We start from the raw sequence: 72,089 nt of genomic DNA on the forward strand, positions 1-72,089 counted from the left end.
AGAACCACAAAGTCTACCGAGGAGTAGAATTTGTCCACTTTGATGATAACATCCTCAAGAATGCCTCGTGGATGCTTGACCGATCTATCGGCAAGTTGCGAAACCACGGAAGTCGGCTTTAGATCTCTCAAACCAAGCTGTAAGTAAACTGAGTATGGAATTAAATTCACACTAGCTCCTAAGTCAATGAGGCCCTCTCGATTTTGTTGTCACCAATGACACAAGAGATTGTGGGGGCACCCGGATCCTTATACTTTGGAGGAGTGCTGTGCTGGATGATAGCACTAACATTTTCGATTAACCTCATTTTCTTTGGCAAATGATTTTTAGAAATGCGCTTTTGAGTGCACAAGTCTTTGAGAAATTTTGCATAGGGAGGGATTTGCTTGATAGAATTTTACAATTCTTGTTCCCACTATGTGTTGACTCTTGAAGACATTGAGGAAACAGAGCTTTTGGCTCATAAGTAGTTTCCACATTTGGGTTAAAATGTGCGTGATTTCCATGAATGGTATTTGGACGAGAAGAGCTTGCAATTTGATTAGAATAGCTTGAATTTGGATTTTGCAAAAGAGGTTCTTTTTCATTTTTGTCTCCATCAACCTTGTTGTCAACCACTCTACCACTCCTAAGGGTGGTGATTGCTTGAACATGCTCATGACTCGGTCCACTCGATGGAGGGGTTTCATCAATCGCATGCATTCCTCTAGGATTTTCAAATGGTTGAGCGGGAAGCTTACCTTTGTCCTTTTAAAGCAATTGGTTCACAGAGTTAGCTATTTGGCCCACTTGATTTTCGAGCTTAGTTATGGATTGAGTATAAGAGTGAACCATTTGAAGAGTAGGCTGCAAAGATGTCAAGAGTTGCTTGTTGGAATCCATAATTTGCTTGTTTAATGATTCCATCATTTGCTTGTTTGCAGCCGCAATTTCATCAGTTGGGTACACCGGAGGTTGATTAGAGACATTTGGATTATACGGAGGACGGTAGCTTGAAGAGGCTGAAAATTGCCTATTTTGAAATTAAGGAGGGGGCTGATTTTGATGCCCCGAATTTTGGAATTGCGAATTCTGTGGGGCTTGTTGCCTCCACGAGAAATTCGGGTGATCTCGCCATCCCGGATTGAAAATATTAGAATATGAATTATTTTCGGGCCTTGAGAACATGGCATTAGCTTGCTCTTGATTGGGGTTGGAAAATTTCTCCGGTGTGGGGAAATCTTCCGAGAGATGGAATGGACAAGTACATGATGCACACAGTGAGCTAGCTGAATTTTGGGACAAAGAGGGGGAGAGATGTGGTGCCATCAATTGATAGAATTTATGAGCTATGGCATCCACTTGAGATGATTCTTCCCTCATGGTCTTTGGTTGACATGAAGTGGGGTTTTTCGTATTGGTTGAGGTTGGACCACTACGAGAATTATGCTGTAACGAGTTTTCACTCAAATTCTCAAGCAAGGTCCATTCCTCATCTGGACTCTTAGACATGAACATACCACTATAAGATGAATCAACCATGAATCTATGTGGTTCAGTTAAACCAGCATAGAAATCTTGCACCAATTGCCATTTGGGAATTAAGTGATGTAGACATTTTCTTAAAAGGTCTTGAAGTCTCTCCCAAGTCTGATGGAGTTGTTCTCCATCAATTTGAGAAAAACTAAGAATAGAGCGGCTCATTAAGTTGGTTTTACTCATTGGGTAATATTTCTTTAAGAATTCTTGCTGCAATTGAGCCCATGTAATGATGGAATTTGCAGCAAGGGAGTTCAACCAGTATTTTGCCCTTTCTTTTAAGGAGAATGGGAAGAGATACAATTGGAGAGCATTGTCAGGGAAGCCCCTAATCTTGATGGTAGAGCATATTTCAAGGAATTCATCAATGTGCTTATAGGGGTCCTCATTCTCAAAGCCATGAAAAGATGGAAGCATTTGGATAGTGCTAGATTTAATTTCATATTGAGCCGCCTCAATATTTGGCATCACAATGCAGGAGGGAGAAGCATAGGTGGTAGGGATGAAATGGTCCCGAAGAGTCATAGGAACCACATTTGGAATTTCGGCCCTATCATTATTAATTTCCTCATTTCCGACATTTCCTACATTTTCAGCCATTGTGTTAAATTTAGTTTCAAGTTCTCTTATGCTGGAAGATTCCCTAAGGTCTCCTCTAAGAGTTCTTTCAAGTGAATTTATGTGATCGGTTGGTCAATTAAACATCAACCTTCGCAATAGCACGAATCATTGTAAAATAGGGCTATTGGTCGGGTAAGTCGAACCACTGGGATTGCGCTAGTCTTACGGCAACCTTAGTGTCTAGAATCTTTCTAGAATGATGAGGGGGTGTTCATAAAGGTTTTGTTTGTTGTCACTTAAATTAGGAATTAAAAGTGCATAAAACAATAAATTGCAAGAATTAAAGGGAGTGAAGTACAAGTAAAGAAGGCTAGGGAAATGAATCCACCTCCATCCCTATACACATGCTAGGTTAAGAATAATTTAAGGGAAAAACAACATATATGATAGTCATGATACATAACAATACTAGGTTGCTATAATATCCTCAAGAAGTTCATTTAAATAGGAAGGCAAGAATAAACCATCAAAGGTTCACATGATCAACTACCTAAACTAAAATGTAGCTTAGAACATGCTTACTAAGTCAAGGATTATCAAGCCCTAATTTAAATGGTGAATGCACATAAAGCAAAGAATCAAGTATAGACCATCAAAGGGAAACCCTAAGCCATGAACTATCTAGGTTCTCCAACTCCATGCCATTGAAACCATTCCATGATCTAACTTCCATTGTCACCATGGAAGTGCAAGCAATATGATTACGAAAAGCAACCATCCAAGACAAGATGAATAACTCACAATAATCATTTATAAACATTCAACATTCATTACAACAAAAATGAGGCTCTTGACCATGGAAAGACTATCAAAAATACATTGTAATCCCTAAAAATAAACTATACTAACACATGCTTACAAGGGAGGGGTTTCATCACCTCCCTAGAAGAAGAGTTAGTTACCCATTGGAGCCTTAGAATGAAGAAGAAGCTTGAACTCCATCTCCAATTTTCGAGCTCCCCCCTTGTTAGCTTCAAGAACACCTTCCTTTCTTCCTCTCTTCTCTCTCTCTCCTCTATCTTGCAAAAATCAAAGATAAATAATGTGTGGCCCTTGGGTAGCTTTTTATTCTCCAACACACCCTCTCTCTCCTCCAAGGAACACCTCCAACCACTTCATAAAGAAGGAAGATGGCATTGAGGAAACCAATGTGTAAGTGGCTGAAATTGAGCCATTTCCGAGTGCAATCTGCCTGATTTTCGAGCACTCGAAAAGTGATCTCGAGCACTCTAACTTAGTGCAATGTGCAACATGTTCCTCTTGCTCAGCGCTGACCTATTTTGGGAAAACTACTATAACTTTGTGCCCTGAACTCCGAATGATGATCTGTTTGAAGATTTGGAGAGCTGATTCAGTGCTTTAAAAACTTCATGTTTTGATGAAGACCCAATTCTCAAGTCTGGTTAGTCGAAAATGGGGAGAAAGGCAGTACTTCAGTGCTGCCAAGCAGTTCTGCGCACCTCTGTTACAAAGATCATAACTCTCTGCTCCGAACTCCGAATGATGAACCACTTGAAGATTTGGAAAGCTGATTCAGAGATCTAAATCTTTTATGTTATGATGGAACTCTAGTTCTTGAGTTTGCTAGGTCGAAAATGGCGACAAAAGTCAGGATCACTGCTGCCAGAAATTCAGAAATGGCATCCTTTTTGCTCAAAATTCCACAAGGCATCATTTTTGCTTCCTTTTTGCACTTTAACCTGAAAATGCATAAAAACATGCAAATGGAGTTAATCTACATAAAATAATTAATAATTGGACTTTGTTAATGTAATTTAGGGCGCTTGAATATATAATATTCGGCGCTTATCATTATGTCAATTGGCGAGTCAAGTGTGGGTAGGGAAAGTGATCTACGGCCAAACATCAACAACTCACAACACAATCATCACAACAATTTATCATCCTCAACTCCACATACGATGTTCCCTTTCTCCTCAATTATCAAGACATAAATTAAATGGCCACAACAAGGACCGATGCTTGCAATTGAAAATATACAATAAAATAGCCTCGACAAGGGCTTCATAACTTAACTAATACTAGATTTAACACATGCACGATATTAACAATTTCGAAACTAGAAGGTCAAGAAACTTACCTGGAACCCCCTAGACTTACAAATTTGCTAGCATTCCCTCAGTGAGCCCTGAGTTCCTAGAATCTCACACAACTTACAACAACAGAATTTTCAAAACCACACAAGAAATTTTCACAAATCACAATATTAACAATCAAATCAAAGTTAACCCTAGAACTTCGGTTGCTAAACCGTTTGCAGTCCCCGGCAACAGCACTAAAAATTGATCGGTTGAGAATTCGATCTATAATAAATCAACCTTCGCAATAGCACAAATCATTGTAAAATAGGGCTATCGGTCGGGTAAGTCGAACCACTGGGACTACGCTAATCTATGGCAACCTAAGTGTCTAGAGTCTTTTTAGAATGATACGGGGTGTTCATAGAGGATTTGTTGGTTGTCACTTAAGTTATGAAATTAAGATGTATAAAATAAAAGCTTGCAAGAATTTAAAGGAGATGAAATACAAGTAAAGAGGACTAGGGAAGTGAATCCGCCTCCATCCCTATACACATGCTAAATTAGAGCTAAATTGGGGGAAAAATAATATATGATGGTCAAGAAATATATAGTAACACATAGTTGCCATATAATCAACAAGATGTACATTAAATCTCAAGCAAGCATGATCCATCAAAGGTGAACATGTTTAGACTACCTAACTAAAGTGTAGCTTAACCACATTTACTTGAATGAAAGATTATCAAGCCCTAGATAAAATGATGAAGCACATGAAGGTAAGAAATAAGCATAAACCATCAAAGGCATCACCTAAGCAATGATCTATCAAAGTACTTATCAACATGACATTAAACCATTTCATAACCTTGTCTCCATTCTCACCATGAAAACTCAAGCAATATGATTAATATAAGACGTCATCTAAAACATGATAATCAACTTAAAGAAATCATCCATACAAATATTAACATTCATTACAACAAATGAAGTGCTCTTAGTTATGAAAAGACCATAGAATATACATTGTAATCCCCAAAATAGAGCTATACTAGGTCATGCTTACAAGGGAGGGGCTTCATCACCTCCCTAGAGGAAGAATTAGTTACCCATGGAAGCCCTAAAAGAAGGAGAAATCTTGGATTTCCCCTCCATTTTCGAGCTCCCTTTCCTTAGCCACCAGAATTCTATCTTTTCCTCCTCCCTTTCCTCCTCCAAAAATCTTGCAAAATGAGATATGATATATGTGATCCATGGCTCCCCTTGCTTTTAGACATCTTGTCCACCAAACCCCACCAAACAAGGCCCTCTTTTTCTTTTCAAAAGACATCTCCAACCAATTCATAAAGATGGAAATCAAAATTGAGGGAATCAAGGTGCAAGTGGGCTGAAATGATGGTTCCCGGAGAGCATTCTGCCCAATTTTCGAGTGCTCGAAGTAAGCCCTTCGAGCGCTCGAAGTTTCATCAGCTTGCACTCTTCCACTTGATCTGCTTTGCACTACTTTGGTAAAACAGCTATAACTTTCTGCTCCAAACTCCAAATGACGAACCGTTTGATGATTTGGGAAGCTAATTCAAAGCTCTAAAAACACCATGTTTAAATGGAAGTCCAGTTCTCGAGTTTGTTAGGTTAAAAATGGCGAGCAAAGTCAAACTCCACTACTGCCAGAACTTCAGCATTGAGCACATTGTTATTCAAAGATTCAACAAAACATCATTTTTGCTCCTTTTTGGCCAATGAACTTGAAAATATATAAAAAAAACATGCAAATGAAAATAATCTACATAAAAATAATCAAATAATGGACTTAACTAATGCGATTTAGGGCGCTTGAATATGCAATATTCGGCGCTTATCATCACCCCAGGCCTATTAAGCCTCGAGGAACCAACTCTGGAGCACCCTAAGCCCTGGCATCGCCCTAGGCCCATCAAGCCTCGAAGGATCAAACTTCGAGCACCTTAAGCCCTGGCAACGCCCTAGGCCCATCAAGCCTCGAGGAACCAACTCTCGAGCACCCTAAGCCCTGGCATCGCCTCGGGCCCAAGGGTCTACATGTAGCACGAAGCGAAGGTAGGGTCTTCGTGATTATAAATATTATTTGGGAAACTTAGGAGGATCTTAGATTGGTAGGTGAGAAGTCAAGAGGTACCTTCGCTCCTAGCAAGGCCCAGTTAACAAGATGATGGGATTATACATGTTATGACAGCAAACCTTAAAATCACATTTAATGCTGTGTCAGGTTTAACCAACCGGCGGCCAAGCAACATTTAATGCCCTTGATTAAGGGAGAAATGACATGGCAATGTAATGCAAGGCTCGATGAAAGGATTAGACTCTTCAGACTCTTAAGCCTCCAGGATTACCCATGAAATTCGGATTGGGGGTGATGCATGCGAGAAACCATGGAAAAGACCATTGGATAACGACCAATGGAATCCGGGCCTATAAATATCATTGTCTTGTGAAAGAAAAAAGACCAGAAAAGAGGAAGCTGTCATAAAATGTTATATGCTTGCCCTACCGCCATTTAAGTCTTGTTAATTAGTCTTCTTCTCCTCCTCCTACACTAAGCGTCTCCTCTGTTTCCTTCATACTTGTATTTCTAATATCACCATTATATACTTGTTTTCTAATTGATCAAAAATGAACCCCTACAAAAGTCATGTATCCTTTCATGACCAGTGGCGTAGCCACATAGAGACAAGTGGGGGCAGTTGCCCACACTGAATTTTTAATTTTTTTAATTTTTTTTTAATTTTATATAGAAAATTTTTTATATTTCTATAATTGTCCCCACTAAAAGTTGAAATTGCACATAATCTTTCCAAAAAAGGAATATAATTTTTTCAAAAAATATGATATTTTTTTCCGCTTTCTTAAAATATTATATTCTTTCACACTTTCTTTAAAAATACAATATATTCTTTCTAATTTATGACTTTAGCATAAACAAATGCGTTGTTAATTTTCAAAAATTCACAGTGCGGAGACAGGTAATCTGATATATAATTTTTTATCATTTAAATTTACTATTATTATGCCATGAACATTTTTAAAACTCGATTGCGTGCTTTCAGAATATAAAAAATATTCTGAAATATTTAGTACTGTTTAATTTTTACATATATTATTTTGGTTCAAATGATATATTCAAATAATATATATAATTTTTACATATATTATTTTGGTTCAAATGATATATATATATATATATATATATATATATATATATATTATTGCTGTTAAAAATTGCCCCCATTGAAGAAAATTTCTGACTAAGCCACTGTTCATGACTAATGAATGCAATATTCAGAAACCATTTCCTGTCTTCGTTTTTTTCTTACCTAACTTTGCAAAGACGTTCTTCAAAACATTTTTCTTTGTCAAATTGCAGAATCCTCCACCTCAACCGCAATAGTCATGAGACACCTTGCTGATACCTATCCACCATCAAATAGAGTAACTCGTTTAGTCACAGTGTAGTTCATACATAGAACCCATTATTGTGTTCGTGGTGAGCATTGTGTCACCCCTCCTAGCCAATGGGTACCCATACTTCATATATATATATATATATAACTGCTCATATAAACTGCAGTTTTGATCAAAAATGACAACATTATCCACATTAATACATTAATTTCACGGTCTTGCCCACAAAAGAAAGACTTCTAACCTGAATTTAAGATAAAATAAAAAGTTCAGCTTTCCAACCTGAACCATACTTAATATACTCAACACAGACCATACACCCATCAATCAACAAGGTTCCAGTAAGAAGCAGAACTTGCTCACAGAAGGCTAGCTCAGGGTCACAGATCAGCTACAGTAAATTAAAAAATAAAAATAAAACAGACATGTAGTTGAGGCTTGTTGGTCTGAGATGATGGCAACTCAAGCACATTCAAGGTGAATGCAACTCAACCTACCACTCTGGAAAAAAAAAAACTCAACCAGCTATTGAAATTGTAGTTCATTCCTGTATGTGGAATACTTAGATTTGGGGGAGCTCTTACCTCCTCACATTCCACAACTTGTTCGCCATTTTTTATTTTCGCATCTTTGATTAGTGAGAAGAATTTACTGTGCATTGTCATGGATATAATATAAAATTAATACCTCGAAATTAAGGCTTGTAGGACATACGCTTGTCTCATTTCCTCCAATTTATTTTTATTTTATTTTATTATTATTATTATTTTTTTTTATTCCTGTAGCATTTGGTAGTGTAAATTCTTGCATAATCCAATTGTTCTTTTTCCCAGGAGGTTTCGCCAATGCAGGCTGTGTTGTCTATGTAAATTACAATCAACCAATTAGAATTTTAAGCCGGGCATCTCACAATGTATTGTCTCAGAAGAAAGAAAATTAGAATTTTTTTTTTTTTAAATTCCTGTAGCATTTGGTAGTGTAAATTCTTGCATAATTCAATTGTTCTCTAATTATGGTAAAAAAAACTCAATTGTTCTCTAATTATGGTAAAAAAAACTAACAGAAAAACTCAAATACTTTCTAAAGCAGTGTATAATCTCAGAAGGATTTGCCCTTGTCTCACATAACCGGTGCGACAGTCAAAAATGAAAAATTCGAGGGTCCAGCCTTTGCAAGCTTCTTGGGAAGATAATCCAGAATCGAAAACATTCACGATTACTCCCCATGGTGCAATAGTGAAAGGGATTTAGGTTCAAGAGGGTATGAAAGAGAAGGGGCTCGCATGGGTTCAGGCTATCAATCGAAGGTTCGCGAACCAGATGGTGGTAGGCAAAGGATAGAATTTTCAGAATAAGAGCAAAGTTCTACTACATCATCTTCAGCATTGCCTTATGCCCATATGAATGGACTCTATACCTTTCTACCAACCACCATATCACAAAGTTTCAATGAGCTTCAAAATCCAAGAGCACCAAAATGATCACAAAGAAAATAGTGTGCTTTGACATGCAAGCAATTTATTTACCAAAAAGGAAAAAAAAAATCATAAAACTTAACATATAAAGGAACTTCAATTAAGTAATTCAAAAATCACACTCTTTTTTTTTTTTTTTTTTTCAATCATCCACAACCACAAAAAAAATTCACAATCCATATAGTGATCATACGCCTTTGGGCTTCTTATACTTCTTTCAGATGGTAAACTATCCAAATTTATACAGCCTCCCCTGTTGTCACGGTATCTCTCACAAATGATTCAGAAACAGTCATAGGGTGCTAGAGGAAGTATGGAAAACATAAAAGAATTTATGTTTCCACCTAAAGGGAATGCGATAAACCAGCATGATGTAGTTTGTTTTGGTTTTGCCTTCAGCCTAATGAAAGATAAGTCTTTAATACTGGTTTTGCTAAAGAATATTTCCCAGAGCTTCTGTCCAAACAAATTAAACAAAAACAAAAAGTAACTGAAATTGAGAAAGGAAACCAACTGTATGAGGTTTTCAAACCTGAAATCGGAACAAGCTTCTACACATGTCAAAAATGAGTACATGATGTTTTTAAGCATCTAAAAAGGATCAGTTTTACTTCAAACTTGCTGGTATCAGGATTTCATCAAATCTTGCATTTCAACTTATATAGGTGATTCAATGTCTAACTATGACACTTACCAACTCGTGCACTCAACTTCAATATCAAACAATGAACCAATTCGAAATTCATTAGATGTCGACACAACCCCCAAGTAATTAGGGCAGGTGTGACAGAGCGTAAACAATAAACCACTCTCTCAAATATTTGCTAAAGCCTAGTACAAACAACATGAATCTCCAATCAAATTCAAAGAGATTACAGCATTATAATGATCAAAATAATGTGCGTAGGTATGTAACAATTTATTATCAAAAATAAAACACATCATATAGATACAGCTTCAAAATAAAATGGCATCAAAAGTGACATCATTCCAGGAAAAAATATATATACAGCAGCAAATGGAGGCTTCGGAAGTGTAAAGCTACAACACAAGTTAAATGCACCTTCCCATTAAAAATTGTTCACTATGTGCAATGTATAATCTATGTGTAATGTAAAAACTTACCCAATAAAGGATGGCTAAACCACAAAATATTCAACAAAACACATCGTTTTCATCCATAGGCAGAACATCCAAGTTATCTAACCATATGATATTACTTACAATATCAAGGTAGGCAGTAAGCTCTGCTCGCTCAAATATTTTCCAAGGCAGTATATAAACATCATGAATCTCCAATCAACTTCAAAAGCTTTGTGCAACAGAATAAATAAAAAAAATAGTGAGCCTGGACAAGCATGCATGTAACCATTTATTTCCCAAAAAAGAAAATATAAATAAAACTATAGAACACAGGCCAAAAATGGCATAGAAGATGCACTGATCTCAACTTTACATATATAAAGGAACTTCACTGATTACTTACCGTGAAGAATAAGATTTGAGAAAGACAACTAAGCAGCAATTGTTAGCTTCAACAGTTATAGCTACAAAAACAAGTTATCCACACCTTTTCCTTGAAAATTGTTTACTATATTGATCATATAAAATTATAGAAAATAAAATAAAAGATAAATTTACTATAACCACAAAATACTCACCAAAACACATATTTTTCATACATATTCACCCTTTCCTCTCTCTCTCTCACAGTCAAAATTTTAATTTTACAAAATTGAGGCACAACGAAAGAGGAGGAAGCTTTCCAGTGCACTAGGGAGGATTGAGACCACCCCATCGGCAATGGGGCTCAACGGTGGGATGATCTCAACCCTTTCCACTCGAAAGTTTAGTGCCCCGGAGAGGATATTTCTGTGAGGCATAACATTCAACCATACGAGATGGTGTAAAACATCAAGGTTGACACTATTGATGTCAGTCCACTGCAAGGACTGGAAACACCACATTGCATCATTGCTCAATACCATAAAGAAAAATTGCAGTTAGATATGACCCAAAAAACAAGTGCTCACCACTCAAAGAGAGAATTCAATGCAAAGGTGAATTTGAATATCCATGTGTGGCCTAATACAATTAACAAGAACGAATACCGACACTTAATAAAGTTAAAAAGCAAATGCGTCAAATTTTTACTATTTTGTCACTAAATTGAATCATTCTTTGTTAAGAAATACCAAATTGCAATTTCAATCCTTCAGTAAAAGTGGTCATGATTGACCTTCTTTCAACACACCTGAGAGTGTTACAGGGATCTTCTCAGGAGAGCAGAGATGATTTGATAGATCAAAACCAAAACAAATTGTCACTGACACCAGCAATTATTTTATATTCAAAATCATGGTTATGGATTTTTCAATTGACAGCTTGGAGTCACCAAGTTTACCAAACCAACTCAACAAATCTACTTCCATAAAAAGAACTTCATTCATGATTAACATTGAAGATAGTAAACTGTAATTTAAAAGCAATATACGAATCATGTGACCATGTGAGGCAACATTCTAATACATGATAACTAAGTTAGAGAACAATATCAAAAGCTGACAATATGATCATCACTTTGATAAGGAAATAAATATTGCAACATTGCTCAGCCACAGATAACTAAACAAAACAAACACTAAGCTAGTCCTAACAACTTACCAATTGCCATAATATCATCATTCAAAAGATGTGAAATAATGCAATGTTCAAAAGCCTTGAGTCGATACCATGCATATTAATAAGAAAACACATTACTGACGGAGAAACACGGACGAAAAAAGTAAATGCGTGAATGAGTGTTTTTCGAGTGCATCTTTATCAGGTCCATTTGAAACAGGTTCTTCCTCAGAATCAACCATATCACAAGAATCTACCTTAGCACCACCGGAGGCAGCATTCACTCCATCGAGCAAAGCCAAGCTCTCTGCATAAGTACCCACATAAATCGAGTCTGTACCACCACAAATTCCAAGACTCTTAGATCCTCTGTTATCAGGATCATAAGAAATCACCTTACCATTCCTCCTAGCAAGCAATATCTTGCCATTCCTCCTAAACCCAAGCGCCCCCCCTAAGGCTCCACCGTGCAAATCAACATTGAATTGTTTGCTCCAGGACTCCACCACACCATACTGTTTCATCACCCACACCGAACAATGCTCAATCTTCACCCGCTTATCATACTGGAACACCGAAAGTGTGTCCCCAAACACTGCAATGGCCAAGTTCAGTGGATTATCATCAGCCAATTTTTTGGGCAGGTTCAGCTCACAGAACACCTCACCACCCACATCAAACCCGATAATGGTTCCTCGATGATTCTGGTTCGAACCCTCCCATTTGCCATACACAAGCCAGTGGATAGTCCCATTGACAAAAGCCGAAGACCAGAAATACTCAACCATGTTATAGGGAGGCACATTGGCTTCAATTGTTTTCCAAGAACCAGTTTTCAGCGCGAAGACCTCCACCTCAGGAGGAAAAATGTAACCCTCACCCCCTCCGAACAACAACGATTCGACACCGGCACTGGTGTCCCACGACCCCATTCTATGCTGAAGGTAAGCGATTCTTACAACCTTGTAATCGTTGGTGCGAGAATCAAACCCGAACCCAAGAGCGAACATGTAGGGTCCATAGGTGTGGAAACAAACGCGAGGCTTGGGAAGGTTCACACACTTGCGAATCGCAGGGTTCCAGATGATGATAGTATAGGTGTAACCAAAATGGTCGTCGGAGAGGCAAATCAACCCATTGCAAATACCCACCATTCGGAAGAAGCTATTGTTGCGAGTCTTGAATGGGCATTTGAGTTCGAAGAAGGACTTGTCATTGTCGTCCACTCGGAGCGAAAAGCGCTCTTTCTTGGGGTTCAGAGAATAGTATTTGATGAGGAGGTGAGAGTTGTTGGTGTGGGATTGATTGAGGTGGATAGCGATGAAATTAGGGCTGGTTATGAGAGAGAGCCAAGACTTAGAAACGCACCTGAATCTGAGCAGAGATTTGGCCGGAAGTCTTGAGAGTATTTCGGTCAACACTTCTTTGGGAAGTAGTCGGACATCGTTGAAACAGAGGAAAATTGAGTATTTCAGCTAGGGTTTTTACACAGAAAGAGAGGAAGAGAGAGATGAGCAGAGAAATGAAAGGATGTTCTGGTCTAGCACCGCCTCTGCAGAGAAAAGCGAGCCAGCTGGAGTGAGAGTACTGTTGGGAAACGTGCAAGTTTTAAAAACTTTTCGAGGGATTTTGATTCATAGATCTTGATTCATCACATAGAGACAAGTTTTATGCAAAAATAAAAATATGATGTATCATTCAATTAATGGATTGAATACTTACATCAAAGGTCTGAGTAAACCTTTAAAACTTTCCTCTAAAGTGAATGTTCTCACTTATTGTAGATCCCTTAGCAAGATGCCTTCTCCTTGGATCTCCATCTTCTTGGTAATTATTTTGCCTTTAGGAATCACTCATAAGCCTCCATGAATTACCTTGAAAAACTAGGCTTGTGGGAGCCTCTATTAGATGAGACCATAAACCCTAATTTTCTAGAGAGAGAAAATTTATTCCTTTTTCCTTCTCATAAAAATCACCCCCTCAAATATACATAGACCATGTATATTTATAGGCAACATAAAATAAAGAAAAGGAAACAACAAATCCTTCTCCATCTCTAATTCATATGTCTAAAATCTAATATGATTCCAATATCAAGTTGGGTTATGAGTGAGAATCCATTGGGCCTATTATTTTATTGGCTACAATGAATTAATAATTGGCCCGGTCCATGGACCCAATTCAATTAATTCATAAATTAATTTCTACTCCACTAAAAGAAATTAATTGAACTCCAATTAAATAATAAATAACCTCTAAGTCAATATTGCACTTTGACCCCTCTATACATAATTAGTTATCGGATAAATATAGCCATCAATCCGACTACTTAATTAATATATTTATTTTGGTACCTTTGATTATTTCTGACTCGATCACAATAAAACATTTGTTTGACAAAAATAATAATTTAAATAAATAAATATATAATAAATCATTTTGTCTAAAAACACACGAAGGCCTTCGAATTTACTTTGTGATCAACCATAATCAATACAAAATAAATACAAGTAGCAATGATGCAAATATTGAAAATATAACCCTCTAACTATTAATTACATAACTACCCAAAGTGTCAGTCTAAGGATCCCGAAGAATCCGCCGAACAAATCAAAGTAATTATTAATTAATAAAAGAGTCTATAATTTTCTCATGCTTAAGAGTCAAATGCCATGACGGTGATAGGGAGTAATTGCATACGACGGCTCTCGCAATATATCTCAACCTAACGCGGATCCAGTTCAAGTCTTAATTAATTATGAGTCCATCCATAATTACCGACTATGAACAATTTATAATTACTATTTATATATCATGCATTGATTGCCATCACATACATATATATAAATATTTCTTGTAATTACATGGACACTATCAATTTCATAGTGAATCGAAACATAATACATTGAATTCACCAATTATATAAATCATAAATATTTCAGATATGTCAGGAACATATGTCACTATAATCCAGATAGGAATTTGCTATGCCAGGGCATATAAATCCCAACAGCTCCCACTTGCCCTCATAGCCAATTCAAATTGCACCTAACTCCAATGTTATCCAGATGATGATCAAAATTATTGATCAATGACACCTTCGATAATGGATCAACAAAGTTGTGTTCCAATGCAATGTTCTAACTACAAGTGCATTTTCTTGTCGGACAATATCATGTAGAACATGATACTTCCTCTCAGTGTATCTTGTTCCTCTATGGAACCTTGGGTCATTGGTTTGGACTACTTCTGCACTATTGTCACAACATAGCTCAATAGGCAGGCTAGTATACTCCACAACCTCTAAATCAGTGAGATCAAACTAATAGGCTTCCTTTGCCGCCTTTAAGGCTGCAATATATTCCACCTACAGGTTTGAGTCAGCAATTGAAATCTGCTTAACAATCTACCAACTGATCTCCCTTCCATTAAGTGAACTTACACTGAGTCATGAACCTCATAGTATCTACTTCTGATTGAAAATCAGAACTAGCATACCTGACTAGGACCATATCATCACATCCATAAATGAATATGATATCATTGGTTCTCCTTAGGTACTTAATGATATTTTTCACAATAGACAAGTTGTCAAGTCCAGTATTGGACTGATCTCTACTGACTATCCCTACTATGTAGCGGATGTCCTGTTTGGTATAGACCATGGCATATATGAGACTCTCATATGCCGAAACATATTGTTCCAGTCTCATTTGCTCAATCTCCTTTGATAGTCTTGAAAAACTACTTACTAGAGAGAGCCATCCATATAAATAAAGCAAGAACTCATTCTTTGAGTTATGCATACCAAACCTGGTCAAAACTTTATCAATGTAGGATTATTAAGATAAGCCTATTTTCCTTTTAACCTGATCTTGCAAAAGCTTGATCCTAGGAATCTAGCTTACATCCTGAAAATCCTTCATTTAAAAGTAATTGAACAACTACCTCTTTATTAATGACAAAACTTCCACATCATTCTAAATGAGTAGGATGTCATCAATATATATAGAATTAGAAAAATAATGACATTCCCTTGTACACTTATGATTTATTCACTAAGAAATCTTCTGGTATCTATTTGTAGATTAACTTGCCTTTCATAGGAATCACCATACTAGAAAGTTCTACAAGATCCCAGAATTTATTAGAATACATAGATTCCAACTCTAATTTCATAGTAACTTACCAAAACGATCTGTATCCACATCGGTTCACGCTTCCGTGTAGCTTACTGGGTCCAACTCATGTTTAACAGGGATGTCCATAATGGTCTCACCTAAAAACATGATTCTGTCGAATTGGATGATAATCCTCCCACTACCTCAATGCACCAACGCAGGAATCTGTGTACTAGATGATGCTAACGCATCAATAGGGAATTCATTTATTATTCTCAATCTCTATAATAAGTGTATTCACATGTGGTACATCTGGTACTCATACCATATTCTCTAACATTATGCTACTAGGTATGTAATTCATAATATGATCCTCCTATAGATAAACAGCGAGTGAAAACAATCAACTTTTATCTTTGAGATCATAAAATAATCCATCATAGTGACATTTAGAGTAGCTATCAAATCTAGCATGCCTATGATCTGCTTCCAACTTACTTGTCCATATCAAGCGCACATGTGCAAGACTACCCCATATGTGCATATGATTCAAACTAATATTTAGTAAAAAAACACAGCTCAACGGTATCCTTGAGACAGACTAAGATGGAATGCAGTTCATAATGCGCATCGATGTCATTAACGCTAAACTCTTAAATGAAAGAGATAATGTAGCATAGCTGATCATAGATCTAACCATGTTAAGTGGAATTCTGTTATTCCTATTTGACACCTAAATACATTTAGCGTCAATTGCGGAAAACTGGTACATAACACCCTCATTGACCATATAGTCTTTGCACTATCCCAAGAAATACTCATATCCTCGATCAGATCGAAGTGTCTTGATAAGTTTACCTAATATGTGTTCCACATCAGTCTTAACCTTCTCAGAAAATACCAAGAGTTTAAGACTTGTATTGTATCAGATAAACTTATCCAAAACGTGAGTAATCTTGCTTGGATGTTCATAAGACCACACGTGTCAGTGTGTACCGACTCCAATTGTCCTTTATGTCTATTTCATCTGGCTGATTAAGCCCTAAGAGTTATCTATCCTTCAAAACAGGGTTCACAAGTTTGGTTTAGGCTCCCCTGCCTCACTAGGTAATTAACCTTCATTGACCAATCTTTGAATCTTATTTTGATTGATAACAACCCAAAAATAGACATTAAAAATACAATGAGTCAGGAATAACAATTTTTCTCTTAACATTCAATCTAGAAGATGCAACATTAGTTTTTACATCCTGCAAATCTTAAGAGTTTGTGATTATAGTATATTAACCATCTTTTAATGCACCAGAAGCAATAACATATCTATTCAATTTTATAAAACCAGTTTTACAAAATAACAACACAGTTTTTATAAACCACAAGTGAAACAAAAATTAGATTGCATCTAACTTCTGTGCATAAAGATAGTTCTCTAATACTAATATCCTCATACTCTCTAATTTCAGATGTAATACTCCCACTGACCTAACTACAACCTTGGCATCAGGTTAAAAAATAAATATATATCCATATCATCAAGGCTTCTGGGTTCCTGAAATCCTTACGATGAATTGCAAATATGTTTAGTGGCTCCAGAATCTATCCATCAGGAATCTATAGATGCAACCACATAACATAGCTCAATGATTAAATATATATTTTCCTATGCCACGTCATTGCTTAGACAGTTCGTCCTATAGTGTTTTAGTTAACGGCAAAAGAAACAGTTTCACTCGCCCTCAACATACACTGCCTTATTCCCTTTAACCTTTTAGATACCTATGTTTTGTGCTAGCCTAGTCCTATTATCATCCTTCTTCTTTGCTTTGCCCGTCCACTTGGGCCTAGAAGAAGATGGTATAGACTAGGTTAGATTGATAGGAACACCCAACCTCTTGATTATCCCTTCATCTGTTACCAATTCTATAAGAATATCAGCGAGTGTGAACTCAAACTGATTCCTTATTTAGTTCACTCTAACAGAGTCGAATGAGTTTGGTAACAAGGCAATAATCATGTCAACTTGAAACTTACCACCCAAGTCAGCCTTATTGATCTCCAGCTAATTTTTAAATAATAAACAATCATTTTTCAAAATTCGATTTCATACTGGAGTTCCTTAGGCTATCTTGATGCTATTCAAGTCTGACATAGTACTTTGGCATACTCTCTATCTAATCTCACCAAAACATTTTATTGACATTTAACATGATGCTTGAAGAAAATAAAATAATACAAATGTTAGCTTTGGAGTATATTCGAGCTAAACTCTAGAATATTGCACCAAGTCATATCATTTGCCTTATCTAATTTATTAAAAGCATTAATGTCAAATTTGGTATCTCAAAGTAAAAGAGATAGGTATAGGATTAATAAACACATTTTGTACCCTTACGTTGTGAATAAAATATCTAAGTTCATTTTCCAGTCATTATAAATAAGGTCCAATATCATAGAATATGTAAACAAGCAGATAAACTGGATTAGACATAATTAATCTGAATATAAATGCATTCATACAATATGCAAGGTGAACTATTAATAATGTCATGCATATTTAAAATTAAAATGAGCTTGTTAACCACATAATACAATAAATCTCAATCGAACAAGAGATCATTATCATTATTGGTGAACAATTCCTTTTAATTAATGCGGGTTCCTCAACTCTGTAGCATAATAAATCAACTAATCAATATGTCAATAACTTATCCTGTTGGAGGAGTTCATTATTACTATTATTGAGATTCATTTGCTATTAAGCGAGCACTTCCATTAAAATAATAATATGTGGGTCCCTTAACCACTGCATGAAAAATCGAATAACCAATACGCCAATAACTTATTCGGTTGGCGAAGTTCATTATTGCTATTGGCGGGCAAATCACATCATTTCCATATCTCTTAAGACAATGCCTTGTCTATCATATGAAATGATTCCCGATTTAATTTAGCCTTTCTAAAATCACCTAGTATAGACCACTTCGTTGGGAAGCTAACACTATTGATTTTAGATTGAGTGTATAACGTTATTAAAACTCTAACGAAAAATTAAACATTAAATATGTTGTCATTATAATCTAGACTCTTTAAATCATGCGTAGGGCCTTATTTTTAAAGATCTAATTACAATGAACATTTAATATTTGTATTTTCATGAGACAACCATTCTTGTAATATTAAGACTCTTCAAATCATGCGTGGGGCCTTATTTTTGAAGATCTAATTACAATGGTGTTAATAACGAAGGCCATTGGGCAATGTATAAAAATCCTCGCTCCCACTCAATTTTTAATCATCCATAATTAGGGTTTTCATTTTATTCATTTACATGATATAATGCATGCAAAACGTCTTGATTTTAATCCAATTAAATTTAGAAAATATTTGGACTTTAAACGATTCACTAATATTTAATTTGAAGCACACTTTAAAAATAATTTACAAAAAATAATTTTGCGTTTCCCAATAAGTGCCCTCAAATTAATTAGTAATCAAATCCAATTAATTTTCATAATTTAACTAATATAAATCAAGCCATTTAAATAAATATCATGGATCCAATGCATGAACAATAATAATTAGCAATTAATTATTTCATACATCACATACAACAATAAATGACAGATAAAGCAAATTAAATGGCCAATGGATTCAGCTTTTAACATTTAATTGCTCTAAATATTGCGCGAGGATCTTCCATCAGCTTGCAAACACCCGCAGGAGGTTGATACGCGCTAGAAGAAGCAAAACACTGCTTGGAACGCGACTGGAGGGCCCCACACGCGCTTACACGCGCCTGGGCATGCTGCAGGTGAAGCCACGCGCCCCCACGCTCTGGCACGCGCCTGGGGCGCGTGGGACGCGCCCCCACGCGCTGGCACGCACGTGGGGCGCGTGGGACGCGCCTCCACGCGCCTGCACGCGCGTGGAGGCCATACCACCTTAGTTGGCGCGTGCAATGCACGCGCCAGCATATGTCTCCTCCTGGCGCGTGTTCCTCACGCGCCAGGCTCACCCCACCTGCACCACATCTGATCCGGGCCACCTCCGACGCCTCTTCTCGCCGCCGGCGAAGCTCCGGCCACCGGGAAAACGCCGAAAAAATTCCAAAAAATCCGGAAAAATCCCAGAAAATTAAATTAAGCCTCAAAAAATTCCAGAAAAATTCCAAAAAATTTGGAAAAATTCCAGAAAATTACTGAAGCCTAATTTAATCCTCTTGAACCTTCTTGAAGCTTCATAACATCCTTTGATGAAAATTACATGGCTTTAAAAATATTTACAATTTGAAATACAATGGAAAAAATTAAATTACATCATTGAACTTTCAAACGGCTAAATCAAAGCCTTAATTACATTCATCCAAAGATAAAATTACATTCAATATTCCTATAAGCTTCATCCATGGCCCATACATACATCATCATTCATTCACAATTATTCATACATCATCATGTATCAATATATATCAACATATTAAATCATACATCAACATACATTAATAAAAATATATATGAATATAATTTTGGATCCACGAATGATGATTTTCATAAAATCATGATCTCTAGTAATGAATCAAACCATGCTCTGATACCACTGTTGGGAAACGTGCAAGTTTTAAAAACTTTTCGAGGGATTTTGATTCATAGATCTTGATTCATCACATAGAGACAAGTTTTATGCAAAAATAAAAATATGATGTATCATTCAATTAATGGATTGAATACTTACATCAAAGGTCTGAGTAAACCTTTAAAACTTTCCTCTAAAGTGAATGTTCTCACTTATTGTAGATCCCTTAGCAAGATGCCTTCTCCTTGGATCTCCATCTTCTTGGTAATTATTTTGCCTTTAGGAATCACTCATAAGCCTCCATGAATTACCTTGAAAAACTAGGCTTGTGGGAGCCTCTATTAGATGAGACCATAAACCCTAATTTTCTAGAGAGAGAAAATTTATTCCTTTTTCCTTCTCATAAAAATCACCCCCTCAAATATACATAGACCATGTATATTTATAGGCAACATAAAATAAAGAAAAGGAAACAACAAATCCTTCTCCATCTCTAATTCATATGTCTCAAATCTAATATGATTCCAATATCAAGTTGGGTTATGAGTGAGAATCCATTGGGCCTATTATTTTATTGGCTACAATGAATTAATAATTGGCCCGGTCCATGGACCCAATTCAATTAATTCATAAATTAATTTCTACTCCACTAAAAGAAATTAATTGAACTCCAATTAAATAATAAATAACCTCTAAGTCAATATTGCACTTTGACCCCTCTATACATAATTAGTTATCGGATAAATATAGCCATCAATCCGACTACTTAATTAATATATTTATTTTGGTACCTTTGATTATTTCTGGCTCGATCACAATAAAACATTTGTTTGACAAAAATAATAATTTAAATAAATAAATATATAATAAATCATTTTGTCTAAAAACACACGAAGGCCTTCGAATTTACTTTGTGATCAACCATAATCAATACAAAATAAATACAAGTAGCAATGATGCAAATATTGAAAATATAACCCTCTAACTATTAATTACATAACTTCCCAAAGTGTCAGTCTAAGGATCCCGAAGAATCCGCCGAACAAATCAAAGTAATTATTAATTAATAAAAGAGTCTATAATTTTCTCATGCTTAAGAGTCAAATGCCATGACGGTGATAGGGAGTAATTGCATACGACGGCTCTCGCAATATATCTCAACCTAACGCGGATCCAGTTCAAGTCTTAATTAATTATGAGTCCATCCATAATTACCGACTATGAACAATTTATAATTACTATTTATATATCATGCATTGATTGCCATCACATACATATATATAAATATTTCTTGTAATTACATGGACACTATCAATTTCATAGTGAATCGAAACATAATACATTGAATTCACCAATTATATAAATCATAAATATTTCAGATATGTCAGGAACATATGTCACTATAATCCAGATAGGAATTTGCTATGCCAGGGCATATAAATCCCAACAAGTACAACTGAGGCTCTGTGGACAATGTCGGAGAGAGTGGTGCCCAAGAAAGGGAAACGACGACGTTGCTTTTGTAATATATATACATATATACTTGCCTTGGGCTACATGATGAGGCCAGCAGCTCTTCGGAACTTTGCTTTCTAATTTAGCCACCTAAGCTTTTTCCTTCAGATATATATTACTAAAGGTCTCTTCGAATTTTTTAATTATATATATATATTACTAAGGCTATATTTACAATCACTATATTTTAACAAATATATTTTTCATCTTAAATAATAACTTATTTGCTCATTATCTGATAATCATCACTCCATCTCTTTTATAGTAACAGAATTTCATTTTCTATCTTATTTAATCTCAAAATTCCAATAGCTTTGTCATCACAAACTTTTCCAGACTCAAATTCTTCATCTTTTGAATCATTCCCTTCATCAAATAACTCTATTGACGCGTTGATCAACGGAATCGCAATTATGCTCAGCAACTTTTGAATTGTGTGAGGCCAGAGGTAGTAGAGGAAGTTTTTTAAGTCCGTAAAAAATAGTATATTCATCATGATCGGGAGGGAAGCCATCGCCAACTAATGAAAGACTACTTTGCCAAGAATTGCATATATCCACCGAAGTACTTTCACTGACAATTCAGGATGCGACGAGAAATATTTCTTCGTATCTTGAATCAGGTTATGACGATTCCTTCGCCCGAAAAAGGGATGAGACGAGTCGTTTGGGGATATCTTCTATATAGAAGATGACAACTGTTGTTCATATACTCGCATATGCTTGTACAACCAATCATTGTGATGAGTATATTAAAATCGGTGAGAACGCTGTCATTCAAACCTTGAATGCATTTTGTAATGCTATTGTTGTTGTGTATGGAGAGGAGTACATGCGTGCATCCAACGAAGCCGACATAGCACGACTGTTCTAAAAAGGGGAGGAGAGAAATTCCTGGGTATGTTAGATTCTATCAACTGTATGCACCGGGAGTGGAATAATTGCCCAGTGGAGTGGCATGCATGCACAAGGGACGCTCCCATAAGACTACTCTCGTATTGGAAGCAATTGCATCAAAAGATTTGTGGATCTTATATGCATTCTTTGGAATGTTGGGTTTACGTACACAATGATATAAATGTGTTGGATCATTCTCCGGTATTCAACAATATCGCCAATGGTTGATTGCCCCTGATTAATTTTCTGGTGAATGGGTGTGCACATCAAATGAGGTATTTCTTGGCTGATGGTATTTATCCTAAGTAAGCAACTTTGATGCAGAACATCCCGCACCTAACCACTGAGAAAGCAAGATTATTTGCTCAAAAATAAGAGGCCTACAGGAAAGATGTGGAATTAGCTTTTGGGGTTTTACATATCAAGTGGGCGATCACGCAAGAACCAGTAAAATTTTGGAAGAAAGAGGATGTGTGTATCATAGTGAAAACGTGCATTATCCTTCGTAACATGATCGTTGAAGATGAGCAGCACACCAATCTGGAAAGATGGACCCCACCATTGGAGGAGAAAATATTGATTCCCACTTTTAGTTAACAACCATTGATTTTAGCGGCACAAATCTATGCTTATGAGTTCTAGATTCATAATAGAGACACAAATACGCGGTTGAGGAAAGATTCTATTGAAAATTTGTGGTACCGCTCTATTGATGAAAACGTTTAAATTATGTTTTTATTTTTTATTTTTTTTTTATTTATGCTTTAAAGATGTTATGAACTTTTATGTAATAGAATATTTATTATGAAATTGTAAATTTTCGTCAAATGGCAAAAATTCATCGACTAGTTAGGAGATATAGTAGAATGGTGATCTCGAATCTATGTAATTCGAAGACTATATAAATAACAGCTAAAATAGACAAATAATAATAAATAAATGAAGCTTGGAGGAGTAGAGAATATAGATGGGTTAGATGTTGTTTAAATGGTGATAGGAGTGGGGGTATTTATAGAGTTGAAAAGTTTTTTGTTTTGACCTTTTTTTCAAAAAATATAGCCGTTAAGACACTGTTTGTGTTAGCCAAACAATTCCTTAACGACTACATTGGCAGGTTTAAATTAGGGGGAAAAAGTGAAGAAAAAAAAAAACAATTTTTTAGGTAAAAAAAAAAAAAAAAAATTGTAGGCCAATATAGTCCTTAGACACTAACTGGTCAATTAAATAGTGCCTAAGGACTATATTATTTATTTATTGGTTAGCCAAACATGCCCATACTTTTGGACCGTTGCTCCCTTTTAAAAAATAAAAATAAAAATAGTCGCTGCAAAACGGTGCCATTTTGCTATTTTATTATTATTTTTTTAATTCCAGCCTCAAAACAACGTCGTTTTGAACAAGAATTTTTTTAAAAAAAAATTGAGCAATTGCGGATAGGCTCGCCAAGGCTCACGAGCAGACCCGTGAGCGCTAGTGGGCCGGCTTCCTTTAAGCAAGCTTCCGTAGCCCAAAATTAGGCCGGGCTTGCTAGATTGGACATGGTCTAAGAAGGAACCTCTTTCTATAATTGATGTAGCAACACAAAAACTGAAACCTTTTCAAAAGTTGTAAAAATTAAAGATAGGTCATACCCACAAGAAACCCGAAAGTGATATGCTTGCATCCTACACCTTCCTCATTCTCTTCCTTTTTTCCTCTGCCATAACTGCCACCGCTCCTCCAACCAACACTGCCGCCTTTGCTCCTCCTCATTCGAATTCTTCCATGACTTCTTCCTTTTCTCCGCCAATAGAGAACGATTCTTTATCGGAACTTGTTCAAGGAGTACGTTTCCAAACACTCATACACGTTATTGATGCAAGAAGAAGGAGAAGTTGAAGAGAGAAAGTGAACGATGCTTATTCTCAATAATCAATACGTTCCGTTGAATTTTTTTTTCCAAAATGTGGGTTTTAGATCTTGTAGCCTCTATTTTTATTAGAAATTTTTTTAGAAAAATGGATTATAATTTTTTTTCTTTCATAATTGGATTATAACTTTGCCATAATGATTAAGGCAAGATTAATGTATAATGACGGCGATGAAGGCTGTGATTGGACGTGACGGTGTGGGGGGATGTGTACGGGCGAGTCGTGTTAAGTGTTTCGGTTCCCAGATCGTCATGATTGCTTTGACTCTTGACTTCCCCATGTGAAGGCCCAAAGCTTTTATAAACTGAAAATGACTTTTTCCTTTCTTGTCGATCGCGGTCAAGTACTGCCTTTGTATTTCCCGTACTTTAATCTTTAAGCATCCCTCCGGCAAGAGTTTGTATTCTCTGGGGATCTTCCCTGCTTTCTGCTTTCTTCGTCTTTAAGGTTAGTTAGTTTTTTTTTTTCTTTTTCTTTTTCTTTTTTTTTTGCAATCTTTTTTTATCTTTTTTCACCCTTATTTAGGATTTATGTTAAGGCAGTGACATGACAGAAATGGATCAACTCCTGGCATATCTAGTTGGCTCTAGGCGAATATGTCTACGCTCCTGGTTAAGATGTCAATTAGTTGCCATTTTTCCTCTTCAGTCTGCATCGATCATGTTGCCCAAGTATTGACTCTAGAGGGGGGTGAATAAAGTCTATGCCAAACAATGGCCAATTTTCAGTTTTGCAAATTTTACTAAAAGCCTTCTAACAATTATGCAATAATCAATATATAGACATAAGTAATTAATTTCATAAATGTAAAGAAGATAAGGGAAGAGAGATTTGCAAACATTCACACGATGATTTTAGTGAGGTTCGAAAAGTCTTACTCATCTGCTCAAAACCCCTATTGAGACTTCCCAATCCACTATGACTTCTTCTTACGGGTGAAGAGCAAACATTTACATGAACTAACTATTTGCTTCACCTTGCTAAGGGAACAACATTCCCTTAGTATTCCTTTGGGTCACACCAACCCTTACAAATTTAAAGCCAGCTAGCTTCTTCTTCCTTTGCTAAGACAACACCTCCTCTTAGGCTTTACAATAAATTTGAATATCAGATTTTAAGTACAAGATAATCTCTCTCAGATTTGTAGTACAAAGTTTAAGCTCACTTTAGAGTGTATATATGAATATAATGAAGCTCAATACTCTTCTAATGATATGGGATGTATGAATATAAGAACAAAGGCTCTTTGGATGCTAAATGATGTCTCTCAATTGTAGCAACACAAATTCTAGAAGTCCAAGATTTGTAGTACAAAGTTTAAGCTCACTTTAGAGTGTATATATGAATATAATAAAGCTCGATACTCTATTAATGATATGGGATGTATGAATATAAGAACAAAAGCTCTTTGGATGCTAAATGATGTCTCTTAATTGTAGCAACACAAATTCTAGAAGTCCCCAGCTCTATTTATAGAGTTTTGATACAACTAATTCAAAAATATAGCTATTGTGCACGGAGTTTAAGGTAAAATAGCCGTTTGAATTTGAATTTGACTCAAATCGGTCGTCCGAAATGACTGAGGTCTTTATTTCGGTCGTCCAAAATAACTTGAGATCTTTTTGACTATTTTATTTTGGTCGTCCAATTGTGATCTCAAACTTAGCATGGCTACTGCCCAGTAACCGATTGTCTAACACATATTCCTATTTCATTTTAGTCTGCCGAAATGAACTGCTTCAGAAAAACTGTTACTTCATAATTTTGTTCTAAGTGAACAGACAACACAGTTTTTCTACAGGACTTCTGCACATACCTTATTTCCATTCTAAACATTTAAGTAAATGTCTTTATAGTGTTTATATGTCCATTTACTTTAAGTTTAGAAGGAAATAAGGAAGTTCCCCCCATGTGGATTCAATAAAAAATATAAGAAAATTGAAATCCAACTAAATCAAAATGTAGAAATTCAGTTTTAGTACAAATTTGGATTTCCGACAGTTTTGGTAAAAATGAATCTGTATGTAGAACAATGTAGACTTAGTCATAAATTCTGATAAAATTAGTTTAGGCTATTTGAAGTGTAAGAAGTTATTACCAGTAAAAATTAATTTGAAATAATAATTATTTCAAAAATTCATATTTCACACTTAGCCAAAAATACAGTTTTTTATGACACGCATTCTGGGGTCCTAACGTCCGTTTCCAACTCATGGTAATGAAAGCTTCATATGCCTTAATTGTTGACCAAAATGAATCATGTGATTGATGTGCATGGTCTTAGTATTTCTAGCACAAGTAATGAGTTCTTTTGAAGCTTAAGCAAGCTTGAACTAACTCATTCTTTAGCAATGACTTCATTTGTAAATATATATGTGATGAAATGTATAGTCTATTGCTAATAGATATAGGAACATATGAATGATGATATGATATCAATGGTCCTATAGAGATAAGCTTCAAATGGATTCATAAATACTTTGACATTAAGTCCTAAACACTCACCATCCTATCTACCCTTTTCTTCATACTTAGTTTATCAATGAGTGTGAAGGCTTTGAGATAGTCTTCCTTTCTTTGAATTGCTTGCTTGTTGTAGTCCAAGCTATCTTTCCTTGCAACTTTAAGTCTTTTTTATATCCTTGTTTTCCATGATGTGATCTTGAGTAAGAATATTTGGAATGATCATTATAGCTTCATTGAGGTCATTATTTGAATGTCAATAATCTATATAAAACTCAATATAAACATTAGTCCTTAAATACCATTAATGGTTTGTTATCATCAAAATCTCTAGATTGTCCTTGGATGGAATCCTTAAGGTCAACAATCTCCCCCTTTTTGATGATGACAAAACATTGATGTGTTCATAAGCATGTTGAGTAGCATTTGAAAATTGCTCCTCCTATCAAAGTGCATTCTATCAAAGTACATTCAATGAACATAATGTTATAAAATAGCATGCTTATACATTCTTTATGAATTTTAGACATTAACATGCATGTAAGATCATTTTTTCTCTTCAAGAGATTTCTACATATCTCCCCCCATCAACATACTTCTATCAAAAGACATATATATAATTCATTTGACATGTAAGAATAAGTATGATAACATAATGATATATAACATAAAGCATTTGATCCCAACAATCAAATGCATATTTCTTCCCCCTTTTGTCCTATGATATGAAACAACACATCATTTCACATATCACACTTTTCTCCCCCTTTGTCATCTCAAAAAGATGGGAGGCCTAAGCAACTTCATTAAGCATTAATCATTTAGCATAGTGAAGTAGTGATAATCAATAAATAGCAATATAGAATTAATGACTATAATGTGCTTTGAAATGAAACATGTAAGCAATTATATTGTAAGAAACCAATTTCATGATAACATAAGTTCAAGACGTCATTAATGTTCATGGCATATATAAAAGTATACATAAAACATAAACCAAAGATGAAACATAAACTCACTTAGGCAAAAGTATACAGAGTAAAGCATAACCAAAAAATAAAAATAAAGCATGGACTAGAATAAACCAAAAGGCAAAAACCTTTTAAGGCAAATTTAGGAATTTAAGTGTGCTTCAATTCTAATATATTTTTCCCATTTGATATTTTCAAGAATGAGGAAAAAATCATCAAAATCATGAAAGCTCATGAGTATGAATATGATGACCAACAAGTCATTTTGTAGCATGCTTGACAATTTTTAAAATAAGTCAATTAAGCATAACAAGTCATACAATAAATATTCATAATAGAATATCAATAATCTCCCCATATGAGTGTGCTTTCATTTGCATCATATATTATTTTATGGATACACCTCATTAAAAGTAATGATATATAAATTAAGTTTTTTATACCAAAAGATCCTCTTTTACAAACATATGGTCGAATGATAAAAATCATATGTGGCATGTAAAGCATAAAACATGTGCAAGTAGTGTCACTACTCAAGTTATAAGCAATAAATTTCTAATTATGCAAAAACATATTTTCTTGGATATATATGATTAGAGATAATTAACTACATGATTTTCCATGTAGATAAGTTCAATATTTTTCTTATTCATATTTCTCAAGAGGTGATGTCAAGATATTTCATGAATTATATATAATGAGGCCTCGATACCAAAATGTCTTCTTTAGGAGATGTGGTGAGAAATTGGCTACATTATTCTTTATGTGGATGAGCTTAATATTACTTTTTAGACACATTCTTTAAAAAATGATGTAGAAATATCACATAAAGTTCTAAAGTACTAAAAATGGATACATCAAAGGTGAATATCACTTAATATCACATTAGTCATCTAAGTTAGAATAAAAATGTTCTTTAAGAATCATAATCCCAATATTAACGTGTCAAATAAATATATGAATTTTAATTTTCATGACACTTGATGAGTTTTATACCTTAGAAGAATTTAAGTTTACTCATTATTCTAATTTCAATTCATTTTGCATGCTAGTGGTAAACTTCTTTGCACAAATCATAAATGTTGATTCAAGAATAGTATATAAGTGCAATTAACATATTTTCATTAATGGTTTTGAAAACACATATATATCAATTATGTCAAAAACTATCATTCATGAGAAAATCATTAAAGCCTTTTAAAATGAGCTCTAGGAGCTTGTTTACAAGTGCACAAGGCAATTGATAATTTTAAACATGTTCAAAATTTGTGCATTTCAAGTCCGAGTGATTTTTCTTTAAAAGACTTTCTAGATATGAAGTCAATAAGTTATGCATTTGATAAAAATTATTTCATACAAAAATATTTAGCATTCTTATTACTTTAATTCAAAGTCATATGCACAAAGACATATATTTAATTTCTTCTTCTTGGTGTAACCTTTGGGAGTAGTTTAGTTTAGTTACCAATGATAACTCAAGATACTTATCATGATGTGATTACACAGTAAAGGAACATGGTTAAAAGTATATTAACTTTTAAGAAAGAATTAGTTCCTTTAATTAGCACAATAGAGTGTTTACCAATGAATGATCAAATAGATGGTGGTGAACATTATTTAACTATTTGGAAGACAATATCAATTCTCATTCTTCATTTTCATGAGATGGCTCTTCCAAGGATTAATGTAATACCCCTAATTTCAAAAGGATAGTCCAGGTATTTAATTAATTGTTTAATTACATTTTTAGTTTGTTTAATTGTTTAATTGCGTATTATTTGAATTAATTGTATTAGTTGTATTATTTGAATTATTTGATATTTGAATTATTTAAATTAGTTGATTTAATTATTTTTTCATTATTTGACTTTAATTGAATTATTGTAATTGTTTAATTATTTGAATAAGTTAAAAGTGTTAATTGCAAATTATGGTTTTATTTTTCTTTTATGATTCACGTTGTAGCTGACTTATGGTTGGAGTAGAATTAGAATTAGGTTTTGTTTTAAGTGAAGCCTATAAATACAATATGATACGTCTGCATAGGGTTACAAATAAACCCTATTCAGATATTAAGAGACAGAGAGAAACAGAGAGTGAACTTGAGAGATTAATAGAGAGGTTCAAGGAGGAAGAAACGGATTTGCTTCTGGGTTGAATCAAGAGCACCGGAGGTGTAAAACGACAGTCTAGGACGTTGACGAAAAACTCAAAGACGGTGGTTTAGAGTTTCAAAACTGAAACTGAAGGCAAGTCTCAGTTCTACTCTTTCCCTTAAACTTGTGATATGTGCATGCCTAGGTAGGCTCCAGGGATTAAACTAATGCTAAAACACATCTTTTATGCATGTTTAAACAATATTTAATTTCACTGAATTAATCTGTTATGAGTTGCTTAAAATTTTTAATTAAATTTCTACTGCCGTTGTTTTCAAAAATTGTGTTCAATTCATATCATGGTTGTATCTTGATGGTTTAGGATTAATTTGGGACTGAGATTGAACCCTAGAACAAGTAATAAAAACAATACAGAGGCTCTGAACTTTGCCGGAGACGAAGAAGATGAACAGGTTAGGCGTTACGGCTCTTAGAGGAGGAGAGCCGGCTCACCAAAGGAGGGAGCCGGCTCTAGGGATGAGAGAGCCGGCTCCCACAAGGGTGGAGCCAGCTCTATAAGGGGTAGATCCGGCTCCCTTGTTTGGGGGAGGCGGCTCCCTCTTCTATTTTTTGGTTTTTCGTGGTTCTGGGTTCAGTTTGGCCTGTAGGGAGTTTTCTCAATTGTTTCAGTGGCTGTGAATAATGTATATAATTGCTACAGAGATGTAAAAACTACTAGGAAGCATGTTTATATTAGGATATTGATGACTGAAATAACATAAGGTTAAACAATGAACCTGTATGTGGAAGGTTGGATAATTAATTTAAATTGCTTACTGTTTTTAGCAAATTGGTTTCTCTGCATAATTTAAAGTTGATAATCAGGTCTCAGCTGTGTTATAAGCATATAGTTGTTTATCTGGAAAAACAAGTATGCTTAGATAGGATTAATTGATGTTTAAATCTATTGTATATCGCATCAGTTATGGTACTGTTTGGATGAGTTTAATGCTCAGTCTTACTTTATAAATTTGAAAGACTGGAATAGGATTTCTAAATCTTATATTGGATGCATAATTTGTCATACACGTGTTAAACTATATTTATGCTTATTCTAGAATATGGTTGATGAATATTTATTACTGTTTTGTCAACTATGTTGGCTGGAGGATTGTATGCACCGGTATGGGACGGTGACATACTAGGTATGGATTAGTTTAAACACTAAGTCCTACCTAATCTAGATTGAGGTTTGGATTAACCATAAAGGTTAAGTCCTACTCATATTTGTGTCATGTCAATGAAACAATTAAATGACCTACTTTGGTTTCTGGATGGATTGTTATACATATATCAGGCCACTATATCAGATGGATGATATTTTGTATTAGGAGTATACGGACTTTATATATTTATCATTATGGTGCCATGGTATGAACTTGAGTCTCAAGACCATGATTAGGGTGCGTATATCACCTAGGATGGATAATTGGACATAGGTGTTATTCCTTGGTAGGTCTAGGTACACATGACCACATTATATGCGATTTACATGATATCTCTACTCAGGCTGAAACAGACCTATTGGACTAGTGAGCGTCCTATAGTGTGTAATTATACATATATGGACTACTTTAGTTATTGTTGAGCTATCTAGGATGTATCTACGTATCGGGTTTCTGTATAGATCATAGTAGGATAGGACTTGCATGTAGGTCTGACCCACTCTCTTATTTTTCAGATGTTCGTCAGTTCTAGAGTCAGAGCTTGGACATGCAGAGCAGATACAAACACTCATTCCTCTGATTATGTAGGATTCTTTTCCATGTTTTAGAGTGGATTTTATCTTTAGTTGTTTATTTACAGTTTGGGATTTTAGTAGGGGTCCACTAGATGGATTCCCGAGTTATTAATTAAATGGAAGTTTTGGATTATTGGTTTTAACAATAATAACTTTTGAGGATATTTAATTAGAATTCTTTTCAGCTTTAATTTTTATTTCTTAATTCAATTTTGTATTCCGTGTTCGTTTTTAAATATTAATTGCCTGGTATCCCTCGGGTTTGGGCTTGGGCCTGATTAACCCATGTCTCGGAGTAGAGGGATATCATAATTATTCTTCTTTTCCAAATTTGAACCAACATTTTCAAGTTCAAATAATTTCATTTTATATGCAAATGATGTCAAAAGAATGTAAATGAAACAAAATCATAAAGGCACATAAATGACTTTCTAGATAGCTACTTTAAAACAAATCTAAATGAAATAGCTTTCAATATCTTTGAGTGATTTTCTTTAATGGGATGCAATTTCTAAATACCTTTCACAAATTTAGTCTTAGGAGTCCCTTAACTAAAAGCTATGAAATGATTGTCAATAAATTCATGCTAGCATGTTTAAGCCACATAGTCCAAGACAAGCTACTTTAATATAAACATATATATATATATATATATATATATATACATATATTGCAACGAGTAGCATTCATGTTAAGATTACCAACCACATTAATTATGTCATAACTAGATATAGAAATGCTGGTATAGTCCTTATCACATAGCACAATTAAGTCACATTTAAACTCATTAACTAAAAGCACATCATTGATGAAGAAAATGATTCTTTACCCATGGTACTAACTCCATTATCTTAGGAGTTGTTTCTCAATGTAGTGCACTCTTCATCCTTTCGTTAGCAAGGGGAAATCATGACTTAATTTCTCTTCATGTGCTTTAGCCCTCCATATTTATGAATCCACTTGTTTTTGAAAGATGAGGTCTTTAACCTACAAAACATACTCAAGTGGCATTCTTTGGTACCTAATACTTTTAGGGTCCTTGTGAGTTAGCACACATTGTTAAGGTTCCTTTTGGGAGCTTAATTCAATACAAGGCATGAATGTGATACTATCTTTATTCAATATGCTTCATAATAGATTAGCAATTAAATTTTCTCTAGCATGATGATGCATTTGACAATTCAAATAATAAATGCCTAGGATTACATTAAAGCTCAATCAACCAATAATATACTTTCATATATGGATCACAAAGTAATTCTATGTTCCTTAACCATGAACAACTTCAAGAATTGACAAGAAGAAAAATATTCTTCCTAATAAGGTTCCATTTTTGGAAATCCTTAAGTATTCAACAATAATAAGAGAGATGCCTTTCTTTCCGTAATCAAAATTTCATTATCAAGGAGTGATAGCATTATGGAAAGTAAAGTTCATTCTCAAGCAATATTCACTACTTCTAAGTGGAACTCTTAAGATGCAATATATAAATGGCAATGCATGAACAAGACTGTTTTCAATAAAACATGCATTCAAAACAGTTTGCATTTTCAATGAGTCCTTGTACAAAGATGATGCATAAATATATCATATCATTAATTTGCAACACCAATGCTCTTCAAGAGTACAATAAATTGTTAAGTACTCTTCATGTATAATGATACTAATTACTTTGACATTGGAGTTGTTCCCAAATGTAAAACTTCCTTCATCATAAGTTTTAAGCGTGTGAAAGTTGGAACAATCTCTTATCATTTGTTGCCCTACAAGCAACCCTACAAGGTAAACTTAGAAAATCTTTTTTTGGTGCCCAAATTTTCTTGGGTCCATAGGAGTTAGGTAATGGCACATAAGTTCCTTTTGAAATCTAAATCTTAGTCCTCATCCTTTTTCTAAATGGACAATTGTGTCCTAACTTTTTATAATAATTACATTTAGGATATTGAAAAGAACTTTTATCAAATGAATCATATTAGAACTTTCCCTTTTTCAGTAAACATGCATCTTTAATATGAGGATCATACCCTATCCCATTTTTAAAAACGACACTTCTTTGATTACTAAGCATAATACTCAAGTTCTCTTTTTCTTTGATAAACTTTGCTAAAATATCATTTTGATCATCAATGATTTTCTTAAAAGACTCATTTTCGGTAAAAAAAAAAAAAAAGATCAATTGATGATGACTCTTTAGAGAATACGCATTTCATTTCATTTTTCAATGACTCATTTTCAATTTGAATCTTTTCTAATTCTTGCACAAGATAATGATTTTCCTATTTCAAAGAGTCATTTTTCATTTGAATTTTTTCATGTCTTTGAGAGATATCATGGTTTTCCTTTTTAAAAGAAGCACATTTCACAAGCATTTTTTCTAACACACTATGTAACTCTTTAAACGCATCATGCAAATCATTATGCTCATTAACTAATTCTTTATAGGAAGTTTTTAAATCAAAAGATTCATGATTAGAATTTACCTTATCTTTATCGGTCATGAGACAAAGATTAACCAACTCTTTGATGTTACTTGCTTCTTTGCTAGAAGCTTGGAGAGCTATACTCTTCTTTTGCAATGCGTCACTTTCTTCACTATAAATGGATGAGTTAGTTCTACCAATAACATTTAAATGATTAGTAATGTTAATAAAACTATAATGCATCTCATTTATGCTAGAAGGTTCATTTATATTTGATTTCTTATCATGACTTGATCCAACATAGGCTAATTTAAGTAAGTCCCAAATTTCTTTAACCGTTTTATAAAAGATAATTTTATTGAACTCATTTTTGCTCAATACACAAAAAAGATAGCATGTAACTAAAGCATTACATTGAATTAATCTATGGTCATTTGCATCCCATTCTTTCTCTTCTTTAGGAACCATTGCCTTTTCTACTTCTTTCATGTGAATGAATGGTCCATTAACTATGACAAGCCAAATTTGATAGTCTATGGATTGGAGAAAGTCTATCATTACATTTTTCCAATATCTATAATTGGTTCCATCAAAAGATGGAGGTTTATCAATGTATTGTCCTTCTAAGTGTGTGACTATGCTATTGTTAGCCATGATCGTACTCTAAGACAGTTAAGTCATTTTAAATAGAGTTAGGCTCTGATACCAATTGTTACCCAAATATTGACTCTAGAGGGGGGTGAATAGAGTCTATCGCAAACAATGGCCAATTTTCAGTTTTACAAATTTTACTGAAAGCCTTCTAACAATTATGCAATAATCAATATATAGACATAAGCAATTAATTGCATAAATGTAAAGGAGATAAGGAAAGAGAGATTTGCAAACATTCACACGGTGATTTTAGCGAGGTTAGAAAACTCCTACTCCTCGGCTCAAGACCCCTCTTGAAACTTCACAATCCACTATGACTTCTCCTTACGGGTGGAGAGTAAACATTTACATGAAGCAACTCTTTACTTCACCTTGCTAAGGGAACAACCTTCCCTTAGTCTTCCTTTGGGTCACACCAACCCTTACAAATTTGAAGCCAGCTAGCTTCTTCTTCCTTTGCTAAGACAACACCTTCTCTTAGGCTTTATAACAAATTTGAATATCAGATTTTAAGTACAAGATAATCTCTCACAGATTTGTAGTACAAAGTTTAAGCTCATTCTAGAGTATATATATGAATACAATGAAGTTTAATACTCTTCTAATGATATGAGATGTATAAATATAAGAACAAAAGCTCTTTGGATGCTAGATGATGTCTCTCAATTGTAGCAACACGAATTCCAGGAGTCCCCAGCTCTATTTATAGAGTTTTGATGCAGCTAATTCAAAAATATAGCTGTTGTGCACGGACTTTGAGGTAAAATAGCCGTTTGAATTTGAATTCGACTCAAATCGACCGATCGAAATGACTGAGGTCTTTATTTCAGTCGTCCGAAATAACTAAGATCTTTTTGACTGTTTTATTTCGGTCATCTAGTTGTGATCTCAAACTTGGTATGGCTACTGCCCAGTAACCGGTCGTCCGACACATATTCCTATTTCATTTCGGTTTGCTGAAATGAACTACTTCAGAAAAACTGTTACTTCAGAATTTTGTTCTAAGTGAACAGACAACACAGTTTTTCTACAGGACATCTACACATACCTTATTTCTATTCTAAATATTTAAGTAAATGTCTTTATAGTATTTATACGTCTATTTACTTTAAGTTTAGAATGAAAGTAAGGAAATACCCCACATTTGAATTCAATAAAAAAATATAAGAAAATTGAAATCCAACTAAATCAAAATGTAGAAATTCAGTTTTAGTACAAATTTGGATTTTCGATAGTTTTGGTAAAAATAAATCCGTATGTAAACCAATGTAGACTTAGTCATAAATTCTGATAAAATCAATTTAACTTATTTGAAGTGTAAGAAGCTATTACTAGGAAAAATTATTTTAAAATAATAATTATTTCAAAATTTCATTTTTTACACTTAACCAAAAACACAATTTTTTTTTTTGACGCGCATTCTGGGGTCCTAATGTATGTTACCAACTCATGTTAATGAAGGCTTCATATGCCTTAATTGTTGACCAATATGAATCATGTGATTGATGTGTACGGTCTTAGTATTTTTAGCATAAGAGATGAGTTCTTTCAAAACTTAAGCAAGCTTGAACTAACTCATTTTTTAGCAATGACTTCATTTGTAAATATATATGTGATGAAATGTATAGTCTATTGCTAATAGATATATGAACATATAAAAAATGATATGATATGCATGGTCCTATAGAGATGAGCTTCAAATGGATTCATAAATACTTTAACATTGAGTCATAAACACTCACCATCCTATCTACCCATTTCTTTATGCTTTGTCCATGATCGTGTAGGCTTTGAGGTAGTCTTGTTTTCTTCCTTTCTTTGAGTTGCTTGCTCGTTGTAGTCTAAACTATCTTTTCTTTCAACTTCAAGTCTTCTTTGTATCCTTGTTTTCTATGATGTGATCTTGAGTAAGAATACTTGGAATGATCATTATAACTTCATTAAGGTCATTATTTGAATGTCAATAATTTATATTACACTCAATGTAAGCATTAGTCCTTAAACACCATTAATGGTTTGTTATTATCAAAACCTCTAGATTATCCTTGGATGGAATCCTTAAGGTCAACAGATCCTATCTTCATTGTTCTTGTAGGTTGCATGGGTTTGATCTGTATTTCTTCTAAAGCTCAATTGTGAGGATTGGTTCCTCTGCCCTCAATTCCTTCTTTCGAGGTGAAGGGATATGTAATTGCTATTTTGTACTTGCAGAATGGGCAACTGTAATACACTGATATTTTAAATGATTTATTAATTGGGATTAATTATTTTTATTTTATTTTTAAATGATTTATTTGATTTAATTTGAATTAATTACGTTTATTTTAGTTTTTAATTGATTTGTTTTATTAAGTGCTTAGATTAATTATTTTATTTTATTTATATTTTGTGAATTATTGATATGATGATTGTTGTGTGTGTACTCAATTATTGATTGAATTGTTGGCGTGTTGATTTTATTGATATGGTATGGTTTAGTTGTAAATTCTTGTTTGTTTATGTACTCTATATAATTAGTTATTTTAATTTAAGTGTTTATTTATTTAAATTAATTGGATTGGGTTTAAGAAAAGTTGGACCAAAGGATATGGTCTTGGGCTTGGATGAAGTCGTGTTGGGTTAATCAATAAAGGCCCATGGTTATGTGATTATTTAAATGATCGTTTTTAGATAATTATAAATATATATATATATATATATATTATTTAAAGATAATAATTATTATTTTTATTTGGTAATTCTAGTAGGAATAGGATTATGGTAATTAATGTGTATAAATATACACATAAGATTTTATTATTAAGGGTTTTTCATGTTAGAAAAATAAGAGAGCAGAGAGAGGGAGAAGAAGAGAAAGCTGATAAAGAGAAGGCCGGATCAGAGAAAGATGATGCCGGAATTAGAAAAGAAAATTAAAGCTTGAGCATCGGTTTCGTTTTGAAACCTTCAGATGAGTTCTTGTCTAACTTTCCTCTTAGAACTCATAAGGATTTCACCTTAAGGATCAATGTTTAGATTAATTTATTTGCTTAAAAATCATGGTTGGAACGAATTAATCAAAAGTATTAAGTTAACTTTATTTGATTAAATGAGAATTAAATCGGAGTATTAAAACAATGATTTATTATTATTTTATTTTTTAAAAATTGTTGGTTTTAATTATATATATATAGGTGGTATATATTTAAAATCAATTTATAGGCTTGATCTGGACCCAAGAGGATTAATTGAGGTTTTTTTAGAATTTCTAGGATTTTTCTGAAATTTTATGGAAATTTTATCGATTTTTTTTATGTTGTTAGAAAATTTTTATATGGGTTTTTTTTTTTTGGAATTTCTACAAACTATTACGTGCTGGGATTCTGCATCAAGGAAGTTTAATCTAGTGCGTTACAGTACATTGAATTATGGTGTACCACGAATCTGATCCATAGATGTACCTTGATAAAAGGGAGATTGATCCGGTGCAGCGCGGTTACTGGAGTTACTATATGCGCAGATCTGGACGGTTAATGGGGGATCAGATGAGTGGATTGATTCAGTGTGGGCGAGCTCACTGTAGCGCATGAGCTCAACCAATACCAGCAGCACACACAAAGGCTTGGATCCAGCGCGTGCAAGTGCATGGTAAATGTGTGGGCGCGCGTAGGAAACTATTGTTGGCCTCTTTCGACACTTGAAATTGAAACGGTCATAACTTAGTTATCTTAAATCAAAATTGGGTCATTCTTGAGCTCAAATTTAAGGATTTTTCGTCATCTTTCCAATGGTACCAATTTCATTGTCAGATTTTGATCATAATAGGAGAAATTTATGTTTTAGTAAAACGGTATCGGAAAATTATTTAAATCGAGATGGAATATTTATGGGAAACCGTTTTTGACGATATTTAATAGCATTTAATTTGCTACTAATATAATAAATTAATAATTTGTTATGGAAGGATATTTATTTATTTATATATGTGTATATATGGTTTATTTGATTTATGAGTTGGTTTATTTAATTATATATATATATATATATATATATATATATAATTGTTGATATATATGTATATGTGATTTTAAATAATTAAGAATTATTAAGGAATGATTATATACATATATATTATATAATATATGTGTATATATATGTATGTTAATTAAGATTATTAGTATTATTATTCTTACTTGATATATCTGGATGGACTGGTTATTAAATTAATGATATGCTTATAATCTGCATGAGATGTCTATGTATGAATTAGGTATCGTTGAGTCAAAAATTGGTACATGGATGAATTATAGGCATGAGTGAGTTGCCAAAGGCTTAAAAAAATATTGATTTGTTTGTATGAATAAAATATATACATAAGAGGTATGGTTGATTTGTCAATCTGTAAATAAATATACTTGTGGAGGCATGGTTGAATTGACAATGTATAAATAAAAATACTTAAAGGAACTATGGTTGAGTTGCCAATTTATAAATAAGCAAATATATATATATATATATATATATATATATATATATATATATCATCCTTACATAACCAATTATTAATTTATTATATTAGTGGCAAATTAAATGCTACAAAATATCATCAAAAACGGTTTCCCATAAATATTTCATCTCGGTTTAAATAATTTTTCGACACCGTCTTACTAAAACGTAAATATCTCCTAGTAAGACTAGTAGGATGGGAATCTGATAATGAAATTGGTACGAAAGAAGATACACGCACTGGATCCAAGCCTCCGTGTGTGCTGGTATTGGCTGAGCTCATGCGCTACAGTGAGCTCGCCCACACTGAATCAATCCACCCATCTGATCCCCCCATTAACGGCCCAGATCCGTGGGTATGTAACTCCCGTATATCGCACCGCACCGGATCAATCTCCCTTTATCAAGGCACATCTATGGATCAGACTCGCAGCACACCATAATTCAATGTACCGCAACGCACTAGATCAAACTCCCTTGTTGACGTAGAATCCCAATGCGGAACAGTTTGTAGAAATTCCAAAAAAAACACATATACAAATTTTCTAAAACAAATTCTAAAAATATATAAAAAAATCCAAAAAAATTCCATAAAATTTCAAAAAAATCCCAGAAATTCTAAAAAAACCTCAATTAACCCTCTTGGGTCTAGATCAAGCCTATAAATTGATTTTAAATATATACAACCTATATATATATATATATAATTAAAACCAATAATTTAAAAAAAAAATAAAATAATAATAAATCATTGTTTTAATACTCCGATTTAATTCTCATTTAATCAAATAAAATTAACTTAATACTTTTGATTAATCTATTCCAACCATGATTTTTAAGCAAATAAAATTAATCTAAATATTGATACTCAAGGTTAAATCCTTATGAGTTCTAAGAGGAAAGTTAGAGAAGAACTCGCCTGAAGATTTCAAAACGAAACTGACGCTTCAAGCTTTAATTGTCTCTTCTAATTCCGACATCCTCTTTCTCTGATCTGGCCTCCTTTTTATCAAGTTTCTCTTCTTCTCCCTCTCTCTGCCTCTCTTATTTTTCTAACGTGAAAAACCCTTAATAATAAAACCTTATGTGTATATTTATACACATTAATTACCCTAATCCTATTCCTACTAAGATTACCAAATAAAAATAAAAATAATTATCTTTAAATAATATATATATATATATCCTTCCACAACACTTCTTAATTATATATATATTTATAATTATCCAAAAACGATCATTTAAATAATTACATAATCATGGGCCTTTATTAATTAACTCAACAAGACTTCGTCCAAGCCCAAGACCATATCCTTTGGTCCAACTTTCCTTAAACCCAATCCAATTAATTAAAATAAATAAAATAATTAAATAAACACTTAAATTAAAATAACTAATTACATAAAGCGCATAAACAAATAAGAATTTACAACTAAGTCATACCATACTAATAAAATCAACACGCCAACAATTCAATCAATAATTAAGTACACACACAACAATCATCATATCAATAATTCACGAAATATAAATAAAATAAAATAATTAATCTAAGCACTTAATAAAACAAATCAATTAAAAATTAAAATAGACGTAATTGATTCAAATTAAATCAAATAAATCATTTAAAAATAAAATAAAAATAATTAATCCCAATTAATAAATCATTTAAAATATCGGGGTATTACATTCTTCCCCCCTAACAAAAAGAATTCTGTTCTCGGAATTCCCGAATCTATGAAATGAAAAACTTTGATTATTTAATGTCAAATTTCCATGTTCCCTTTATCTGTGTGGAAATTAACCCATCCACACATACTCATAATTAGCAAGCATACTCGTAATTTATTAAGAATATACTAAGCTAATCTATTCTCGCTGCATTTTTTTATAACTTAATCTCAACAATTTATATTTGTTGGTAAACGTCCCCATTGTGTATTCTCTTGCAGCAAAATACATAAAAACCCTTTTTTCTACACATAGCGCAAAATACATATTTATATCCTTGACAACTATAGGTTATTTCCTATTTAATAAAACATAAATCTTTATATAGTGATGTGATAACCTCCTTTCCTTTCCAATCAACATTACTCCCCCTAAGGGAGACAATTTGAGTAAAGACTCAATTGTTCATATTATCTAGGACTCCTTATTTGTCAAAGGCTTAAAAAAATATTGCCTTATTTGTATGAATAAAATATATACATAATGGCATGGTTGATTTGCCAAAGCGTAATTAAATTGCTATATGTTAGATGATTAAAATTCTATCTATAGTTATTGTATGTATAGGTTGAATTAGGATTTGTTATTTTTAAATTAGAATAATCGATTATTTATAATTTAGTGTACTATTTTATATATATTAATAAAATAATATTGGAGAAGGCATGGATGAATTGCCAAGGCATAAATCTTTACTTTATGATCTAAATAAATAAAATCATTCATTAGTGGTTATAGGGTTTTAGATTAAAGGAATTATTCCTTAAATTATAATTTATTATTTAAATGATTAAATAATTATTTAAAATGAAATTAAGGTTAAAATGTTCCTCTTTAAAAGAGAAGGAGATTGTGGATTGATTGAGGTATGATTATATTTTAATCTTGGTTTAATGGTTCTGAAAATTAATGAACCTATTAATGGATGTGAAGGTTATATTGTATATAATTATTTGTACATATGTGTATCTTTATTAAACTTAAAACTTTATTAGGTTTGGTTTTGATTAGAGATGATTTGCTTATTGGTTTTCAGAGGCCTGGTAGAGAGAGCTTGCTCGTAGGGTTTAACTCACGATTTTTTTTCAGGTTATTAAAAGTTCAAGTCTCAAGGTTGAGGATCCGCAACTGGAAGACTTATCTATTCTTTCTATTTTATTTCAAAGTAGAATATTATTATCTCAGTAATTATTAATGGATTTATGGATAGTGGATTTTGGTTAAGGGGTCCTTGAGTTACGGGATTCCCTAGTTGTAACCATTGGCGAGTTATAAATGGAAATTTTTATTTATTAGTTTTTCTTCATCGTATTATTTGTTCTTTTATTTTATTTTGTATTCTGTACTTGTTTGAAATACTTTAATTGATTTGATATTTCCTTGATTTTGTGCGCGGATTTGATCAACCCGTGTTATGAAATTAGGGGGTATCACAACAACTGCCTTGCACTTCCCACTGGCCCTAAGTGTCACCACATAACACTCTTTTGCAGCAACTTGGTCTCCGTGGATGTCAATCACCTCTTTCCTATCTAGGCTTAAACATGTCATAACTTGGTGCAGGGTGGACGGAACGCCTTGTACTTGGTGGATCAAACCTCTTCCCATCAGGAGGTTGAGAAAGGTGCTCATCCACTATGACGAAGTTCTCCTTTAAGTTCCGTCGTGCAGCGTACACGGGTAGCTCGACAATTCTAATAGGTTCCACTCTCTTGCCGTCAAAACCTACCAAAGGGTTCCCTGTGGGTTTAACTTGTTTCGGTTCTACTATCAATTGCTCGAACGCCACCTTGTTTATGATATTGGCGTTGTTGCCCGGATCCACCAAAACCCTTTTGCTCAAGCAGTTTGACACTATTAGGCTAATCACTAATGGGTCCTCATGTGGTGTTTGTACCCTTAGAAGGTCATCCTTGTCAAATCTGATCAAGGGCACGTCCATTTCCTGGCAAACCGTATTCATGTTTCCTATCCTTCTCATCTTGTGAGCCTGTTGAAGTCACATTCGCCTTAGTTCCTCTGACTTATCCTTGGCTTCAGGTTGCTCATGAATCACATTAATTATCCGGATTGGCTACCCCTCGTGAAGGTTCACCCTTGCATTTCGCTTGTAATGGTCATCTGGACGGTTCTGCTCCTTTTCTTGGACATAGTTGGCTAGGTCTCCTTTCACAATTTGCATCTTAACTTGCCTTCACAAGTTACTGCACTCATTTGTTTGGTGTTCGAAGTCACTATGGAACGCGCAATACTTGGATTGATCTCTTTGTTCAATCGTCTGTCTGATTGATTGAGGCGCTCGGAACATCCTTTTATTCTCCTGATACAACCGTACCAAAGTGACCTTGAGAAGGGTGACTATCTCATCCTTTCGTTGCCTTTTCTCGGTCTTCCAAGGTGTCACTAAGGGTTGTGGTACTGGGGTTTCTAGGCAGTCATCTTTGCTCTCAACTTGTTTTCCACTGTAACCATTGTGATCTTCCTCGTATTATCTGTTTCGTCCTCCTTGAGACGTACGTAGCCTTGTGCTCTTGAATTGAGTTCATCCATACTATTAGGTGACGCCACCACCAAGGACGTGTGAAACAGATCCCCTCTAATCATGGTGAGTTTGAATGCCTGTATTGCTGATGATGGATGGCAATCAATCACTATGCTCATCTCCAAATTAAATCTGGTGACAAAGGCCTAGAGATGCTCCCCTTCCCGCTGCCTCATAGTGAACAGACATGATATATCCTTCTCAATCCTTCGATTACTGAAATATTAACCTATGAATAGGTCGTAAAGTGTCCGAAAGCTATCGACCGACCCCATTGGTAGGTGTTTGAACCAATTGAGTGCAGGCCGTGTGAGGTTTGTTAGGAAGACCTTACATATCAAGGCGTCGTCCTCGATGTCTGGGGCCATCTCCAGCTGGATCTGTTAGACGTGCTCGGTTGGATCTTTAGTTCCGTCAAACAGCGTAAATGTTGGCATTAAGAATTTACTGGCTTTTGGAGATCTCAATATCTCTTCTATAAAGGGTGAATCGATCGTCCGGGCCATGATCGATTAGCTTCATTGATCACCGGGGGTGCCCTTTGGTCCAACTGCTATTTTCTGGTGGCTCTCTGGTCATGAGGACTTACTTTTGACTGGCGCAAATTGTAACGACCCACTCTACCACATGGTATGATATTATCTGATTTGGGCCTGAGCTCGCACGGTTTTGCTTTTGGGCTTTACCCCAAAAGGCCTCATACCAATCAGAGTGACACACCTACATATAAGTACTTCACCTTTCCTTTTCCCAGGCAATGTGGGATTGTGCACCCGTAACTCGCCAGTGTGGTAGACTATCAGTGTCTCGCACCCGCCCACAGGGTCATCACAATCCACTCCCCTTGGAGGCCCGACGTCCTCGTCGACACACTTCCGGTTGGGTTAAGCTCTAATACCATTTGTAATGACCCACTCCACCACATGGTATAATATTGTCCGCTTTGGGCCTGAGTCCGCACGGTTTTGCTCTTGTGCTTCACCCCAAAAGGCCTCATCCCAATTGGAGATGACACACTTACATATAAGTACTTCACATTTCCCTTACCCAGGCGATGTGGGACTTGTGCACCTGTAGCTCGCCAGTGTGGTAGCCTGTTAGTGTCTCGCACCTGCCCACAGGGTCATCACACAAATCGTCAAATACCTTATCTGCAGTTGACTCTTTCCGGCATGATGGAACAGCTTCAACGTGTTTCACCTCCTCCTCCAGTCTGGGCGTTCTATGCTGAGGATCCATATTGATGGATCCTACTCTTTCTGCCCGCCGGTTGACGTTCGTTAGCTCCACGCGTTCATCTGCAACCTGTGGGCGAGGAAGTGGTAGAACATCCATTCGTTCCATTCTCGATCTTAGCTCAGCGTTCTCTCTTCGTAGAGTCTCCATGATCTGAATCATTTCGTCATGCCTAACCCGTTGGTCTTCTTCACAGTTCCCGATCGGAGCTGTGTCATTTTTCGTTGAAATCAATGAATCCTTCTGTCGTTTCCCACAGAGGTACCGGATAAAGATACAAGAAAATGCCGTTTTATATTAGGAAAAGGTTTTATCACACTCCAAATAATCTGCCGCTCTTTCCTTCTCTAACTTCTATTTATAGAAGCTTACACTTGCTCTAATTTCTTACATTTTTCTCCTAGGTTGAAGGTTAATAGGCCTTCTTCCTTTAAGGGGTGGTCCGCTTATACCAAACAAACCCAAATAGAGGCATATTTTCATTATTTTTGATTAAATATGAATTGGGCATGAACTATTGATCTTTCGAATGTTGAGCATCCCAGTTAGTCATGTCTGTTAGGTTGCACCTGCCCAGCCCAAGCCTGTTCGCATTTCCCAACTCTTTATAAATATATATATATGTATTTCCCAAAGAGATGCCACAAAATAAGTTGTCATAAAGTTCAAAGCTCACTGAAGTTTTGTACCTCACTGGAGTTCTTGATTAATGGCGTTATGTACCTTCGCCGGAATTGTTCGTTCACAAAGTGAAATTCGCCAGAACTGTTAGGGTCTTCTTTAAAGTGCACTAATTGTTCTTTGAAGCTTCTTTGGTCTTGTAGGTTGAATTTCTCGTCTGAGCTTTTTCTGAGACCATAGCTGGAACTTATTTCTTCGCCGAAATCTTCGATGGTACAGTTTTCTCCTCCGGAGCCTTCAATGGATGCTTGAGTTCGGTTGGGTCTTCAATGCTCACACCATTAACAGCTCAAAATTGGTTCTCAGTTTTGGTCAATCATTCACAAAACCAACTTATCCGAAAACCCTATGTGTATGACAATATATATGGAAGCCAACTCTCATAAAAATATATATGTATACATGATTTATGTATATAATACACACACACACACACACACACATACAAATTGGTATTTCAATCATTTACCATAACAGCTTGAGGGCATTTCAGTAAATTAGACTACTCTATTAGTACATGTGACCGTTCGTTAGTAAGAGGGGAGGTCCATGTAGATTAGTTTCATTTTCAAGGGATGTCTGAATAATTTCTCAAACCAAAGAGGAGGTCTACAAATTATAGGGGAGGTCTGTATAATTTACCCAAAATGTTTTAAAGTGAATATTTTTAAAGGAGAATAGGTCATTATAGTTGAGAAAATATAGTCTTGCTGAAAAAAAACCAAAAAGACAAAAAGCTGAGAAAAAACAAGTGATGTACTTAGATTTCCACATTGAAGTCTTGCTTCAAAAAGTCAAATATGTTAAACTTATTTTGTGGGTTTTGTTTGTGACACGTAAGTAGTGTTTGCTAAAAATGTGTCAGACGCGAGATTTTGTATGTGTTTAAATCATGGTTGTCAAAATCGCGATTCTGAGTCGTAGAATCGCACGATTCTACGACTCAGAACTCAAAATCGAGTCAAATCGCAACAGAATCGTTCAATTAGTAGAATCGGGAGTAGAATCGGTAGAATCGGGGGTAGAATCATAGAATCGGAGGTAGAATCGTACGATTCTACACGATTCTACCGATTCTACGAAATTGGTTGTTTGGGCCTTTATTTTTGGGCTTTCTTTTATTTTTTGGTTGGTTTCTTCCGGGCTACAAAATAAAAGAGGCCTGGCCCAAGTGTAGTACACCAAGTTAAATATTTATTATATAAAATATAAATTATTTTTCATTAGTGGCAGAAAAAGAAATATATATATATATGTATATATATCAATTATTTTTACCATGTATGTTGATGTTCCATTATATATTTTTGTATTTAATTATAAAAAATTAAAATGATCAATTATATCTCAAGGATGCATACTCGTGACTAACAGGTTTAGGCAAATTTTGGTTTCATTTGACTATTTTTATTTTTTGAAGGCTTATCATATATATTAAAAATTAAAAATAATTTAAAAGCTTAAAAGACTTGCTGAATATGTCAGCCAATGTATAATCTTGTAGTCTAAACTGATAATATAATGAGATCAAGTTAACGCGTGGTTCATATTTTGTTATGCTAACTCTTGATTAATTTCATACTTGTGACTAATAAGGTCACATACACCGTAACACTTGGATTGGTGGACAAAAAGGTCTTCTTATTTCTTCAGTTTTAAAAATAAAAAAAATAAAAAAAAAATAAAATAAAATAAAAGGGTTTACTTTTGATATGTAATATTTTCTAACTTTGGAGATGGATGGGTTAAGATTTGAGATTTCTAAATTTTCTTTTATTTATATTCGGACTTTGAAATATTGTTAGGATTTGAGATTTGTGAACTCATGGATATGTAATATTGTGTGTTTTGGCCTCATTTTTGTTATATTTTACAGATCTTATTATTTAAGAAGTTAGTTTCAATTGTTTTTTCACAATTTGGTAGAATCTTACGATTCACGATCCGATTCTACAATTCCGATTCTACGGAACCCAAAACGATTCTACGTAGAATCCCGATTTTAACAACCTTGGTTTAAATGAGTACCCTATCATCCTCTGGATTGGTAATTTCTTGATTTTTTAGCAAATTCGCTCTAAATTACTACATTTTGGTTTATTCTTTGAATTACTTTATAATTTTCTTATTCCAGCCCAAGAAGAACTCAGAATAAGAAAGGAACCTCATGCTTTAGTGGATTCATTAACCAGGTTATGCAAACAGACCAATATTTGTAGTTTTCCATCTCTCTGATCCGAAGAGAATTATCAATCAAAATCTCTACAATTTGGCAATTAGAATAGACAGCATAGCCAGAACATGAAGAGAAAGCCCCAAGGTGTCCCTGTCAATGATCAGGCAAGCAGTAGCCAAGTACTGCTTGCGTTCAAGCCAAGATCTCCGGCGTATTTAGCTTCATCGTAGATACACATAAATCATCTGACATTGTCAAATAAGCCTCTGACTCAAGTCTAGAGTCGAGCAATACAAGGCATTCTTATATATGTATATTATGTATGTAACTTAAAATATCAGATTCTATCAATAAAATGTGTATTCACTGGTATTTCTATATAGCGTGCAAGTTATAAGCGACAAAGGCTAACCATATGCCTTGGGTAGGCCTATTAAGATTTTCTCTTCGTTCATAGAGGTCGTTACGGTTAGGGAAGGTCTGCTCTTGTAGCTATGTTCTGTTTGGTTGGTGATTTAAAAAAAAAAAATGAAAAAAAAGGAAAGAGGTTTAGGCTATCTCCTACCCTTCGTGCAATATTCAATAAACGCAGATATTGCCAAGGATTTTCAGTTGATGTCAATGATACTTAGGTCCTCCATTCTACAAGGCTTCACATGAAGTAGTCCAACGAAATTTGAAAATCTACAATTGCGCTTTGAAAGAGGCTGAAAATTAAGGGTTTAAATTTGAAGTGTTAGAGCATCTCTAATAGTAAAAGCTATATCAGCTGTCAAATTTATATTTTGACAGGTGTTATAGTGTCAAAATGTTACATTTTAGCAATTATGTTATACTGGTTTTTTTTTACACAACCACCGTTCTTTTTTAATTATCATTCCTACTATTCATATTTGTATCTAATATTAATATTAGACACATTCCAAGTCAAGTTGTAAACATCAGAAGGAAACTAAAATTAAATCTAATTAAAAAGAAACAAAAATTTAAAATATTTGGTCAAAAAAGGACCTATATATATATGTGTGTGTGTGTGTGTGTATAAATTTATATATTTGATTATATTGTTATATAATTTTTTTTATATAATTTTTTTTTTCTTTTTCGGAAATTCATATATTATTGTGTGTGTGTGTGTTGGGGGCGGGGGGTGCGGAGTTGCCAAATTTTGATATTTTCAAATTTTGAGAGGTCAAATGAAAGGCTATTGGAGTAGCTTTTTTTTACCCATATCTCAAATTATGAGTTTGAAAGCTCAAAATGAAAGAGCATTGGAGATGCTTTTAGACACGCTTTTTTGGCACGTCTAAAATGATGACCTGGCAGGTGGGTGTAGATGAAGAATTGCCTTTATGCTGTATTTGGTAGGAAAGAAAAAAATTGAATGGGTGGGAGAGAAGAAAGGATGGATGAGACATCTCTATAAAAGAGATTCTGTATTTTATTTATTTATTTATTCCGTTTTTATGTTCTCCACTTGTGTTCCCTCATTTTGTACGCTAAGATGTGTTATCTTTCCTATTCTGCTTTCTTTTCTGGAAATTCGTTCAAATTTTCAAAATTTGAGAGGCCAAATGAAAGGCTATTGGAGTAGCTTTTTTTATCCATCTCTCAAATTATGAGTTTGAAAGCTCAAAATGAAAGAGCATTGGAGATGCCCTTAGACACCCTTTTTTGGCACGTCTAAAATGATGACGTGGCTGGCGGGTGTAGATGAAGAATTGCCTTTATGCTGTATTTGGTAGGAAAGAAAAAAATTAGATGGAAGGGAGAGAAGAAAGGATGGATGAAACATTCCTATAAAAGAGATTCTGTATTTTTGCGGGTGTAGATGAAGAATTGCCTTTATGCTGTATTTGGTAGGAAAGAAAAAAATTAGATGGAAGGGAGAGAAGAAAGGATGGATGAAACATTCCTATAAAAGAGATTCTGTATTTTTTTATTTTATTGATTCCGTTTCTATGTTCTCCTCTTGTGTTTCCTAATTTTGTACGCTAAGATGTGTTATCTTTCCTATTCTGCTTTCTTTCCTGGAAATTCCTTCCTTCCTTCATTCCTTCCTATTTTCTTTCAACACCTCTTACTTACTTCCTTCCTACCGAACACAACATTAGTTATAATTTTATTACAACCGGATTACTACAAGGGATAATCAGTTGATAGAGGATAATAATGCAAATTGAAATGGGGATAAAGGTCCAGTTATCAAATTGGGATATGTGATAATGGATTAGGAGTTTCCTGGTAACTTGTTTACTTAATTCTAGGAGATTAGTTGGTTTAAAATTCTATAAATAATTTTAATGGTTGGCAGTGAAAAAGATACCTTTCAAACAATCGTATCAATACAATTTCTTTTCAATCATGTTTCCTAGTTAAACTTAATTCCTTTATAGTTTAATTCAGCTCTCTAATTATTCTAGTTTGATTCATTTCTTTATTAGTTGTTATCTTTCTCTCTTCTATTTCCTTTTACAATAAATTCCTTATCTCTGTGTTATTTTAATTCCGTTCCCAGTCAACATATTCCAAATTTCCAACAATCAATATTAGTTTACTGTTAAATCATTTCCTCCCTAGATTTAGTTTCATTCTTCGTTATTTACTCTTGCTCGATTCTCTTGATTTAAAAATCTTTTTAATTAAGGCAATTAGAACCTTAAAGAAAGTTTAATGTTCTTTCTTTGTACAGTCGCCTGGTCTTCTACAATTGCATGGTAAGAAATTAAGTTCAACCACTCAATAATACTCGGGTCCTCCATCCTAAAAGGCTTCGCATGAAGTAGTCCAAGAACTCTCTCAATATATGACTTCAGAAATTTGAAAGTCTACTGCGGTTTAAATTTGAATTGGCTTTAATGATACTTAATAGAGATGTGAAGCAGAACATGCAATTGGTTGATGCTAGCAAAAATAAAAATATAAAAAAATAATAAATAAATGGAAAAGAAGTGGAATTGAAGATAATTGGAGATTGAAAATATGAAACCGGAAACGGTTAGAATTAAATTGGTTGGTACAAGTATTGGTTGTTCCATTGTTGCCGATAATCTGCATTTACGGAATTGCTTAAAAAGTTGAGGGAAAATAATTTCTGTTGGAGTCCGGCAAAATTTCTGCGCTAGTTTACCTGCCAAACCATTCCTTATTTCTTGTATATTCTCGAAATAATTCGGTTGGGAGTGGGTGTCACAGAATGGGTTGAAGTTGCAGAATTCCATTCGGTCGGGGTGGGTGTAACAAAATGGGTTGAAGTTGCAGAATTCCATTCTTCACATCCAAATTGAAATTATTGAATATCATTCTCTTTGTGTAAGATCCAATATGGTGTTCTAACACTTCCAACCTTTTACCATTCCATATAAATATTTCACAAAGCCCGACCATCCAAATGCAATAATATATACAAATATAGATACAATTAGCTTTCTCCAATATCTCACTATTTTTTTATATATCACCATGTTTCTCAGGTAATATATTATATCTCAACCTAATTTTTAAAATAATTATACCCAACCTAATTGTTGAAATGAATATGAGAATTGAAGTTTCACTAGTATAAAAGCAAAAGTGAAACCTCTATAAAAATATTAAAATGTAAATTCTGAAATTAAGCATAGCAATAAGTTGAGCACATATGATGAAAATTGTCACAGTGGCTTCACACGATATTCATGGTTTCTTCATGACCAACATAACCAACAGTCATGGGAGCAAGTCATGAAGAAACTATTTGATCAGATAGCAAAACCAAGCCAAAGTGTTATGTTATTATACACAGGTCAAAAATGAGTACATGATGTTTTTAGGCGAGGGTTGTGATAGAGCATAAGCCGAACTCATTGGAGTAGGTCACCTATGTGACACCGGATCAAAGACTGGATCCGTAACGAGTCTGGTGCTTCACAATTCAACCTAAAAAGGTTAAGCTATTATATACAACTAACACCCAATCATATATATACAATTTTCTTCCCATCCAAATCCGATGTGGAACACCTCTAACAATAGGCAATATGCTATGCTCGCTCAAAAAATACCATCCAAATCCGATGTGGGACACCACTAACAATAGGTATGCTCACTCAAATATTTTTTAAGACAGTATATAAAAAATCATGAATGAAGAATCAACTTCAAAGCTTAGTGCAACATAATGATCATAGAGATAGTGAGCTTGGACAAGCATGCATGTAACAATTTATTTCCCGAAAAAAGGAAAAAATAAATAAAATTATAGAACACAATTACACAAACCAAAAATCCCCTGTGCTTTTAGCTTCATTGTGGATGCCCATAAATCCTCTTGACATTTTCAAATGAGCCTTTGACTCAACTCTAGTCGAGCAATACAAGGCATCGCGACACCTAGAGCTTATCCAAGCCATAGAAATGGATTTTCCTTTTGTTTCTGGCTCTTAAGCCAGATCGTTGTAGCTATGTTCTGTTTGGTTGGTGATTAAAAAGAGAAAAGAAAAGAAAGAGGTTTAGGCTATCTCCTTTACCCTTCAAGCAATCTTCAAGAAACACAGACATTGCCAAGGATTTTCAGTTGAAGTCACGATCACGAATACTTGCTTTCATCCTAAAAGGCTTCACATGAAGTAGTCCAAGGACTCTCTCAATATATGATTTGAAAATCTACTATTGCACTTTGAAAGAGGCCGAATAAATTGTGAAGATGATACATTTAATAATTAATTAAAGAATGCAAAAACTAAATAGAGATATGGAGCAGAAGAAATAAATAAGTAAAAATTCATTAAGGGATGAGTAACAACAACTAGAAAAAAAAAAGAAAAAAAATGTAATTAAATTTGTTGGTCTATTTTTTTTTGGGTAAATATTGTTTGCCCGGGCCATAACATAAAAGATCACCCTACAAACCGAAATATCGGCCTTAAAAAGTTGAGAATAAAACCACACGGTAAGTAACAAAGATTTGTGAGTGGACAACTAATTTAATATTATCATATTTTAAATGTGAAAATAAAAAACAATTTATCATTAAAACTCATTAAAGTAACTCTACATTAACAAATTACGATTTCACTTTAATCTGCCAAACTGGTATTCCAACCTATTGATATTCTATTCGGTATCGTACTACTCTTCCCATCCCATATACATCTTGCACAAAACAATACAATTAGCTTACTCCAACATCTCACAATACTTTTATATATCACCATGTCTATATGTCACCATGTCTATATGACCTCTATAAAAAAAATTATTAAAATGTAAATTATGATATTAAACATGTAAATTATGATATTAAACATAGTAATAAGTTGAGTATATATAATGAAAATTTTCACAAGGCCTAACATGATATTCATGAATTCTGATCAGTGTTGTGTTTTGAGGATACTGTAGATTGATGATTGCTTTCCTCTCGGTGTAGAGGTTCCCTGGGGTTTCTTCAGGGTGTTCTTCGTACGGTCATATCTTGTGTTTTCGTAGTTCCTTTCCTCGTTTTGGTTCTTCTCTTGTTTTTCTCTCTTTTCTTTTCTCTCGGAGCTCCTTGTTTTTTTTTTTCTTTGCAGTGGGCTGTAATTGTCGAATTTTCATGTGCTATTGGGGAGTTTTTTTTTTTATTTTTATTTTTTTCAATTCTGCTCTGGTTCTTCACTGTGGTTGGTTTTGTATCATCTATTTTGGATTGTCTGGTGCAACAGCGGGATCGGATTCTCCTTGTGTGTCTATACTGGATCAGGGGAGTTCTTTGGCTTGTTGAGAAGCTTCGTGTTGCCAGAGTTCTGTCTCCTTTGGGTTGTGGGATGGATTTCGAGCAGTTAACCGGTCCCCCGCCGGCTGATCTTTAGGCCCATAAACTGGATTATTGGGACATAACAACAGTGCTTCAGGAAGTTGGAGTCAAGGGCAACCGGATTACCCAGTTTGGATTCAGGAGTCGGTGCATCCTTTGGGACTTCTTCCCAATCCTTTGCCGGTGATTTCAGAGTTATGTCCACAGTCACCGATTCCATCTACTTCTACAAATCTCCAGTCCTGTTCTTTTATCCATCTTCCTTCTTCGTCTACTTCTACACGATCTCCGACACGGCCAGCAGCGATTCGCAATACAGTTCCAAATGCTCAAACTAAGGCGCACCCAAATATTATGGTGTGGAACTGTCAAGGCTTAGGCTCTTCATCGACGGTTCAACAGCTTCAACGTCTCAAAGTTAGGTCTTCTTGAAACGAAAAATGGTACGGGACGTCTTGCTTCTTTACAAAAATTGTTTCGTTTTTCTCATAGCTATTTGGTGGATCCTGTGGGGCTTGCTGCGGGTTTGGCTCTTTGGTGGACGGATGATGTTCAGTTACGCATTTTGGAAAAGACAAGGTTTCATATTACGGCTGGAATTCTTCCATATAATCAGCCCTTTTGGACTTTATCAACTATATATGCAAGTACAAGTGATTGGTTGCGGGCTTTGCAATGGCAGTATTTAGAACAACGGACTACTTTCTGGCCTGGTCGTTGGGTGCTTATTGGGGACTTTAATGATATTCTCCGTGTCTCAGAAAAGTGTGGCGGCATGGCTAAACAGGGTTGACAACTTAAGTCTTTCTGATCTCTGTTGGAACGGTGTGCTTTATTGAATCTTGGTTATATGGGTTTTCCATATACCTGGTCTAACCAGAGGGATGGGCAAGCAAATATTCAAGAGAGGCTTGACCGGGCAGTGGCGACGCAGGATTGGTTTTCTTCCTTTCCTAAAGCTAAATTATCACATCTAACAGTGTTGGGCTCTGATCATTATGCTTTATTTTTAGAGTTGCAACCTGTGTATTGTCCATGGAAAAGACAGTTCATTTTGATGCCCGTTGGACGTTGACTGATGAATGTGCTCCCATTATTGATGATGCGTGGTCTACTCCCGTTCGTGACTCTTGTTAATTTAGGTGGGCTCAAAAATTGAGTCAATGCAAAGCTGATCTCATCCACTGGGTTAAAGTTAAAAATTCCAATTCCCATGTTCAAATTGCTAGGGCGGAACAACGACTTTGGGAACTTAAAGCTCGAATTTCTGATTATCATCATTTCGAGGTTGTTCAGGCTGAAAAATTTTTAAGCTCTTACTGGTTGGAGGAGATTTTTTGGAAACAAAAATTTCGGGTTAAGTGGTTGCAAGATGGGGATCGGAATACAAAATTTTTCCATACAACTACTAAGAGGAGACGAGCCCGGAATATGATCTCGGGTGTTTTTAATGCCAGGAATAGGTGGGTGGATGAGGAGGATTTGGTTTATGAGGTCTTCCTGAGCTATTTTCAAGTTTTATTTCAGTCTCAAAACCAGTCCAATATTGCGCAATTCTTGCGCCATGTTCTTAGTAGAATTTAGGAGGAGATGAACTCGATTCTTCTTGCGGCCCCGATGGAATGACGCCGCTTTTTATCAAAAATACTGGGAGGTACTTAAATTTGATGTTGTTCGTGCTATATCGAGTTTTTTTGAAACTGGGAATCTATTATCAAGCTTTAACCATACTAATATTGTGTTGATTCCTAAAATACCATCTCTTACCTTTGTATCTCATTATCGGCCTATCTCGTTGTGTAATGTTTTTTATCGAATTATTGTTAAGGTTATGACTAACAGATTGAAAGGGATTATCGGATCCCTTATCAGTGAATTCCAAAGTGCTTTTGTTGCAGGTAGACATATCATGGAGAATATTCTCATTACTCATGAGATCTTGCATTATTGGAAAAATAAGCGGAAGGAGCGGAAAGCTTTTTTGGCGTTGAAACTTGACATGAGTAAAGCTTATGACAGGGTTAAATGGGCGTTTTTGTTTTAGATGTTGCACAAATTGGGGATGAATTCTCATTGGATTAAGATGATTTCGGCTTGTGTCTCTACAGTGTCTTACTCCCTGAAAATTAATGGGAATTCTGTTGGCTTTTTTCATCCCTCTCGAGGATTGTGCCAAGGTAATCCGCTATCCCCGTATCTTTTTATTTTCTGTGCTGAAGCTCTCTCTCTGGCTTTTCTTCGGGCTCAGCAAGCACGGTTGTTCTCAGGTATCAAAATTTGCAAGGTTGCTCCTTCTGTTTCTCATATTTTCTTTGTGGACAATTCTATTATTTTTTGTGCGGTAGTGGAATCTGAAGTCCGTTTCTTGAAAAGAATTTTGGATGACTATGAGAGGGCGTCTGGGCAACAAGTGAATTTTGCAAAATCGTCTATCTTTTTTTCCAAGAACACCCCAGTTTCCAGGCGTCGTTTTATCAGCCGATTCTTGGGCTTACATGTGGAAGGATTGTATTGTCGATATTTAGGTGTGCCGGCTATTATAGGTTGGTCTAAGCGAGATGTTATTCAGTTTCTGTTATCTAAGCTGCAAGACCGATTATCTTATTGGAAGGCAAAAATGTTATCGGCTGGTGGGAAAGAGGTGCTGATTAAGGCCGTTTTGAGTGCCTTGCCTACGTATGTGATGTCTTCATTTAAGATTCCTCGTGTGTTGTGTCTTGAGTTAATGAAACATATTCGCTCTTTCTAGTGGTGCAATAAAGGAAAATCTCATTCAATTCATTGGGATTATTTGTGTCGGAGTAAAAAAAGGGGGGGGGGGGGGGGCTTGGATTTCGGGATCTTGAGGCGTTTAATATGGCACTTTTGGCGAAGCATGCGTGGAATTTCCAATTGCATCAAAACGGTTTGGCTTTTGAGTTGCTTAAGGCGAAATATTTCTATTCGAGTTCGTTTTTGGATACTTCGTTGGATTTTAATCCATCTTGGGGATGACGAAGTATTTGGTTAACCCAGCCCCTTTTGCGCCGTGGTTTGAGATGGTTGGTTGGAAATGACAAATCTATTCATATCTGCAATGACCATTGGGTTCAAACGTTTCCTTGTAAGCTTCCATTTCCACAGGTTGAGGTTTCTTTTTGATATATTGCAGATTTAATTGATCTGACTACTATGACGTGGAAAATGCATGTCTTGCATCAACTTTTTTCTCAGTATGAAGTTTAGGAAATTTTACGGTTGCCTATTAGCCATTGCGACAAGCCAGATGTTCAAATCTGGGCGCTTGAGTGGATGGGTATTTTTTCTATTTGATCTGCTTACCATCTTGCTCGATCGTTGCCTGTTTCTTTTGTTGACCAATTGGCGAGTTTCTCTTGGCAATCAGTTTGGCGGTGTAACACTCTTTCCAAAGTTCAGCATTTTTGTGAAGGTGTTGTCACAATGTTTTGCCTACTTATTTATCTTTATTGTTTCGGGGCTGTGTGGACTCTTATTTATGCCCTCGGTATGGGCTGGAGGAGGAATCGATTGTGCAACTCTTATTCACTTGCCCTCATTCTATCTAGGTTTGGAAGTTGTTCCGCTTAGATTTGATTTTTTGACTTCTTCATTCCATTCTTTCTTGGATAGTTGGAGATTTTTGGTGACCCGGGCTGCTTCTTCGCCGGATCAATCGGTTGCTTTGGGCTTCATATCTTTTTGTGCGTGGTGTATTTGGAAAGCTCGGAATCGCATGGTGTTTGAGGGTATTTTATGGAGTCCGAGATAGGTAGCAGATAAAGTTATAGCGAGTTTTTGGGAATTTTAGGAGGCTAAGATCCAAAGCAAAAAATTAGCTAACGCCATTTTTTCATCTTCTCTGGTGTGCTGGGTTCTGTGACGTTCCAAATTTTCACAAACCCGGATTTGTCAATGTGATCCAAAAGTTAATTTGATAATGGATCCGGAATGCGAAAGTGAAAACAGAAAACAAAGTCCTTAGGGGTATATAGCATCCTTAGGAAGCCCAAGTGACTTTCCATGAAGTCACAGAACACAACGAAATCAAAAGCGGAAGCAAAAAACTGAAAATGGACCAAGTATGCCCCCAAGGGCAAAATGGTCAAATCACAAATAAAAAGGGAAAATTTGACTCCAAGAAAGTCAAATGAGATCTATACAACCTATTCTAATCATTTCACAACATTCCAAGAGGTTCTACGGTTAAAGAAAAATCTGACACTGTCCCACAAATATATGAATAACTTACACAGTGGTTTGAATCTGAAAATTGCATTGGTACCAATGGAAAGCTGACTCAAAATCCTTAAGTTTAGGCTCAAGAATGACCCCATTTGGATTAGAAATGATAAAGTTATGACTGTTTGAAGTTCGGGCAACAAGGCTGTCCTAAAACAAGAGAGCTGAGAACCTGGGGCATTATTTCGGTCGATCGAAATGAACCCAATCATTTCAGCAGACCGAAATAAAAGGGGAAACTCAGCCGAAATGAAGCCATGTGCTTCGGTCGACCGAAAGGAGAACCGGTTGTCCGGTTGTGACCCAAATAGGACTGAAGCTACTGGAAAATGCAATTTTCAAGGCTTAAATGAATTTTTTTTGGAAAAACACAAAGAAGAAACCCCCCCTTAAAATCACGTTTTCTAGCTGACCATGATGAAAGGAAAATTTATTTTTGACATGAAAATCCCAAACTTTGCTTCAAGCGTTCAAATGGTCAAATATGATGTTGTGTGCTAAATCGATTGTGCATGCAAGTGTAATAAGTGTTTTAAAACATGCGGGAATGGTCCGTGACCCCCAAATATACCCAATGAAAAATATGACATGCTTGAACCTCAAAATCATGAAAAATGTCCTTTATAAACAAATTAAGAAGTCAAACACCATAGATGCATTCAAAGACTCGTTTGGTCCTTGGCCACATGTCACAAATAATAAAAGAGCACTACGGAAAGTGATAAAATACAATTCCCACCAACCAAAATGAAATGGATATGCTAAAGTGTTGGACCAAGAAGGGGGGGGGGGGGGGGGGTTGAATTATTCCTTTCTTTTTTCAATTAAGTATAAACATTCTAAACATAGAAGATATAAACCAATACAATTAAGCAAATCACATGGACACAAGATATATAAGGAAACCCTATCAATAGGGAAAAACCTTGGTTCTTAGCCTCAGCCAATAAATGCCTCCACTAGTAGTATGAATTTTGTTACACACTTAGCTATCTCACTTAATGCACACACCCTTGTACAAGAATAGATACTAGCTTTCATAACCAATCCACACACACTAGCTCACCATATTCACTTACTGCATGTAAGTAGTTACTCACTCAGCTGTCCCACTTTCCAACAACTTGTACTCACTGGGACATTGACTTTCACAGCCTCTACACACACACAAGATTAAAAAATGTGCACACAAGCACTCCCCCAGTCCATAGCTCCTTTGCTTGGACACACAAAGCTCTCAATAGCTTAATCAACAATGAATAGAGGTTTCAACACACCAAATGCAGAATACTTAAGCTGCAACACAAGATAAGAGTGGATACTCAGCTATAAGTATGAAACAGAAGAAACCCTAGCTTCACTTCTTTGCAACAAGAGGGGTAGATCAATCAAATCACAATACAGCTTCACTTGATGCTCAAACTAGGTTCTCACAACCTTGAATTAGTCAAATACACTTGCTTGTATAGATAGCATAAGTAGACAAGCAAGGTAGAACAAAAACAGCTCTCACACGACAAAAACCCCAAATTCAAGAGTATAAGTGTAACTTCACAATGCAGCTCCAAAAATGGTCTGCAATTGCCTTCCACAACTCTCAGTAGCTAAGATACACTTGTTTAAGAGATAAACTCAGTGAAACCAGCAAGGTATAATAAAGATAGCGTACAACAGCCTTGTTGTTCCCAAAAACCTAGCTTTAGGCTTCAAAGGGTAAGATTGTAATTCAGCCTCAGAACCAACCCAATTTTCACTCCCTCAGTCTTCAATAGATAGAATACACTTTCTCAGTAAATAAGATCAATGCAAGCAACAAGGTATAGCCTAGATATCACAGTTTAAGCTAAGACCCCAATAAACCCTAACTTTGTAGCTTCAAAGGGTAACTCTGCAATGTAGCTTCATTTCAGGCTTACACTTGGTTCCTGGTGCGGCCATCATCAACAACCCAAAGTTTGTGTAAAAGAGAGTGGTGTTGGACTATGGTCAAATTTTACATTTATAATATGCCACTATTACATTTCACTAAAAATATAGCTAGGGCAAGTAGGGATCGTCCCAAGGGATTGGTGGGTCATATTAGGTTGTGGAATCGAGATTAGGGTTAGTAGGTCGAGTGATCAAAAGATTGGTTGGTGATTGAATTATACTAAGATGCAATTTAAACTAAAGTAAACAATTAAATGTAATGGAGAGAAAATAAGAGAGAGATCTTGGGATTTAGAGATCACCACTAAACATAGCTTTTCTACGCCCTTAATGAATGATTAATGAGGGGGAAAACATGTATTGCAATAATGGTGTGTATGTGTGGTTGTTTCAACAAGCATGGATGACTAATTAAGTATATATTGTCTAAGCAACATAGTGGATAACACAATATATCAAACTAAGTCATTAATCCTTCCATTAAGCTCACAATCCAAACACATCACAAGGTTAGAGAAATATGCTACTTGCATTCATAAGTATGGCATATCAAACAATAAGCATGGATTGTCCTCCCATTTAACATCTAAACTACAACTACACTACAATTAAGCTAATGACATGAAATTAAATTAATTAAACTAATAGAGAGGCACAATCCATCAAGAATTGAGTATGAACCATCAAATAAACCACAAAAGCATTCTATTAAGCACTATGTCTTGACAATCTCTAGATTTATAGTATCAACATACATAGGCATGCATCAATAACACAAAATCTAGAGACAAACACATGAACATCTATTCTAGCATACATAGACATATGGATAGAATGAAATGATCAATTGGAAGCATTAAACCACACAAATCGTTGAATAAATAAGTTCTATGTATATAAATACGTCAAAACATATATCACAATACAAATCCCCTCAAAAATACATAAATCAAGATGTAGAAAGTATGCTTAGGGCTAACTCTAGCCCCAAGAGGATGTCTAGCCACTCATGGGTGGTGTCCTCCAACCCTCAAGGGCTAACTCCATGGTAGAGGATTGCTCCTCTTTTTGGTTAATGGAAGAACTCCAAGCTTGGGTCTCTAGTCTCATTTCTTCTTTTCTTCCTCACTAAGAATACAGAAATTTGTGTCTCTAGTGTATCTATCTAGTATATATTAAGAATGGCTCATATTCCTTATATAGGTAGGTTAAATGTCACCCCCAATGAGCTGGGCTTGTACACCAATATTCCTTCCAATGATTGGATATGAGATAATTTTTAATGAGTTGGAAATTGGATTTTCTCGGGCTTGAGGAAGTTCGATCGATCGAACTTGACGACGGCCGCTCGTGAATGCCAAAATTGATGTAGTGAATGTGCGGTTCAAGAAAAGCCTTTTGGGTTAAGTTTAGATTTATAAAAACCACTATCAACACTACTACTAAAGTAGCAAGAGTGAGTAGGGATCGTCCCAAGGGATTATATGTGTAAGAATTTAACTTTGACTCTAGCGTATCACAAGATTGCAAAAGATAGAGATTGGTTTGATTAAACTAAGGTGCAATGAAATTAAAATGAAAGTGAAATGAAACTAATTAGAGATAGGGATTTAAGAGGTTTGAAGAGAGGTCTTAGGGTGTTGGAATCACCACTAAGCTCATGTAATTAACCACTTGCTTTCCATTAATGGGGAATACATTGTTGTGAACAAAATGCGACTACCAATTGCAATATTAAGCATGGACCATCTAATTTATGTATGAATTGTCTACCTAAACTAAGTGTAGCACAACACATCAATTTTAAGAATGACCCATCTAAGTAGCAACAATTATAGCACACATCAATATAGAGAATCATGGAATTTGCAATATTAAGGATGGACCATCTAATTTATGTATGAATTGTCTACCTAAACTAAGTGTAGCACAACCCATCAATTTTAAGCATAACCCATCTAAGTAGCACCAATTGTAGCACACATCAATCTAGAGAATCATGGAATTTGCAATAATAAGCCATGGAGTATCTAAGCAAGCATAGATTGTCTACCTACCTACAAGCATGAATTAAATTGTAGAACAACCCATCAAGCATAAGTATAAACCATCAAATTAATTGACAAACCCATTCAATGAAAACCCATGCTTAGCCATCACTAAATCCTTAATCAATCACATATAGACATGCAACCAACATAGAGAATCTAGTGTAAAGATCAATTCCCCAAATAATCACACACAAAACAACATGTAATTAAAATAGAGAATCATAAGGAAGAATTAAATCAACAATCACAAGGTTAGAGTACTAATCACAACAATATATATATATATAAATCTCCAAAAATAGAAATACAAGGGTTTAGATTACACAAGACTTAGGGCTTATCCAAGCCCTAAGTATAGATCTAGCCAATCATGGAGGAGGTAGATGTGGTTATGAAATCAAGCTCCAAATATGGCTCCATCTTCTTCTTCTTTGAAGCTCTAGAGATGGAGAGAGAGAGTGGTCTAGAGATGGATCTTGAGATGTGCCTCCACTTCCCTCTTTTCTTCTAACCCTAATCCCTAACCTTGCTAGAGAAAGAAATATAAAATACAATGTAAAAATAAAAAGATAAAAAGCTCCTTTAGAAATGGGTCACTTCCCTTTATGTAGAAGGTCCTTTTCTTAGTCATTGAGTAAGGAATATTGCTCCAAAAATATCTAATCCCGTACTATGTGGTTGGTGGACTTTTGGGTGCGCACGGGAATAAGACAGCTCGCTGCTAGCAATGTTCGATCGATCAGAGAAAAGTTTGATCGATCAGAGAAGTTGGATCGATTAGAGAAAAAGTTGGATCGATCAGAAAAAAGTTCAATCGATCAGAGAAAAGTTCGATCGATCCAAATTTGATTGATCTCACTTTTCTGATCGATCTCACGATCGATCTCACTTGGCAGCTTTTCAGGATCAGCCTCTTTTTGCTCCAAATCTGCCTCCTTTTGCTCCAAATCCTTTCCAAGACTTAGTTTGACTCCAAAAAGGCCTTAAGAAACCATTTTTAGCCTATTTTAACATTATTTACTTGAAATGGACAAAAACACAAATAAGTACTAAAATGAGTAAATAAGATAGATAAAAATCCTAGAACACTCAAGCTTAAGGGGTTTAAAAGTGTACTTTTCAGCGCTCATCAGAACTTATGGTGAGATCGATCGAACATGGCTGAGATCTATCGAATTTAAGCTGAATCGATCCTCTATGGCGGCGCCTTTTTGGATAAAAACAAATCTGAGAGATTTTGAAGATATTTTTGGGAAAGAGACAAGTGTGGTCAGTAGAGTGGTACAACTGGATAAGATGTAATCTTTTCGATCGATCAGAAGAAAGTTGGATTGATCGAACTTTGTGGGATCTTTGGATAAGGACAAAAGAGCTCGGATCCATCTTGAAATGCTGAGATCGATGAACTTTTGATCGATCAAATATTTCATGAGATCGATCGAACTTGCTGAATTTCCACCACTTGCTTACTTTTGCTCCCACTTTGCTCCTTTCTTTGATTCATCTCAAGATTGCTTCAATTATGCTCTTATTTAGCTGAGTTAGCTTATTTTGGGGATAAGCACCTGAAAATGGAAATAATATAAAATTAATCTAAAGCGGGAAAATAAGATAGGTAAAGGTTCTAGAATACCTAAGCTTAAGGGGTTTAAATGCGCACTTTTTAGCACTCATCACACACCCAAACTTAAATATTGCTAGTCCCTAGCAATGACCTACAAAGTAAGGAAATGAAATGAACAACTATACAAGTATGAACTAGAAAGCAATAAATGGATAACGCCACTTTCGTAGGGAACACGATTACATTTAGCATATGCAACAAGCCTTTTAAACCCCTAGGTTACCCCTAGTGAACGAGTGAAGTCTCGTGAGGGTTTCCAGAAATGATACCTATAAACATTAAGCTCATTCTTACAAAAGAGGTACCAATATTGCAAACAAGCATTGGGAGAAAACTACCTCAAGTACGCAATTTTTCAAACATTTCCAAACAATCGCCCAAAATTTCAACCTCAAGTAAGCAAGTATGGTCTTCCACACATCAAGAAAATGATCATGCAAATCAAAACAACACTAGAATCCTTTTTGAGTGGACTGGTATCAAATATGTTGTTATTTTAGCCAACTAAAGAAATAATCATATCCTTACCCTCAAAGTAGCACACAAATCTAGTACCGATCATTAAGACAAAGAATAGACCTTTTATTAAAGCTTTATTCATCTGGGTGCGCTTATTCTTTTCACGATTTTTTTTTTACTAATCCTAAGGATCAAAGATGGAAGCATGGTGAAATGTGTTGATCTATTAAGCTTTTTAGTTATTCATGAGGTCGAGCGTTAGGTCAATGACTCCCAAACCAGACGGCTTTAGGGCACTAGGTGTTCAAACACCCCTAAGGACTTACAAGCTCAAATCAACTAGGCTACAAATCAAAACAACCTCCATCTAATCATTTCCCACTTCTCACCTTTTAGGAGAAGTCCTCACTTTTTTTATTTTATTTTTTATTTTATTTTTTATTTTGAATAAACAAGTTCAATTATTAACCTAGAGTTTGGGCCCTCCACCTTTTGGTGCGAGAAGTTCAGTGCTTGATGAGGTTAGAATCCCGGCTACTTAGTGAAAAGGGGTTGTTATCCACCTTTATCAAAATGAAAGCTTTCAATGCACTACTAGCCCAATTGGGATATAACCAATTCAATAATCAACAAAGCATGTACCCCACAAATGAACGCTAGTGTGCGCTTGTGCTAGTGTAGAATACTAGAGTGAATCTCAAAATAATCACAAAATCAAGATGATGTGGACCATAAGTGCAAGCATGATATCAATTTTTTGAAAAATTTACTCCTAAATGGCATCCACAAGGCATATAATGAGTATTGGACTCTCAAGTGAAGCAATTTTTAAATTTTAAGCAATATAGTCCTCAAAAGATCAAAATCATAGCTAGTTATGGACCAATCATAGAAAATTCCTCAAATACACAAGTCATGCTCAAAATTTTGAATTGAAAGCAAATACTGTAATTAACACCATTACTCCCCCCAAACTTAAATGGCACAATGTCCTCAATGTGCAAAGAGAATAAATGAAAGAGTATACCAGTGCAGCTACGCAAAGAATGGCCGGGACACAAGTATCCAAAGTAGGTGGCATAACCCCCCCAAATTTGGGATTAGCTGTGGTCCTGAAAAGATGGTACTGGATAAAAGTTCATTAGACAACAAAAGGGATAATAACAGGTGCATAGTGGACATGTAAGTGTAAATGGGATAAGAAATTGAAGTAAAGAGAGAGGAAAAAGGGTGGTCCTGAAAAATTCGGGGAGTACTCTCTCTCACTGAAGTCACTAGGATGCACCTGATGGAGTCAAGCACAGACAGATATATTAATACGCATATATGACATCCATAAACAAAGTATGCATAAAAGAGAAATAAAGAATAGTACAGTACATCCAGTGTCCAGGCCAATAGATTGGCTGCAAATATATAACAGTAGCAAAAATATGACAGATATCACAGATATATAATAGGAGAAGAAGATATGGAAATCATGAAGAGGAGGTAGGACGAGCAGGGCGTGCTTTGCGGATGTCTCTAGATAGATCACGTAATGCAGCTATGACATCCATGCGGAGTGAAGCAATATCAGCCCGGATGGAAACCATGCCGTCCTCTAGAGTCTGAAGACGCTCTCCGAAGCTAGGTATCTGAAGCGGAGCCTCAGGTGCTGCTGGAGCGGGAGAATGATGATCTTGAGCCTGCTCCTCATTATGAACGGGCGATCCAACTGGAGAGTGATGCTCTGGGTCCTCTGTGGGCTACTCTAAGTCAATATCCATGTGCATGGCAGTCGGATCGACTGGTATATCGTTCGCCGCCTGCTCTGCTGCTGCAGCTGCTGCCTGCTGCCTGCTCTAACTCCTCTCTCTCTGGCTCCTTAGCTGCCTCTACATCGTCCTCCTGTAGACTCTTGATAAGAGCCTTGTAGCTCTTATTCCAATCCTTCTTCTAGAATGTGCAGGCCCCAGACTCAGTACGCTCCCGTGGCTGGAAGGGATAACACTGGTCTCTCAGAATCTATGTGATGAGATGGCCAAATGGGAGATATTTAGCTCGTTTAGGCTTGGCCTTGCTGATATGGTCAACATATAGCTTCATCATAACTCTTCAGATGAGCGCAGGAATGGATAGCCAGTGCCCTGTATAGAAGGTGTATAGAGCTGTCAGGTAGTTGCCGCGCCTCTGTATCTTGTGGCCGGCCATAAAAACATTTCAGAATAGCACTGAATGAAAGAACCACAGGTCGTCTGGTAGATAAGTCCGAGTGGCGAAAGTCTTGCCACCTGTATAGTGAGCTGTGAGTGCAACGGCCATGTCAGTATATGAGGGCCTCCATAGGGTAGGATATGTATCCTGGAGATCGGGAGGGCAGATGTGTGGACAGCGGCAAGATTTGGAAAGAGTGTCCACAGTGATACTAATGGGGTGGCAGTCAATGGTTGTCCGCAGCTCCGCCAGGTTACTCGGGGCAGGTTGGAGGTTCTGGAAGAACATCCAGACAAACCTCGGGTACACTGGGTATGTGATAGGGGCTAGTATGGCTGAGATGCCCCTCCGGTCTATATCATCATATGCTGCTCTGGTAAGAACAGACCAGGAGAAGTAGTCATTATCAAAGACCGACTCACGCGCCACCTGAAGGCGTGAGTATCTCAGCAATGGCCAGTCTAAGTCATGTGCTGGCTAAGCTGGTGGTGGTGATGGAGATGGTATGTACTCATCCTCAGCATCAGCCTGTGAAGTAGATGCCTCAGCTGAAGACTATAATTTGCTGTCAGCGGATGGAGACTGAGGTGGAGTAGGCTCTGCTGGCTCCTCCTGAATATGAGAGGGCTCTAGCTCAGACTCATGAATGGGGTCCTGGACATGAGATGGACCTGCCTGGTCGTCTAATCTCCGCCTGGCCTCGATAATGTCCACGAGCAACAGTCTTGACCCTCGCCATGGCCTAAAATAAAGAGATGAGATCTGAGGTCCAAGATGAGGGAGAGAGATTCGAGATGAGGTGGACTCGCCGGAGGGTTAGCCGGAGGTGGGGAAGTGAGTTGCAGCGGCGAGGGACGAAGGTGAGGGTGTTAGATCAATCTGTGGTATCGATTTAATAACTTTAGATTTGATTTTTTAAAAACATCCTGTTACCAGTTTGATCGATGGAACTGAAATCTCAGATCGATCGAATTGTGATCGATCTCTCTTCACTAAAAGACAAAATTGTTATTGTTGTTGTTGTTGTTTTTTTTTTTTATTTTTTTTTATTTTTAATTTAAAATTCAAAACAAAAAATCAAACTTAAAACAGTAAGTCAAAGAACAGAGATCGATCTTTCCAAGATCGATCTCAGATGAATTTCTATCGATCCAACATGCAATAATTTGCAGACATGTTCGATCAATGGGATAGAGAGGTCTTTTGATGTAGGTTGGATGCAGGTTCAAAATTTTTCTAAGTGTTGGGATTGCAGATCGATCCAAGATGAAGTTGGATTGATCAAAGAAATAAAGATCGATCTAGGAACAAGTTTGATCGATGGGAAAAAGAGCTGAAATATGCAGGTTTCCTTCGAACGATTGGACAGAGAAGTGATTGGATGCAGGTAGGATGCAGGTATGGAGTTCGATCGATCGAATTTATGCGAAATGCTCATTTTTAACATGAAAATGCATGTAATCCTAATCACAGTTCCTAGCAATGCATATGAACCTAAAATAAATATCTAGACTTCGCAAGAAATGAAATTCAAAATAGAAATGAGGGAGAAATAGGGTTATGACACCCTACGAAATGCACTAGTCTTTAACATCTCTAGTAAGACGTTGGGCTCTTTTAGCCTGGATCAAACATCTTGTAGTGCATCCCCTCCTTGATGGGGTGATAAGTGCTTTGAACTCCACCCAACAAATGGTTCCATAGAGAACTTGTTGGATTAGGCTCAAAAGAAATTTTTGGTCCTTAGTCAAAATGATCTTTGGGCTTCCATGCCTTTTCAAAACAAGATTTTGAAACTACTTTCTTGGAATTCAGGGTTGAAGATGAACTTTTTAGAATTTTGGTTTCACACAAAGACTCTATTCCTTCACATTCAAGGTCATGATATTTCTTTACAACATTCACTTCTTCATGCTTGTCAAATGAATTGGGGGTCAGATTAAAGATATTCAACTTCACATTCACGTGGCCAAATGAAATTTTCATTATCCCAATCCTATAATTAATGTTGGCATTCGCGGTTGCTAAGAAAGGACGGCCAAGGATAACAGGAATTTGGCTCATAAGGTTCGGGACCGGTTCCGTGTCAATGACAACGAAATCAATGGGGAAGAAAAATTTATCAATCTTAATCAATACGTCTTCAATGATACCTCTAGGCTTTTTGATGGATCGGTCGGTAAGTTGCAAAACCACCGACGTCGGTTTCAAGTCTCCTAAGCTTAATTTGACATATACTGAGTATGAAAGAAGATTAACACTTGCTCCTAAGTCTAAAAGAGCCCAATTAATGAGATGATCTCCAATTATGCATGAAGTGGTAGGTGAACCAGGGTCTTTAAACTTTGGAAGAGTGTTGTGTTGCAAAATTGAGCTTACTTGCTCGGTTAAGACCACTTTCCTAGGTGCTTGGCTTTTATTCTTCCTCTTTTGGGTGCAAAGATCTTTCAAGAACTTGGCATAAGCCGGAATTTACTAAATTGCATCAAAAAGTGGAAGATTGACCTTCACTTGCCTAAACACATCTATAATTTCATTTGTTTTGGCCTTTTGCTTGTCAATTGAAATGGATCCTTTTAAGGCATCCGGAAATGGAGCTCTTGGCTCAAAAACCTTTTCAAAAATTTTCTTTAAAGTCACTTTAACATAAGAAGTTTTGAAATCATTTTTGCAAATTTTTCTTTTCAAAATCACCTTTCAAATCACTTTTCAACGCATTCTCATTTGAAAGATCATGCATATGCAATGAAGGAGGGATATGATAAGAAACGGGATTTGTGTCAACTTTGGGTTGCACCAGTTCACTCTCTTCATTGGACATGCCCACTTGGTTGTCCACAATTTTCCCACTTCTCAAGGTAGTCACCGCATTGACATGCTCAATTGTGTGACCTTCCGATGAGGAATGAGTCTCTACAACACATTATTGCTTGGGTGGAGCATTCAAAGGCATTTTCCCTTTCTCTCTAGCATTTAAAGTACTAGCTATTTGCCCTACTTGGGTTTCTAGCTTAGCAATGGATTGAGAATGAGAATGAAGCAATTGAGTATTCGCCTTTAGAGTGCCTAGAGTGGTAAAAACTTTCTCTTCAAAAGTGGGACTCCTAGAATTTCCTTGAGAATATGATGGTTGATTAGGAAAATGAGAATTAGAAAATTGATTTCCTTATGATTGAAATGATGATCTATAATCTTGGGAACCTTGGCTTTGCAACGGAGCTGGAACATACTTCCCTTGGAAACCACCTTGGGGAGGGTTTGAGCCTTCCCTTTGGTTTCTCCAAGAGAAGTTCGGGTGATTCCTCTAACTAGGATTATAGTGATTGCCATAAGGATTGTTCCCTTGATTAACAAAAGCTGCATTGACTTGTTAATGATGCTCACTTTGCACATGTCCATGGGGACAATTGGAAGTAGAATATAAAACACTTGAACAAGTCATACATATCTCATTGGATGCATGATGGGAATGGTTAGGGACAGAAGATACTTGATTTGCAGAGTTTTGGTTGATCAAAAATTGATCAAACCTTTGAGATAATAATTTCATCTCAGCAGCTATTTCATTGGAATGGTCAACTTGATATAAGCCAACACTCTTCCTTCCACTTGAATTCCTACCATTCTTAGAAGATAAAGTTCGATGCAAGGAATTTTCACTCATGCTCTCATAAAGACGCCACACGTCATCCTCATGCCTATCAATGTAAGAGCCACCCACGGAAGCATCAACTATGCCTTTGTAATTGTCCGATAAACTCTCAAAAAAATATTAAACTAATTGCCATTTGGGCATGTTATGATGTGGACACTTCCCAAGCAATTCATTGAATCTCTCCCATACCTCATTGAACGTTTCCCCATCCCCGTGTGAAAACTCTCGAATTAAGGTTCTCATGGCATTGGTCTTAGAAACTGGATAGTACTTCTTCAAGAAATCTTGTAGCATTTCTGCCCAAGAAGTTATTAAAAAAGGCCTAAGATTGTTAAACCAATATTTTGCCTTGTCTTTAAGGGTGAATGAAAAAAGTTTAAGCCTTAGGACCTCTTCCAACATGTCCGTGTATCTCACGGTGGAACATACTTCAAGAAACTCATCCAAATGCTTGTATGGTTCTTCACTTGGAAGTCCATGATAGTTAGGAAGCATTTGAATAGTTTGTGGTTTGATCTCATAGTGGTGTGCTCTAAATTATGGGAATTGAATGTATGTGGGTGCATTGTATTCATTAGGCACATAGTGATCTCTTAAAGCAAGGGGAGGATTAGCAATTGGAGGTGCAACATGGGAACCTTGATTGCCTTGGATAATGGGAGGTGGTGGAGCATACATTGGCCTTGGCATTCCCAATGGAACTTGGCCTTGTTGTTGTGGTGGGTGAATGAATGGCCTTGGCATGCCTCATGGTACTTGCATGTTATCATGATGCACATTGAGGTGGAGGATACCTTGTTGGTCTATGTGACCAAGGTCCTCCACATGGTCCTCATTATGTCCTTCCATTGATGAAATGGATTGACTAGAACTTCCTCTTCCCCTAGTTTCGAACAACGGATTCAAGATGAAAATTAAGAGGGACAAGAGTAGGTTTCAATGATCTACGACCATGCATGCACAACAAAACACAATAAGCAACAAGTAATGAACAATCACTTCACCTTCGCAACAAATCAACAATTAACAAACTTCCTCCACATACAATGTTCTCATACTCTCATGCTTTCAACAATATACAAAGAATAATAAAATGCCTCCACGTAGGCTCACGATTTATATAAGAATTGAAATACAAGCCTCCACGCGGGCCGACGATTTAACCAGAGATTGAGTTAAGAAAGAGCTTCCAAAGGGTCCTTTAGCACTTCAATTCAATTTACAATTTTAGCCTTGCAAATTTTTAGATTTTAGTTTTTTTCTTGCTTTTACTTAGATCCTTAAAATGCTCCTTTGCTCACCTTCTAGCTCAATGCACCTAATCAAACAAGAACCAACACAATAAGTAACCAAAATGAAAATAAAAATAAAGTAAAAACACGATCAAAAGAGTACTAATTCTTAATTGATTCCACAAATATGACGTTGTCTTAAATCAATCCCTGGCAGCGGCGCCAAAAACTTGGTGCGGCTATCGTCAATAACCCAAAGTTTGTGTAAAAGAAAGTGGTGTTAGACTATGGTTAAGTTTTACATTTATAATATGCCACTTCTACCTTTCACTAAAAATATAGCTAGGGCAAGTAGGGATCGTCCCAAGGGATTGGTGGGTTGTAATAGGTTGTGGAATCAAGATTAGGGGTAGTAGGTCGAGTGATCAAAAAGATTGGTTGGTGATTGAATTATACTAAGATGCAATTTAAACTAAAGTAAACAATTAAATGTAATGGAGAGAAAATAAGAGAGAGATCTTGGGATTTAGAGATCACCAATAAACATAGCTTTTCTACACCTTTAATGAATGATTAATGAGGGGGAAAACATGTATTGCAATAATGGTGTGTGTGTGTGGTTGTTTCAATAAGCATGGATGACTAATTAAGTATATATTATCTAAGCAACATAGTGGATAACACAATATATCAAACTAAGTCATTAATCCTTCCATTAAGCTCACAATCCAAACACATCACAAGGTTAGAGAAATATGCTACTTGCATTCATAAGTATGGCATATCAAACAACAAGCATGGATTGTCCTCCCATTTAACATCTAAACTACAACTACACTACAATTAAGCTAATGACATGAAATTAAATTAATTAAACTGATGGAGAGGCATAATCCATCAAGAATTGAGTATGAACTATCAAATAAACCACAAAAGCATTCTATTA

The 72,089-nt window shown here is 35.5% G+C and overlaps 1 protein-coding gene across 1 annotated transcript; it reads right to left on the minus strand.

Annotated features, from left to right (window-relative positions):
* Nucleotides 1-11,496: 11,496 nt before the first annotated feature.
* LOC132314027 (F-box/kelch-repeat protein At3g06240-like) lies at nt 11,497-43,310 on the minus strand. Its single transcript, XM_059812950.1, has 3 exons — nt 42,946-43,310; nt 34,538-34,670; nt 11,497-13,187 (listed from the first exon to the last, which is right to left on the minus strand). Exons 1-3 carry the CDS (start codon nt 43,308-43,310, stop codon nt 11,847-11,849), a joined length of 1,839 nt encoding a protein of 612 aa, XP_059668933.1. The 3' UTR covers nt 11,497-11,846.
* Between the last annotated feature and the right edge of the window lie 28,779 nt (nt 43,311-72,089).

The sequence above is a fragment of the Cornus florida genome, unplaced genomic scaffold, assembly GCF_030987335.1.
Source record: "Cornus florida cultivar Cherokee Brave unplaced genomic scaffold, ASM3098733v1 CherokeeBrave_3.0.0_Hap2_Chr06, whole genome shotgun sequence".
NCBI lineage: Eukaryota > Viridiplantae > Streptophyta > Magnoliopsida > Cornales > Cornaceae > Cornus > Cornus florida.

Excerpts from the sequence above, each read along its gene's own strand:
- LOC132314027 (XM_059812950.1), bottom strand. The coding sequence starts at position 43,310 with ATGAATACGGTTTGCCAGGAAATGGACGTGCCCTTGATCAGATTTGAC. Across the intron at positions 34,671-42,945 it reads CAACCTCCTGATGGGAAGAG|AACTAACTCATCCATTTATA; the intron begins GTTTGATCCACC and ends TGTTATTGGTAG. Across the intron at positions 13,188-34,537 it reads TCATGACCGATAAAGATAAG|CTGAAATACTCAATTTTCCT; the intron begins GTAAATTCTAAT and ends TAAAAACCCTAG.